This window comes from Podarcis erhardii (genome assembly GCF_964252035.2).
Source record: "Podarcis erhardii genome assembly, chromosome: 2".
Classification (NCBI taxonomy): Eukaryota; Metazoa; Chordata; class Lepidosauria; order Squamata; family Lacertidae; genus Podarcis; species Podarcis erhardii.
Window position 1 is genome coordinate 102579509 of NC_138498.1, and position 72089 is coordinate 102651597.

A 72089-nucleotide genomic window follows, 5' to 3' on the forward strand; every position below is an offset into this window, starting at 1 on the left:
CTTCCTGCCAGAGCGGCACCTATTTATCTACTTGCACTTTGACATGCTTTTGAACTGCTAGGTTGGCAGGAGCAGGGACCGAGCAACAGGAGTTCACCCATTTGCGGGGATTCGAACCGCCAACCTTCTGATCGGCAAGCCCTAGGCTCTGTGGTTTAACCCACAGCGCCACCCACGTCCCTATAGTAGTATAGCACGTCCCTATTTTCATGCAGAATGTTGGAGGGTATGTAATACAGTGCTTTCAATATTCAGCGAGTTCTTCACATACATTGTCCCTGCTCTCCTTAGAACAGCCTTGCAAGATAGGTCAGTATTATGATTAGAAACAGGCAACTTCCTCCCAGCTCACAGTGGATCGATTGGCTGAGAAAACAAGCTGAAGTATTTTACACTGAAATAGCTCTGCTTATTTGCCAAAGCCAAGCCAACTTTATGATGACGCACAGAACTGTGTCCTCTAACTTCCAGGGTATAGGGGATGGCAAGCAAATACAGGGGCATTGCATGGGGAAGAAAGGGGGAGATTAGATGTCTCTCTCCCATGGTCAAAACACCATTCCCGAAGACCTCCGGGTATAGGGCAGTATATAAATTCAACAAATAATAATAATAATAATAATAATAATAATAATAATAATAATAATTGCTGCTGCTGTTGCTGTTGTTGCTGCTGCTGCTGCCCCAGCTAGTAAACTTTGTTTAATTCATTTTTTTCTTGGATTTTAATGTAAACTGGAAAAGAATTCTGGAGCCTTGTAAATGCTTGGGTCTTCATAGGGCCCCTCCAGACTGGGTTGGGGTTGTTGGTTTTTTGTTGGTTTTTTTGCTTTTTTCTGTGGGTGTACTCTTCAACATGCCATTGACACTGTCTGTAATAGTGCAATAATGGTGAATTTATACTGGAGTATCCACAAGGCATTTTGCTCTGTTAGTCGTTCTGCGATGCCACTGCATTATTGCCATCTAGAGGGGCACTCTTGCACTATAGCACATCAATAACGGGGCAAAAGCAGTGTTAGAATTCCTGCTCCATGATTGCAGTCATGGGATTGTTGTCTATCACATGACGGTATATGTTTTGACTCCACAGAGTGGGAAGTGACGGAGACAGGATGTTTGTGTTACTGTGTTCCATGAGGTGGGATTATTGCCCTTTGTTCTTTTTCTCTTCGCTGTCTGATGCTAGAGAGAGATGGAGCCATGTTGCAGTGCTCCGTGTGTGTTTATATGTAAATAAAGTAGATTAGCCAAAATGCTGAGTTGCTGAGGTCTGTTACTCATGGTGTGCAAACTCTGCGGATCCCTAAGTGTGCCAGTGTCGGTTGGCATTGGTCGCTGTGATGTTCAGGCAGAAGAAAGCTTTTGAAGCTCTCAAACAATTGACCAGGAGGGAAAGAACTTGCCAGTTGGGCATGTGTTTCTACCAGGATCCTACTCGAGTGTAGGCTGAGCTCCTGACAAGCAGAACATTCATGAAAAGTTGCAGGATTCCAGCAGTGAACTACAGGGCATGCAGTGATTGGAAACAAAACAGTATTGGAACTTCCACAGGCACAAATGGTATTGAAAGCAGGATACCGGCCCTTACATCATCATGAGTACAAACCTTCATGAATGCACAATAAAATGGACACCTTGAACATTTCTTTGATGTGAACACCACGCACCCACTGAAGTTTGTAGCTGGAGCCAAGCCTGGATTTCTCAATAGCCTGAATTCTGATCCCCATGGGTTATAGATGGGGGATGAGACTGAGAGACAGGGGCTTGCCTAAGATCACCTAGTGAATTCATTGTGGAGATGATATCTGAACCAGGCAAATCTCAACTCACACTGCAAACGTATCTACTCAGAATTAAGTCCCATTGAAGAAGTCCTTGCAAAAGGCGAGAGCCTGTTTTGCCCTGAAGCACTCTATGGCCACTGATGGAGAGGACCAGTTAATATACAGCTGCCTGTAGGAGTGTGAACTGGGACTGACTGCAGGTTGGCTGCTTTAGAATAGAATCACAGAATCACAGAATCACAGAATCACAGAATCACAGAATCATAGAATCATAGAGTTGGAAGAGACCACAAGGGCCATTGAGTCCAACCCCCTGCCAAGCAGGAAACACCATCAGAGCACTCCTGACATATGGTTGTCAAGCCTCTGCTTAAAGACCTCCAAAGAAGGAGACTCCACCACACTCCTTGGCAGCAAATTCCACTTTCAAACAGCTCTTACTGTCAGTTGTTTTACTGCTTTAAAACAACTCGTGTACAAATGTATGCAGTTTTAATCAATTAAAAGATGGATTAATTGGTTAAAGCTCACAGGATCAATCAAGACTTCTTTAACTGGCTGATCCCCCTTTATCTATTTATGTACTTTTTAAAAGGAACATCTGGTTCAAATAGCTAAGATGTGATGCAGGGAACCAGCTGCATACACACCAAACATTTAAAGCACATTTAAAGCACATGACTTCTCCTAAAGAATCCATGAGGATAGCAGTTTGTTAAGGCTGCTGCAAATTGTAGCTCTGTGAGGGGCAAACTACAGTTCCCAGGATTCTTTGAGAGAAGTTACATGCCTTAAACTGTTTTAAATGTATGGTGTGTACACTTTAATCATAAACTCTCTTACCTGAGAGTAAGACCCACTGTAAACAGGATTTACTTCTGAGTGGACATGGTTATCATTGTGCTGCAACTGCCTTGTTTTGTTTGTTTCTAATAAAGTAATAAGTTTAATATTGGCAAACGGACTGCAATGCATTGAAAAACTGAAATAGGTTAAATGATGAAAAGTGTCAAAGTGGTATATAACTTCTCTTTCAGGTCTCTCGTTACTCAGCGTAATGTCTGAAAGACCTTGGCCTTTGGCAGAAAACGCACCTGAGCATACGGTAGTAACCAACATCACCGTGGTTGTTCCTGACCACAATTCTTTAGTTGGGGGACCAGCCATAGTTAATGCTCACCCAATAAAGCATCCCTTTGTCATTATTCCAAAGGGCACAGATCAATGGCAGGTGGGTATTTGTACTAAATGGATATAGTTAATTACATCTGATCAAAACCCCACATTGCCCACTGGAAATACTGTATACTCCTTTCATTTGTGGCAAGGGCCTGGAACTTCTTGGAAACTTCCATTCCCAGAGCTTATTTATTTACTTAAGATGTGAGGAGGAAGAAGATGAAAGTGTAACAAGATCTGACAGAAGCCAAGGCTTACTGTTTGTCCATGTTATTTGTGATGCTCTATTACGTTTTAGAGGGGCACATGGGACTCATCAACCCAGGAAGGTAGCCCATCTAGGAGAAGGAAAAGTCTGAAGGAAAAGGGCCTTCTCGGTAGTGGCACCCACCCTGTGGAACACCCTCCCATCAGATGTCAAGGAAATAAGCAACTATCTGGCTTTTAGAAGACATCTGAAGGCAGCCCTGTTAAGGGAAGTTTTTAATGTTTGATGTTTTATCGTGTTTTTAATATTCTGTTGGGAGTTGACCCAGAGTGGCTGGGAAACCCAGCCAGATGGGTGGGGTATAAATAATAATAATAATAATAATAATAATAATAATCCCAAATCTCCACTGCCTTGCGGCTATATTCATGGAAAGGCTTCGGGAGCAAACTCTGAGGAACAGTGCTTTCCCCCTGGGGGTACTCAAGGGTACACAGTACCAGCACCTTTGTTTTCTAGAAGAAAAGCACTTCTGAGGAACAATCAATACCTGCTACCTTGTGGAGTATCTTTGGGAGAAGAAAGGGTTAAGGAGTAAACCCCACACAAATCTGGAGTTCCTAAGGCAACCGCCTAAGGATGGCACCTTGTATGCTTCCTTCTGGCAACTCCTGTAGCCAGGCTAGTGCTAAATGTATTGTTCTGCTTTCCTTTGGGCCGAGAGGCCTTGTCATCTGGGCAGCCTAGGACCTCCATACACACTGCCCAGGTTTGCGCCCCAGGGAGGTCACTTCAGTGATGCTAACACAGCAAAAACGGCATGGGAGGCAGTAGGTATTATGTCTTATTATGATATTATTATTATTGATTGTTTGTAAGATGCTCTGAGATTCATTTGAATGAAAAACAGAATAGAAATACAATAAATCAATTTATGGTCAAATTATCTTTCAAGAGGAACGCTCAATGCAGGGCTGGCCCCACCATTGTTGTTGTTGTTTAGCCGTGTCCTCGTGTCTGACTCTTCGTGACCCCATGGACCAGAGCACACCAGGCACTCCTGTCTTCCACTGCCTCCCGCAGTTTGGTCAAACTCATGCTGGTAACTTCGAGAACACTGTCCAACCATCTCATCCTCTGGCCCTACCATTAGATGGAGTGAATTGGCTGCCTCAGGTAGCAGATACTGAGGGGCAGGGAGTGGACAGAGCAATGTGTGCCACATGGCCTGCCCTGCACCAGGGCCAACCCAAGTCATTTTCCTGCTTGAGGCAAAGGACAAGATGGCTCTCCCTTCCCCAGTTTCAAATTTGGAAGCATACCAGACTGGCAGTCAAATACAACCTATAAGCCAGAAATGGAGAACCTTTTTCATCCCAAGGGCAACCTTCCAGAACCTCTCACGGGCAACTTTCCAGTGGATGCACATCAGTGGTGGGTGTGGATTAAAGTGATCATTGTTACTATGCGATTTTCTTCATGAATTAACCCATTTATTTGAGGGGGGAAATTGTGATTAGTGGTTTATTTGCTAACTGATTCTTCTTCAACTAGTAATGTACGATGATCCGTTTGTATTTTTCATTGATTTTTTTTCCTCATTCAGAAACCGCAAGCTGATTCCTCTACATGTGTTGACGAGTTGACAAACTCGACAGGTGTTTATTTGTTAGTTCATTTTAAAAATGGACTTGTCGCTTAAGGATGAATTTGTAAAGTAGCAGTGGAGGAAAACAGTTGCAGTTTACCCTTGCTGCGGCTGTTGCTTTGTGTTATATATTTATTTTTCCCTGACATCTTTTATCATGCACCAGCGAGCAATTGTGCTTTCCTGTATTTTGCATTATCATATCATTACCCATTGTCGAACTCCTCTCTCCTTGCTCGTTTTACTTTACAATTATTCCTTCCACCTAGCAGGGGGATCTGGGCAGTCAGTCAAATAAAACAACAGCGATTTCGCCAGGAAACAATAGTAAGGCAACAAAATGCACTGATTGCATAGGCACATCAGTTTGAAAAGAGGCACGGAACGCTCTGCTCTATAATCTGCCAATTGCTACCTGTCAGAGCACAATTAGCTGCAGAAAATAAGCTGGGAATGTGGGGTGGTAAGCCAAACTTGGGATGGTGTTTGTGTCTGTCTCTTATTAATTTTTATGGTGGAACTAGCACTGAGCTCAAGTAGAAAAGAACCTTGATGTACTGGTATATGCTGTTATGGTGCAGCTCCTGACTGTGTATCATCCTTTCATTACCTGCGCAGTGTCTCCCTAGACCCCCGAAAGCTTTCATGTTGAAGCATGGGCTTGCTGACTTCAACACTGCTTGACATTAGGTGGGCAATATCACCGTGGTTCTTTAGATGCCTTCCAAAATTTTTCTATTTCGGTAGTCCCATCCAGACACGTGATTTGGTTATGCATCTGTTCTTAAATCTGTTTCAGATGTTTAGATGTTTTCAGCAAATTTTGTATTTATTTTATTTGGAATTGTATTTCTGATTACAGATGCGTTCACCATCCTGGGCCCCTTTGGGAGGAAAAGGGTGGGAGATAAATTTAATAGATACAGGAAGGGAGGGAGGGAGGGAGGGAGGGAGGAAGGAAGGAAGGAAGGAAGGAAGGAAGGAAAGAAATTCCTCCAGCAAGGGTCAGCTACTGCGCACTGGGTATAAGAATGCAAGAATGAAATAAAACCTAATTTGACTACATCTAGTTTGGAGTTTACCCCGCAATGGGGTGAGCTTCCGTTGCTCGGTCCCAGCTCCTGCCCACCTAGCAGTTTGAAAGCACATCAAAGTGCAAGTAGATAAATAGGTACCGTTCCGGCGGGAAGGTAAACGGCATTTTCGTGCGCTGCTCTGGTTCACCAGAAGCGGCTTAGTCATGCTGGCCACATGACCCAGAAAAACTGTCTGCAGACAAACGTTGGCTCCCTCGGCCTGTAAAGCGAGATGAGTGCCACAACCCCAGAGTCGTCCGCAACTGGACCTAACGGTCAGGGTTACCTGTACCTTAACCTTTAGTTTGGAGTTTGCAGGTGTTTGTGGATGGTAATCATAGAAAAAAGTGCAAGAAGCCTCAAAGCTTATATGCATTGCCTACCACTTGACCTTTTCCCCCATCACTAGTGCTGGATTTACGTATAAGCTAAACAAGCTATAGCTCAGGGCCCCACTCTTGTGGGGGGCCCCAAAAAATTTAAAAGGGAAAAAACCTGGATGTACATTTCCAAAATATAAGATTAAAAAAACAAATAGTGTTTTGTGTTGTGTAGGCTCCTATGATGTAAGTAATGGGCCTCGTCTGCCCATTACTTAGCCTACTCCCTAAAATATCACAGGTTTGCTCATTTCTGTATATAGGGTGCCTACATTCTTCATGGACTGGTTGCAGGGCAACATGTGCAAATGGCTTTAGATACCTATTAGGTCCATAAATCACCACAAGCTCCTCTTACAGGTGGTTACCAAGCAGCATACAAAAATCAGAAGCCCAACTCACTATGTTTCCCTGAGGACCGGAAGCACAGATGGCAACCCATCACTCCCTCCAGGACAGGCCCACCAATTCTTGCTTTGCTTGATGCAATATTCCTCAAATCAAAGGGGCTGTAAACGGCACCCTTACCTATCACCCCCCCCCTTTTTGTTGGTCATCCCCCTCCCCTTCTTCACGTTCTGCAACATAAAAAATAGTGACAATTTGTTGTTGACAAAGGACAGCTGGACATACAAAGGGCCCCATTACCTTCAGTAGCTTAGGGCCTCATCAAACCTAAATCCGGCCCTGCCCACCAGGCATCAGAAGTGCAGCCTCCATGTTGCTGCAGATGAAGGCACTGACAGACATATTACCTGACCATATACACACATTTAAAATAATGTAAAACATCTCTTGGGTTGCACCGGTTGCTGATGCTTCCAAAAAGGCAGTAAAGGACCTGTTTGTGCATGCATGGATAGTGGTGGTATAGAGTAGACGAGGACTTCCTCAACCTCGGCCCTCCAGATGTTTTCAGACTACAATTCCCATCATCCCTGACCACTGGTCCTGCTAGCTAGGGAGTATGGGAGTTGTAGGCCAAAAACATCTGGAGGGCCAAGGTTGAGGAAGCCTGGAGTAGACTGTACAAATCAAATCAAATCAAATCAAATCAAATTTTATTAAACGGTCACAGACCAGATTAACTCGTACAATTGGTAGAGCAGAGAAGAAAGTATGGGCTCCAGGCTTTAGGTCATATAATGACAGGGAACTTGTGGCCCTCCTGTTGTTGGATCCAGCATCCCACGGCCCTGACCACTGGCTATGCTATCTGCAGCTAAGAGTTGGCATCCCAAAAACATATTGAGGGGTTCTCTATCCCTGATACAATAGATCTCATTCCCAGAATCTCACCACACCTTTTTTTTTTAAAACAGAAGATGCATCTCAGTGGTGCTTTCTTACAGAGGCACTAATGGGCATAGCCCCCTTGGTCACAGTGGGCGAGTTCATATGAATGCCTCTCAACAGTCTACAAATTAGGGCTCAGTATAACTCAGCTCTTGAGGCAGAGAAGACATAAGTGACAGCTGCTGAACTGCTAGCTTCACATCCATCTCAGTTTTGCTGAACAGGGTAAAATAAGAAAAATGCTACAAGCTGGAAATAGTAGTCTGTGTATTATTATTTTTATACTCACACTTAGTTTTCTGAATTTCTAACCTGTCCAGTTAATGACGACTGCATTACCCAAGTTGGATTTTGAAGTCACAAGTCTTTACACAATTCCCATCCTTGTGAGAGATGATAAGGGGAGTTCGGCTTCTCAGACCATCTTTGTCCAGATTGTTGATGTCAATGAACCACCTGTCTTCACTGGGCTTCTCACTCAGCCTAGCCAAGGTATGAAGCAACTACATTTTGATGGCATGATCAATGGCTGGTTTCAAAAGGTTCACACTCTCTGTTACTTCCGGGTTGCCACGGAGCACAACTCGAACACGCTTAACATGAAGCATATTCAACCCGAGGTATGACTGTATTATGTTATTGGAGTTCTGAATTGGCTTTCTCTTCCTGAGTATAGTAGTAGAGGGGAGGCCCAAGTCATGGGGTTGCTACAGAGAAGTAATCATAGCTCCACCTCAGGCAATGGTGTGTTTTGCATTGGCCCTGCCTTTCCTTTGTTCCAGGAAGAACTCCCCTGGAACCCTTTGGCAAATCTGTCCATGGAAGGCAGACTCAGGGTCCAACCTTTGCTCCTAGGATGCCTTCTATCCATGTAGAATATCCCAAGCAGGGGTAAGAAACACTGTGTCCTCCAGATGTAACTGGACTCCAAATCCCATCAACCCTAGCTAGCATGGCCAATTCTGTTTTGATTGTTTCAGGATTTTAACATTGCCCAAGAGACAGTGTGAGGGGCAGAAATCGAAATAAATAAGCCCATAGGTGGGAATTAAAGCTGCCAGATGATTAGATAATAATAACAAATGAATGATTCATCAACAATATTTATTTGCAGCTCCTGAAATTTATATCACAGAGGGTACCCTGCAAAACACTGGAATTTTTAGAGTCACTGCCAGAGATCCTGAGGGAGCCCCTCTGAAGGTAATTCTCAATGACTCTTAGACTTCTATAGCTTAATCTACGGAAATAAGGTGGGGGTCTCAAATTACTCCCCCCCCATGTTCTTTAAATTGAATATAGGGGGAATGGACAAGGTTTGTTTGTCGTGTGTGACACAGACACAGAACTCTTGGCAATGTAGCACAGTGCTTAAGAATGTTGGTCTGGGACTGGGAAGACAACTCAACCATGGTCTTGGGCCAGTTGCTCTCCCTCTCTCCTTCTAACCTCCTTCACGGGATCAGTCGTACGCACTGACTTGAGCTTCTTTGAGGAGAGGTGGGTTATACACGTCTTAAATAAATAAATCCCACAGGCGCGTCAAAATTGCAGACATGAACAGCAGTGATGCATATGGTGGGTTGGAGACCATGCCCTCCTGACACGGGTGTCACAGCTCCTTAGCTGGTTGGGACTGGGGCACTGTGGGGCAGGGTAGCAGCGAGGCACACAGGGTGCTGTTGTGCCCAGGTCCTGCTCACAGGTGTCCAGGGCTGTCTGTAGCATATGTGGCGCTGGGGTGCAAAAAAACTGCCCAGCACCTCCATCGGGGGGGGGGGGGGCAGGCAAAACTTGTTGAGCTTTTGGGGGGAGGATTCAGAGTTGTTGAGCTTTTTTTGGTGGGGACACACAACTCTCTCCCATGCCGCTGCAGGTGGAGACCAATCCCCACAGAAGCTTGCTCATTTGAGCAGCGTGTGTGCGCTGGGCAGGCCTCTCGACGGCCTGCCAATCCCAGATGTGCAGGAGGGCACAGCCGGCCAGCTGCCTCAGCGCCCGCAGCAGAAACTCCTGCAGCGCTCAGATGGGCTCTGCTCCACTCGGCAGCGGCTGTCAAGTGGCTTGGCTCTTCAATCCCTGGACTCCAAATCTTGGCCCCAGACTCTGGGCCTGGCACCCATGAGAGCCCAGCGCCCGGGTGCCCCACACCCCTAGTGCCTATGGGTAAGCCAGCCCTGCACGTGTCCCAAGGGCATTGCAGGCCCACCAGGCATGAAGAAACGTAATTCCATTTTTTAAAAAAAGTTGCTTGTGTTTCTTGCTGCTCCTTAGGCTAACGCTCCCACAGAGAGAGAGGGAGAGACAGGGCTGAGCAACATACTGCAATAATTGGGTGGTTTAAAGTGCAGAATGGAACTGGCGGGCCGGGGGAAAGAGAAGACAGCCTGCCCTGGCTCCTGACCTGAGATTTCGCCCCTTCCGCCACATTCTCCAAAAGAAGAATTTTAGGTTCTCCCCTAAAATTTTGGGCCACATATTGTGCCTTGGCAGCCCTGCATTTTGGGTTCTACTTTACTAGGAGATTCATTTCAAAAATAAAATAAAATAATTAGTCATCTCCACAAGGAGTAATTATATAGCAAGGAACGATACTTTAGCGATACCTGTAATTAAGGAAGAGTTTGGATTTTAATTATAAACTGCCATCTTCCGTGGTTGATAATTCAGCTATGAAACAAACTTAAAACACAAGCAAGGCATTTTTCAAGGTATGGAACAGGCCATCAGCTTTATTTATGATTATAGCTTGTTCCCTTGGTTGTTTTCTTTTTAAAAAACAAAAAACCTTTGGGGAAATTCATGCTAAGTTTTTCAAATGCTAGGCTAGAATATATATATTATTAAAGAATGTATGTAATGTATTTTTAAGAATACATTATTCAAAACTGGATGTTCCGCTAATGAGCACGACTCCCTCAGGTCTACTTTTGCTCTTGTTTTATGACATTATAGCACCAGTGGGAATAGTACAACTCCAGCCCAGATTAAATGTTGTTACCTTCTTCAATGCAAAAAATAAAAATAAAGATATCCAGCCTCAGGTCATAGACCCATTCCCCTTGAACAAGTGGATCCCACATGATAGATCAGTCCTCGTGAAGTGGAATTTAGCATTGTCTTTGGGCAGCTGTGTTTTATTTCAGTGGTGTTGTTACTAGGAATGTCCATTTTGTTTTCTCCCAGTTTCTCATTTTTCAGTTCTTCACATTTCCACCTCAGTTTGAGAGCTATGTCAAGAAACAGAAATTTATTTTAAAACAAACAAACAATTTTAACAAGTGGGACCGGCAGCAAAAGGTTGCAGAGAAGGGTTCCTGTTCAATGTGCCAGCCAAACAGCCATGTGCTTTCAGAGGGTGCACCATTAGAGGGTTTCCCAATTCTGTTTTTCAGTTCTGGCTTCTGGGGTTTGTTTCATTTTGTTTACTTGCCCACCTCAAGAGTTGTTTGCATTTCTGCAAACATCCCCAAGTATGTTGATACCTCCTGCTCGTTTCTCAGTGGCTCCATTTTGTGCTTGCTACTGGTGTAATTATCCAGTATAGCTAGTTGCATACTGTATATCAGAAGCACAGGCACCCTGTGGATTTGGGAGAGTTAAAATGTGCTGTTAAAGTGTGGATTTGTGGAGAAGGTGGCTTTTCCGAAGGATGCTGAAAAACAGAGGGTACAAGAGCACGTTTTCCAAATGTAGGACAGTGTCAGGCTTCAAGGACTCAGCTTCCTCTGCCCCTTTGGCCGTAGAAAGCAGGACAAAGCAAAAAGAGTCGCTTACCATTTAAAGAGTCTTTAATGATCACAGCAAAAGAACAAAGCAGCCATTCTCGGAATGGCGGTGTTCCCAGTTAAGGTTTCCACCCACTTCCCCCCTAGTCACTTCAGCGCCTTGCAACCTGATCTCGCAACCACCTTGCTTTCTGGGCTGCCACCTTATCTGCTCGTCGTGACCTTGGACTGGGCAGATGTAGACTTTCAAGCAAGAAAGAGAGTCAGTTAACTCTCTCTCCCAGTTCTTCTTCTCCTAGCTGTTCACTCCTCAGTTCATCCCAACTTTTGTCTTCAGAACTATGCCCCTCTGCAAACCACTGTTCCAAATCTATATTGTCTCACTGCTCCTGGGAAGATTCAGGATCCTGGTCAGCGGGAGGGGGAGGGGGAGGCTCCCACAATTCTTCATCAGAGCAGTACTCCTCAGCCTGGTTTCTAACAAATGGTGATAAACCACACACACTGGCTTTGCCCAGCTCGAATAACAGGTATGGAGACATAGAAAGAATAGGAAAGTACTAGCCAGTGTTGTTTCCTGGTCTTGCTGCAACCATTTCTCCTGAACATTCATACCCTCCTTAAGACTCGATCCCGGAAATTACTACAGCAGAACAAAGGTGGTGGTGGTGAGTTGTAAACCATGTCTTTGGGTTTTAAAGGCAAACTGGCCACCAGGCGGCAGACTAGTTCACAATGCTGCTGACCACAGCAGAAATGCCTTAGCTAATTTTTCTGTGGAGTTTCCATTTTCAGAGATGGAGCTGTGCGCCTTTAGTGCCTCAAATGTCAATGGCCTACTAATCCACTTTAAGAAGTATGTGCACATTATTATTTTTGTTTATGTCCCTGGATGACCTTATCAAATCCCACAGTGCTGAGATAAAGCACTGGTTGTATTCAGCCAAGCCCCACACAGAGTAGACCCATTGAAACCAATGTATTTCAGTGGTTCTACTTTAGGGAAAAGACTTGTGTTGACATTTAAGCACTTTCTGCCCAGGCCCTGTTTCCAATGGCCAAATCCCAGCTATGACCGGGAAATTCCAGGCATATGGCAAGATTAGGTGGTAATACTGTATCTAAAACATAATCCAGATATTTTTTAAAAAAACATAAAACATAATCCAGATTTTTTTTTTTTATTAAATCAGGGCCGGATTTAGGTTTGATGAGGCCCTAAGCTGCTGAAAGAAATGGGGACCTTTGTATGTCCAGCTGTCCTTTGTCAACAACAAATTGTCGCTCTTTTTTGTGTTGAATATATGCTATATGGTAATTTATGGCCCTAATACGTATCTAAAGCCATTTGCACATAACAAAATATGTATTTTATCAAAGTAATTGTTGAACTGAAATACAATTAATAAGAAGTATATTAATAGTGACATTTGGGGGGGCCAAGAAAGTGGAGCCCTAAGCTATAGCTTGTTTAGCTTATACGTAAAACTGGCACTGGGCAGGCTGCTAGTTCAAAACTATCATCACTCCCCCTGCCTTATTCCTTTCTGAAACTTTAAGGGTTACTTAGAAAGCTTGACTAAAGGCACTGGAGAACAAAAGTTCCCAGATAATTCTTAGTTGGGCAGAGTCCTGGGGCAGGTTTCTTCATTGTACATACATTGCCTAGTTGCCAAATTCATCTTTTGTTTTCAGACTTTGTGGCCAGGGCCGCCTCTACCTGGGGGTTCAAGGGGTGTGGGACACCCGGGTGTCGAGCTCTGAAGAGCGCCAGGCTGAGTATCTGGGGAGGAGAGTTGTAGTCCAGGGAGAGCGGAGCCCATCCAAGTGCCATGGGCTCTTCTGCTGTGGGCTCTGTGTCTGGGGCCAGCGAGGTGATGACGAGGCAGCTGGCCAGCTCCGCTCTGCGTGTGTGCCTGGCAGCCTTGGATTAGTCTAGGGCTATTGAGGGGGCTGCCCACCCAGTACACGTTGTTCCCCCCCAGGCACCTGGCTTTGCTCAGTTGCTGCTTCCTCGTGCTCTGCACTGCTGCGAGGCTCTGAGGCAGGCGGCCCTGTGGGAAAAGGGAGGTGGGTGACGATGAGGGGGAAATGGAGCATGAGGAGGAGGAAGACACCACTGCCACGGAGGAGGAGGAGGAAGAAAAGAGGCACCCCTTTTCTTCCTCCTCTACCCGGGTTGCAGGTTTGCAGCCCCAGAGCGCCTGGAGAGCCCCCCCCTGCCCTTGCAGGGTCGCCTTGTTGGGATTTTCCATTCCACCTTTAGTGGCAGGCTGGGATTGTTACTTGTCACATGTCTGTTTACATTCCAGCACAGTTTGCTGGCACAAGCTGAACTTCCGCTGTGTTGTTTTTCTTTTGCTTTGACTCTCTCTCCAAGGAGACGGCAAGGAGAGACGACATGTTTCTTTGTCTTGATTTATGTTTAATAAATCTGTAGTTCATAGTACAGTGGTACCTCGGGTTAAGAACTTAATTTGTTCTGGAGGTCCGTTCTTAACCTGAAACTGTTCTTAACCTGAAGCACCACTTTAGCTAATGGGGCCTCCCGCTGCCGCCGCGCCGCCGGAGCACAATTTCTGTTCTCATCCTGAAGCCAAGTTCTTAACCCAAGGTACTATTTCTAGGTTAGCGCAGTCTGTAACCTGAAGCGTCTGTAACTCAAGGTACCACTGTATTAATATTATTGAGTACAATGCTAGCAATTCTGTCCTGCTTTCTAATGTTGCTTTCACACTGAAGTACCTGTTGTGTTATGGAACTGTGGCTTTTTGGTGACATCCTGGGGTGTCACACTGAAACTCATTTGTACCAGTGACCATGGTGTGACACAACAACAAATGTCATTGGGTGGTGCTGCTAACCCCCTGCCCTTCTGTTCCCTCATGATTCTCCCATGAAAATAGCTGGAAAGAAATGTATACTGCCACACCGTGCAAAAATCCACCACTTAAGTCCTGTGATTTTCTGGGTTAATAGAGTTGCAAAAAGATTTTTTTCCCCGGAACAAATTATTATTATTTATTTATTTTTAAATAATATTTATTACTTTTAAAACTTACAAAAAAGAAAGAAAAGAAAAAAGAAAAAAAGAAAAAAAAACAAGAAAGGGAAAAAACAATACAATACAATATATAAACAATACAAAACACACCATTGTCACATTGACCTAAACAAAACAAAACAAAAACAATTTAAAAACATACATGATACCGTTTCAGTACTCTATCTTTCATACCCTTGTTTCATCGACCTCCTCTCACCTCCCTTTTTGTATTCCACTTCTATTAATTGTTACAGCCATTCCTTTCCATTTTTCTCTATTTTCTGTCATATAAATATCTTAACTTATTTTTACCCTTATTTTCCATTAATACTATAATGCTTATTTATGCTTAACTCCTTATAACATTTCTACTAAAGCCATAGGATTTCATTCCAACATTTTTCTAACACTCAGTAATTTTACAATATTTCTAAAAATAAACTTTAAACTTTTTCCAATCTTCTTCCACCATCTCTTCTCCCTGGTCTCGGATACTGCCAGTCATTTGTCAATTCCATATAGTCCATCAACCTGGTGATCTTCTGTCCGAGGCTCTTAACTCTTTTCCAAGTCCCTTCTGCAGGTCTGCTTCATATTTGTACATGCACTTTACTTTATCTTCTACTGATCTTGTTCTTATTTTCCTTCCTTTGATACTGAAGAGCAGATCTTGGGGAAGCTCCAACCTAGCAATGCTTTTATTCCTTCTCGACAGGTCAACCAAATCTCCATGGTTAAATCTAAAATCCATAAGGTATTTCAGGGCATGTTTCAAAATTCCTCCAAATCTAAAGGCCCCCACAGCTCTAATCTCCTCACGACCCAAGTCCAAATCCCCAAAGTCAGTAAATCCCTGCATGAAGGGATCTATCCAACTTTCCTTCTCCAGTCCAGGCAGGGCTCCGATCCTCAAAATCTGACTTTTTCTAAATTCAATCATAAAAGGCCTCAACTTATAGTCCTCAATTTGCCTCTGTAAGGCTGGGGCTCCCACTTGTATTACTTTAGGTTCAACAACAGCAACTTTCTCCTTCGCCTTCTCGACAATTTGCCCTGTCAAAGTAGATTCCTGTATCAGATCCTGAAAAAATTCTGTATTGATGCTCACTTTTTGTCCCAAATTAGTCACTTTTTGTCCCAAGTTAGTTACTTTTTGTCCCAAGTTATCAATTTTAGTAGTCATAACATCTGTCTTCTTGTGGAGTTGTTCCAACGAGTAACTTATCTTGCATAATGCAATCACTAAAGCTTCTTCTGTCGACATTCTCAAATAGTCCAAGGTCAGTCCCTGATTCTCACAGTCTCTTATCTTGCAGCTGGTTCCCCCAGCTCAGCTCTTATAACCGTTTCAAAGACTCCCTCTAGAGGGAAACAGTTTTTATTTGTGTCAATCCTTTTAAGCACAGTTCAAACAGTAAATATAGTTTCAATTTTCAGTTACTTTTCCTCCTTTTTAAACGCAGAAGAGGACAATGGAAACAATATATTTCTCTTATTTAGCTAACTGTCAAGATACGTTCTATTCACAGCCAATGAACTTCAAAACATCAATCTTACTGGCAGCCCCTTTCCAGGTTCAGAGGGGTGATGATTTAATTTTCATCACTCTCTCCTGCAGGCTTGTGCGATCCAAAATTTCCCCCCTCTTCTCCTGCTTCCAAGGGGGGTTTAATAGTTTTAATCGATGGAAGTTTAATCCTTTGCGGAAGACTTTCCAAGACCTTAGCTTGCAGTGTCTTTGCTTCAATCTATTTACAAAAAGGGAAGGCGGACTTCCTGTTTAAAACCTTCCCGTTTCGGTGCCAAATTAAGACATTTATAGATCCAATTTTCCGTTCTACTCACGGGTAGTTGTTTAAAATCGAATTGTCCACAGGAAAAAGTCAGCGCTCTCCGGCAACAGCAATGCGACTTCACTCCGTGAAAGAAGCAATCAATTCAAAGCACCGCGCCGCTCACCCCATGTCGCTCCAGATCCCCGAAACCGGGTCTCCCTGCGAGTAGGGGAGGCACAAAAGGTGCCAGCCGAATCCCAGGTTCACAGGCTTCTCCCGCCTGTGATTTTTAGTGGGTCTCCGCCTTCGCCGTGGTGGCCAGACCCTGTTTCCACGGAGTAAATTCCTCCTGATCAGAGGAATTCCGCCATTGCCAGAGGTGCTAACCTGGAAGTCTCCCAGATAAATTTAAGCACTTTTAAATCTCACACATTTCAGTGAGAGGTAATTAACATGTTTGCTCTCTCATTGAAACCATTTGGATTGAAATCACTTGGATTGAAAAGTTGCTTTCAATCCTTAATGTGTCCTTAATGACTTAAAAAAATCTCCAGAGAGCATCAGCCTGTCCATCTGCTGATAAGAAAGTCAAGCCAATTGCTCTAATACAGAGGCTATTTGTGTTCTCGCTTGCTGGCTGTGATGGTTCCAAAAACTCAAGCAGGAAACTTCCTTGTTCCTTCAGCTGACTTCCAGTCTTTCTGTTGCCTAGTAACCATGTGAGTCCTTTTGTAAACAGAAGTATATCAAACTGTAACAAGCCATTAGCCACACTTTGCTTGTGCGGGTGGTGGGGAGAAAGCTTTTGTGACATAACTCTTCTCTTTTACATTAAAAGAAAGCCAATCCGTATGAATTTGCACAATGGTCTTAGGGGACAGCAGTTGGTCTTCGGCGATGGCATTGAAATAGTGGGCACAGGAGTGGCCCAAGCCATTTTGCTGCCTGGGCATTCCCCACTCTGTGCACAAAATCTGACTAGGTTGGTAACTGAATCATTCTTAAGCACTGGTGATGGAACAAAGCCCCACCTCCACACCCTAGGGAAGGAATCTAGACTGCATGGCCAACATTTCTAGCCACTTTCTGCTCCTCAGAATTTTCCGCCTGAGGCAGCTACCTCACTTTGCCTCATGGAAGGGCTGGCCCTGAGTGGAAACCTGGTGGAAGGGAGAGAACCTGTGGGACATGGTTATTGTTATGTACTGAAGTTCTCACCCTGGGCCAGCAGGGGGATACTGTAGATAGTTTTCACTCAGGTCCACATATGCAAATAAGGGATTGGATAGTTACAGAAAGTTGCTACTGTTGCGTTGTACTGGAGCTCTATATAAGCAGGCTGGCTGAACCCTTCAGTTCAGTTCTGGCCTGTGAATAAACAAGAGCTGTCTGAAGAATCGCTGTGTTGTCTCATATGTTCACCCACAATTTAACAGTTATCTCCAGCTATAAACTCTATAAGAAGGACAAGGAAGGATATAACGGAAGTACTCTGTATGTCAAGAAGGAAGGCATTGAGTCCAGCAAGCCAGAGACTCCTCTCAAGGGGCAGACTCCTCCTCAGCATCATTGCGGGTGATGATGCTAATTGTCCCCCTGATATAAATCAGAACTGGATCTTTAGGGAGTTTACAGAAGGTTTTTTTCTTCTCTCCCCAGCAAGTCCCCCTGTGCCACATCCCACAGGCCCCCTCCCGCTACTCTCCAGAGAGGCTTTGGGAGCAGGGGAATAGAGGGGATGAGGAAATTTCCTTCAATGAACTTCCTTCATTTGACTTACTATAGGATTTAAATCAAAATCAGAAAGTAATACAAAGAGCCGGTGATAACCAAAAGCAAATTCAGCCACCCTCCAGAAAAGACAGTCAGAAAATAAATGTTGCTTTATGAGTAACGTTTGAAGGGAGAGGGGATAACAGTTTGATAGATTTATATAGGTTGTATAGAGATCTCTGCTACTATTGCTACTGTCCTGTGGGTTCACTTGCATAGGGATGGACTGGGCATTCAAACACAGCAATACTTCTAATATATCAGAATATTCTTTGCTATCATTGCTTTCCAACCTCTGACATTTTGCATGAACCGTAACATTTTAAAAATTGATGCCACCCTTTCCTACTAGTTCTCTATCGAGATCTCACCGAACCTCACAGTATTCAAGATTGATGGTGCAGGGACAATTTCTACGACAGAGACCTTGAGATCTGAACACAGGGAAAAGAGGTAAGCAGATATCTGTTTTGTGGTTTTATTTTGTTCAGAAGTGGAGAAAATCCCAATTGTTTTTCATTTAAAATTATTTCCCACACATGGTTGCTTGTGTGGGGAACAAACACTGCAAGAGCATCTGGAGAAAGGTAGGAAGAAAGAAAGGAAGGAAGGAAGGAAGGAAGACAGGTTTTCCTGTGACATGAGGAAGGGCAGCACAAGTTGTGATTTTACTTTATCCACATGCTGTTCCATTTTATTATTTGTGCATTATGCATTTTTCTGGACCATATAATGAATCACAGGGCAGTGCATTTGTTGTTGTTGTTTAGTCGTTCAGTCGTGTCCGACTCTTCGTGACCCCATGGACCAGAGCACTCCAGGCACTCCTGTCTTCCACTGCCTCCCGCAGTTTGGTCAGACTCATGCTGGTAGCTTCGAGAACACTGTCCAACCATCTCGTCCTCTGTCGTCCCCTTCTCCTTGTGCCCTCAATCTTTCCCAACATCAAGGTCTTTTCCAGGAGTCTTCTCTTCTCCTTCCAGTGAGCACTCAGGGCTGATTTCCTTCAGAATGGAGAGGTTTGATCTTCTTGCAGTCCATGGGACTCTCAAGTGTCTCCTCCAGCATCATAATTCAAAAGCATCAATTGTTTGGCGATCAGCCTTCTTTATGGTCCAGCTCTCACTTCCATACATCACTACTGGGAAAACCATAGCTTTAACTCTACGGACCTTTGTTGGCAAGGTGATGTCTCTGCTTTTGAAGATGCTGTCTAGGTTTGCCATCGCCTTTCTCCCAAGGAGCAGGCGTCTTTTACCGTATTTTTCGCCCTATAGGACACACTTTCCCCCCTCCAAAAATGAAGGGGAAATCTGTATGCGTCCTATGGGGCGAATACAGGCTTTCGCTGAAGCTTGGAGAGCGAGAGGGGTCGGTGCGCACCGACCCCTCTTGCTCTCCAAGCTTCAGGAAGCTATCAGCAAGCCTGGAGAGCCCACGGGAGTTCCCGCAGGGTTGCGGATAGCAGCCTGCCGCCCTGCGCGTGGGGCGCCCTAAAGCAGAGCGCCCCACGCGCCGGGCAGATATCCGCAGCCTGGGGAACCCTGCGGCCACCATCCCGCTGTTCCTTGACCTGGTTTGGAGTGCGCTTCTCCCCAGCGCCAGCTCCACAAGCTCGGGGGACAGCGGGGAGGCACAGCGCTGCCATACCGCTGTTCCCCGACCTGGTTTGGTTTCCCTGACCTGGTTTTGGGGGGGGAAATAAAGGGAAAAAAATTCCCTTTATTTCCCCCCCCCCCCAAAAAAAACTAGGTGCATCCTATGGGACGAAAAATACGGCAATTTCGTGACTGCTGTCACCATCTGCAGTGATCATGGAGCCCAAGAAAGTAAAATCTCTCACTGCCTCCATTTCTTCCCCGTCTATTTGCCAGGAGGTGATCGGTCCAATGGCCATGATCTTCGTTCTTTTGATGTTGAGCTTCAGACCATAAAATATCATAAAAACAATAAAGTAACCCTGGCATCAATTAAAACAATTCAAAACATAAAACAATGTCAACTGGGCACAATAACTGTGCTTTGCTTCCACTGGTGGAGGCAGGTGTGCCTCTGAATACCAGCTGCTGGGAATTGGTGAGAGTGGTGAGAGTCCTGTTGAACTCAGGTCCTGCTTACAGGCTTCTCTTGGGGGCATCTGGTTGGCCGCTGTGAGAACAAGATGCTGAACTAGATGGTTGTCCAGAGGAGGGCAACCAAAATGGTCAAAGGCCTGGAAACGATGTCTTATGAGGAACGGCTAAGGGAGCTGGGCATGTTTAGCCTGGAGAAGAGGAGGTTAAGGGGTGATATGATAGCCATGTTCAAATATATAAAAGGATGTCACATAGAGGAGGGAGAAAGGTTGTTTTCTGCTGCTCCAGAGAAGCGGACATGGAGCAATGGATCCAAACTACAAGAAAGAAGATTCCACCTAAACATTAGGAAGAACTTCCTGACAGTGAGAGCTGTTCGACAGTGGAATTTGCAGCCAAGGAGTGTGGTGGAGTCTCCTTCTTTGGAGGTCTTTAAGCAGAGGCTTGACAACCATATGTCAGGAGTGCTCTGATGGTGTTTCCTGCTTGGCAGGGGGTTGGACTCGATGGCCCTTGTGGTCTCTTCCAACTCTATGATTCTATGATTCTATGGACCCATGGCCTGATCAAGTAGAGGATTCCCAGTGAAAAGAGGTGGTCAGTGGGTAGAAGTCTCTTTTTTTAAAAAATAAAAATTTAGCAAGTAACTTTTTCCTCAACTCACCACTGATCCTATCATTACAACCAACTCCCACAGCATTCCTTTTTTTAAAAAAAGCTTTTATTTATACTTTTCAAGTTTATACATTTCATTAGTTTTACAATAACATTTCAAAGAATTGACTTCCTTCCCCATCTTTCTACAGTTCCTTAAATTAAATTTTTTTAGATCTTCTGCATATCCAAATTCATTTGCTCATTTAATTATCTACTTTAAATATATACTCTTATATATTGCAGAAACTGCAGGTTATTACAGTAATCCTGCCAATGTTTTTATCTGTTTGCAAGTTATCTTTAAATATTCAATAAACCATTTCCATTCTTTTATATAAAAAAGTTTGTTATCTTGATTTCTTATTCTTCCGGCAAGTTTCGCCATTTCTGCATATTCCGTAAGTTTTTGTATCCATTCTTTCTTTGCTGGGACTTCTGCTTCTTTCCACTTTGGGGTGAGTAGCATTCTTGCTGCTGCAGTAGCATACATAAATAAATTTCTATACAATTTAGGTAGTTCTGCCCCTATAATTCCCAAAAGAAAGGCTTCTGGTTGTTGTTTTTTTTTTTTTAAAAAAAAAAAGTTATTTTGAATCTCCTTTTCAATTCATTGTATATCATAGCATTCCTGTGACTCATAAGGAGTAACATAACAACAGGTGTGTCAAATCATTACATCACCCACTTCCTGACCCTTTCAGTGTGGAAGTTCCACATCATGTGGTCATATCATGTGCATCGCCCCGCAGTTTAGTCAAGGAGATAAATCAGGGGGAGTTGGGAAGGAAAACCAAGGGAACAAAAACATTTTGATTTTGATTTTTGCCCAAAGCTTAGAAGAACAGTTGATTCATGTGTATATGCAAAAAGAAATTTAAATTAGGCATTTGAAAACGACAGGATGGAAAAAAACTAGTATTGCTATTAATAGAGTTCTTGCTTATTGCAGGGTTTGTTTGTTTTTGTTCATAAGCTTAAAAGACCTTCAGCTTTTAGCTCTGTATCTATCCTTCTGTATCTATCCTTCAGCTTTTATTCTGTATCTATCCTTCAGCTTTTAGCTCTGTATCTATCCTTCTGGTGGGATTCAGGATGTGCCTGAATTCAGAGGGGGGCGGAGGGAGTGTGGGATGTCTAATTAATTCTAACTGCCTCAATGCTGACCTCACCAGCCCTTGCAGGATGCAACAGGGTTATAGCTGTATGTTAATAAGGCTGAACTACATTAATTAGTCATTTCCCTCTACCTGCATATTAATACCGCCTGGTGTTGTTTAAAAATAGAAGGTGTGTCTTTTTTAATCAGAGCATTTCTTACTTGGATGACTTGGAAATGCATGAACATGTCTAGGGAAAGTATGCATAACTCCCCTCTTGCTCCCTCCTTTTTGTCAAGTGGAAGAGAGACTGTTACCCAAATGAGATCTGGAAAGCTCTTCATCATATTCCCAGAGAGACTGCAGAGCTTTCTGCTCAACCAGAAGGAACTTTCTGATCTAATTATTCACTTTCCAATTACAGGCACTCATTGTTTATCATTCTAGTTTTACTCCAGCAGGCTAAAGTGACAATTGAAGCCAACACTTGCTGTACCTTTCAAAGCTGAAACAAAATATTGCGAGAGACAAAATTTCTACTCTGGAGAGTTTTTCGATTAGATATGATTTAACTAGCTAAGACAGACAAAGAGAAGATATAGAAATGGTACTATACAGAAGGAGTGGAAAGTTGCCCATGGACATATTCGGCTTTCTGTGTAGGTCACTTATTTAGAGGCTGTTTCTGCTGCATTTCTACAACACAATGCCCATGTTCAAACAGTCGTATCTTCGCTTATTTGGCTTATTATTAGTAAAGAGGATGAGATAATTTCATGGGACCTGATTCAATTATCTGGCCCTATTAGCAGAAGCCTGAGCGAGGACTTATGCTACTGCAACTGGGCTCCCCCTGCTGCTCCCAGATGTGTAGAAAGCTGATTTGAGTTTTAACTTGTTTTAGTATTTTAGACTTTTGTATGTCTAAAATGCATACATACAAAATGTGTATGTATTTTTGTGATTTTTTTCTTTGTGATAATTTTATTGTTTACTCTCTTTTGTAAACTATTTTGAGGTTTATTCTACAAACTGTTGGAGGAAAGCAAATATACTTCCTTCTCAAGATAATGATCTAGCCACTCTGCTTATGCTTGTAGTCTTAATTAACTCCAACCCTAAAAGCGGAGCCATTTTGTCTACTGTTCTCTCCAGATAAGATGTCCTCTATTTCCTCTTTCCACTCATCCTGTAAATCGTTCCTGCATGAATAAAGCCTTTGAATTCCAGAAACTGTAAATGATTATTCCAATCTAATTCACCCAAACTGCAAAGTCTGCTGACACAATCAAGTGGTGTATAAATTTTATGAGTATGAATATAACATATGTAAAACCAAACCTCAGCAGATGAAATAGCGTCAGGGAAAACTAAGCGGTACTTGCGAACCACAGATGATAGAAAGCAGTAACCAGTAACTAAAAACAACTATGCAAACCATCAAATAAAAGCTCTTGGGTAAACCAGAAAACCTTCCCTTGGCCCCTGAAGTATATTGAATTCGAGAGAGTAGGTAGAGTTGCAATCAGGACAACATTCCTAGGGTAGAGTTACTCAGAAAGCTCCTTTCCAAGTGGCCGCTTGCACCACCTCTGAGTACAGGAACACAGAAAGTTGCCTTATACTGAGTTACACCATTGGTTCATCTCATTCAGTATTGTCTACACTGACTGGCTATGTCAGGTTTTCAGACTCTCCAGGTTTTCAGACAGGGACATTACCAGGCATATCTGGAGATACTAGGGATTGAGCCTGGGACCTTCTGAATGCAACACAGCTATTTTGCCACTAAGTCATGGTCCTTTCCAAAGCAAAGGCAGGGACATAGAATGGTGGATCTTAAGCTGTTTGGCAGGTTTATATGGGAAGAAGCCTTCTGAGCACCTGACACCAATTTTTATTGTTTTTATTTCTTACCTGCCCTTCCCCATAAGGTTCCAGGGTGAGTTACAACAATGCAACAAGCAATTATGAAAAGTGGTAAAGCCTTTAAAATTATAACAGCCAATGAAATCTTTCTACCCTGAATGGAACAGTATAAATTCATCAAAAGAGGTGGATCCCAAAAAACCTTAAGAGTCTTCTGGCACCTTAAAGACCAACAAGCTTATTACGGCATGAACTTTCACGCAACACAGTCCATTTCATCAACTGCACGACTTACGATCCTAAATTGGCAAGACAGAAACATGGACGGGGAGGGGCAGAGCAGAGAATGCAGAGAATTGAGGCCAGAGGAAATGAAATGTAAAAAGAGCAGAAAGTGACAGCTACCTGAAAGCAAAATAGTTACAGTAACCAATTAACAACACAGCAGAGTGGCCAATTAACATGATAGTGTTGGTGCTAATGCAAACAGCCTGGCATTAGTAAACTAATTAGCACATGTAGTGTGGTTAAAAAAAAACCAAAACAGCACAGCAGCAATCTTGATGTAACCCACAGGTGACATAATTGAATTGCTTGATAAAGGTCAGTTACAGAGTGTCCTGGAAGATTGATAGGTGTTCCTATTACTTTGTGGATATCCCCATTTCTGATGTCAGAGAATGGTGTTGGAGTTATTTGGATTGGGGGGAGAGAAGGATATCACTGTGGTAAATAAATATATAATTTGTTTACAGCTATTCAGTGAAGGTGACTGTTGCTGATCCAGAAGGTCTCTCTGCGACTGGATATATCAAAGTGTTTCTTGTGGAAGTGAAGCACAGTGGGGACGTCTTTCTTAATTGCACGTAAGCATCCAAGGTAGTGCTTGGTTCTATAGGGTGTGTATCTTGTGCTTGTGCATAATTGATAGACTTTTTAAGAGACCCTTGATGGTGGAATAAAGTCTCTAGAGCTTCCTGTAGGAACATAGTAGGACTGTGGGGCTCGGCTTGGAATGTAGGAACAGCTATCCATTTTCTGCTGTCTCACCTGTAGGAACAGGTGCTCATTTTCCCCACCCCACCCTAGTCCCAGTATGGCCTCTGCTAGTCCAAATGGTTTTGCAGATTTCAGCAATGTTCTTAAAACTACTATAGCCAGACTAGGCATAATAGTGGGGAATATTTTATTATTATTATTACAGTTTCATTATCCTGCTTTCAAGATTATTTAAAAAGGAAAATGCACACAGACACACACAGCTATCTTCCCTTCACAGCCATGGAAATATAAGTTCCCTATTGTCATGTGTGGAAAACCATATCACCTTTCTGCTTGGGAGCAGAGATTGTCTGAAACTCTGAAATAATAAGAATAATTTTCTTTTGCTGTACCGCACCCCCCCTTCTCTCTCTCTCTCTCTCTCTCTCTCTCTCTCTCTCTCTCTCTCTCTCTCTCACACACACACACACACACACACACACACACACACACAACCAAAATCCTTCAGTTATTGATCTGTCCCCACCTAAGCTCCTTAAATAAGTGAAGTGGTACCTGAGAGTAGGAACTATAGGCCTGAGAGTCCTCTATTTCATCCTCATCTTCCCACCGTCAGTATGGGAATTATAAAGCTGCCACATCTTGGATAATTACTGTCATATCCACACTTGCTAAAGTGAAGACTGAGACTGTGCTGGCTCAGTTAAAAAGATAAGATCCACTGCTGAGCTGCACATTGCAACTACTGTTTATAAGCCGTGTTGCCTTTCTAGTTTTTTCAGTATTGGGAAAGGCAGATTGACTCCTAGGACAGAAGACTCGGTTTCAGTGGCTCTAGTGGACATTACTTTGGATGAAGAAATTCCCATTGGGATGACAGTTGGCAAGTGCCATGCTGCGGGAGAAGATCCAATGGATCCTATCACCTTCGTTCTCGATCCAAGCAATCCTTACTTCATGATTGACAAAGGTAAACCATGACGGATGTGAATCCTGGCAAAACCCCACCCCTACCCTAAATCCTTTGTTTTTGATTACAACCACAGGAGAAGAGGATAGCCTACTGTCAGTTTACATAATTCTCCTGGAACAGATGTTTTGGACTACAATTCCCATCAGCCCAAGCCGACTGTGCTGGCTAAGACTGATGGGAACTGTAGTCCAAAATATCTGGAGGGCATGAGACTGGCAAAATCTAGCTTATGTGAAAAACAAAGGTAGCCAAGGTGTGTGGTGCATAAGGGGGAGGGGGATGCTATTATTTCAGTGGGCGATGGCTTTAAGAGGACCAACCAAAATGTTGCAAAATATGAAGTTTGTATCTTCTACAAGGGGCAGCATATCCCATGGAATATGCAAAGAGCCGCTTGGGATGTTACAGGGCAGGCACCAGGCATCAGCATTGTACCTTAGGCAGCTGCTGATACCCCAGTTGGAGGCCCACTGCCTATCCCTGGAGACTCCTAGTCCTGTTTCTGCTGTACTTCCTCTAATACCAAGTCAGACCATCATTCTACTGTAGCTAAATTATTGTCAACACTGAACGGCAGCTGAATTACAGGGCTTCAGGTACGATGTTTTTTGAGCCTTAACCTGAGGATGTGTTGTACCATGGAGCTATGGTCCTTCACCATTGCTGGTGCCCATTTGCTTTCAGGCTTCCCTAGACATCTGGTTAGCCATGTTAAGAACAGGACACTAGATTAGGTGGGCTTTGGGCTTGACACAGCAGGGCTCCCCTAATGTGCTTATAAGTTAAAACAGGAGTTTCTGAAAACCTAATGAATGTCAGAATAGAATATGCCAAGGAAATGTTAACTGGAAGAGAATTCTGCAACTGTGGAGCCACCACCAAGAAGGCCCCGCTCATGTGTTCATTAACATAACCAATTTCAGTAGTGGGCACACAAGCAGAACATCAGGCGGAGGTCTTAGATTATGGGCAGGTTCATAGTTTAGTAAGCATTACTAAATGTTCGAGGCCAGGCCACAGATCATCAACATCATCATTATCCCAACAACTATTTTGCAGCTCGTGGTACTCTACTAATTGCATCTAGACTGGACATGGAAGAGGCTGGATTTATCAGTGCTCAGTCATTCACCGTTGTGGCTTGCAGCAGTACCCGGAGGTGTGCAGGCATTCCTGTGATAGTGAATGTGGATGGAATTAATGACAACGTGCCATTCTGTCATCAGTATGTATACAGGTAAGCTAGTGAGTCAAGAAGCGGCAGCAAATGGTTAGCTATGTTTTTCTCATAATATCTTTTCCTTCACATAGATGTTCAAAAATATATAAAGAAGCTCATTGACAAAAATCGAACAAATGGGACAAAGAAATATCCCATGCCATTGGAGCAAATGGAGCCCTGCCCCACCATGTTCAGTCTGACCCCAGGCAGCCCCCGCCTGCCTGCCTTCTTTCTGACAAGCAGTCCAGTTGGTGGCACTGCCTGTCAGTTTCCATTTCCTTAGTCTCAGGCTGCAAATGCACATTTTTCTTCTAGAACCAGTGGGGACTAAATTCTTGCTTTGTCCTACCTAGTTCACACACAGTCTAGACCAGGCATAGGCAAACTCCAGTCCTCCAGATGTTTGGGACTACAATTCCCATCATCCCTAGCTAATAGGACCAGTGGTCAGGGATGATGGGAATTTTAGTCCCAAACATCTGGAGGGCCGGAGTTTGCCTTTGCCTGGTCTAGACTGATTGCACACACACACACACACACACACACACACTGAAAATCACTTGTTAAACTAGTTCTGAAAATAAAAGCTCATTTCAGATTGATGCTGTATTACCTCACAGTGAGCCTATTTAAAAACAGATGCATGCTGTCTCAGCAATGGGTGTGTGTCTATACCTGACCAATGACGACGTGGGTGGGCGTATACCACGATAGCAAGGGCAAGGTTTTGAAATGCATAATCTAATCAAGGTGAGGGTTTGCAAGTAAGTATCAAGTAACCACACCCGCCTGTCTCGACTGCAGGATCTGCAGTCTTGTTGAGGATGTGTGTTGAGAGAAAATGATTTTTCGCTCTGCAGAATGGGAAGTGTGTAGGCAGCCTCAGTGTTGCCCTTGTAGAACTCAGCAGGCAGGAGGATAGGGGCAAAACTAGAATTACTCGCCTCTGTCTGTCTCTGGCTCTGGCTCCACCTACTGTTGGTCTTCTTACCCACCCTACAAGTCCCAATGGGCACCAGCCGCAACTGGCCAGCCGATACAGTGGTACCTCGGGTTAAGAACGTAATTCGTTCTGGAGGTCCGTTCTTAACCTGAAACTGTTCTTAACCTGAGGTACCACTTTAGCTAATGGGGCCTCCCACTGCTACCGTGCCGCCGCCGCGCAGTATCTGTTCTCATCCTGAAGAAATGTTCTTAAACCAAAGTACTATTTCTGAGTTAGTGGAGTTTGTAACCTGAAGCGTCTGTAACCCGAGGTACCACTGTATTCTTTTAAGGAGACTTCAACCCACTTCCTTTTATACTGAAAATTTGTGAGTAGCTCTGTAGCGCTTAAGAGAGAGGGAAATCTTGTTGGAATCCCCCTAAAAATGTGAGGGAAAAGTAGTCAAGTCTTTTCTTTCTATTGAATTGACTCTTACAAATATGTTTAAAAGAAGCATTCATGACAGTGCAGTTATAGGACTATAAAATAGGGTTCCATTATACTCCTGCCATGGTTGCACTTGAACTACTGGGTATAAAAAAATTCAGGCGGATTACAGTCAGTATAAATCACAGTGTGCCTTGTGAAGTTACACATCTAGATTCTCCCAGTCTGAGCACCTTGTGGAACGTTATCTTAAAATGATAGGCACCATCATTAACGGCTTTTGATTTGATGGACCTTTAGAGAAGAAAACTGAGGTCTCTGGTACAAGCATGTCACATTTTGATGACTTCCTTTTAATCAGATATACCAGCAGAGAAGTTATTGCAATTAATACAGTGGTTGCTAATGTCAGATGTCACGATATGGACAATCCCCCCGATGAACTCCATTATGAACCCAACAGTGGCCCGGTTGGCGCTGGAAAGCTGTTTGAACAAGTTCCAGGTGCTAAAAATGCCATTTGGGTGAGTAAATGAAGATGTGGGAGAAGACAAGCCAAGGGCACAGGAGCTGAACAAGGGAGGATCCATCATAGCTCAGTGGCAGATTGCCTGCTTCGCATGCAGAACATCCCAGGTTTGATCCCTGGTGTGTCCAGCTGAAAGAAGCCCAGGGCAGGTCTGAAACTCTAGTCAGCCAGTCAGAACAGAATAAACCATATTGGGCTAGAGGGACAATTAGTTTGACCTGATCTAAGGGAGCTCATGTATGCTACTGGACCTCCTAGGATAGCCAGGGAAAAGATTCCTTTAGTAAAATGCACGATCTTTAGTCTGGCAATGGTGGGGATCTTTCCCCCCTTTTTGCCACAGAATCAAGTCAATTTCTGGTCTTAGCTTACTATTTTTGAATATTTTGTTTTTAGCAGTTTTTATTGATATTCTTATTCTTTTTGTAAACCAGTTTGAGGTTTTATTACAATTAAGCATTATATAAATGTAATATTATAATAATGTAAGTATATTATAGAAATATAATATAAGTATATTATAGAAATATAATATAAGTATCTTTTTTTAAGAAAACATCTGAAGGCAGACCAGTATTGGAAAGTTTTTAACATTTTATGTTTTATTATGTTTTTATATTCTGCTGGAAGCCACCCAGAGTGGCTGGGGAAACCCACCCAAGTGGGCAGGGTATAAATAATAAAATTATTATTATTTGTTATGCAGCAACAAGCCTGGGTTTGTCACTGAGTGGCAAGTGGGAGCTAACGCCATTCCTAGCTGTCCATCACTGTCCAATAATATGCATAGTTTGAGCCACTCTGTCCTCCTTTTGGAGAAAGGGTGTTGTGTAAGAATAAGGTGATGGTGACAATGATGATGATATTTGCATTCACCTTTATATTTTTAAGCAAACTGGCCTGTAATTTCCAAGATCCCCCATGTTCCCCCCCACCACCACGCTTTTTAAATAGCATTTCATTGCCATTTTCTCGTTGTCAGGTATGGAAGCTGATCTTAGGGACAAATACATACTTCTGTTACTGGATCAGCAACTTCACATGAGTTCTCTGGGAACTCTCAGGTGGATGCCATCATGCCATCTGGACCTGGGGGTTTATACCCTGCATTCCAATCAAATGATTCTCAAGGCAGTTTATAAGTAACAGCTTGTAATGATAACACAAACTCCGTTCCGCATTCAAGCTCCCAAGATTCATACACGCACACACAGACAACCCAGCAGTGTTTCATCCTTCAGGTGATGAGTAGGACCAGCACATACTTCCTTTCAGTTCTGCATTCCTACAGAAACTGGAGCCAAGTGTTCTTTCTAGCAGGGTGCACCAAATCACAGTCCTCCAAGTGTGAAATTGCCCCTGGTTGAGTCTTATCCATAGTTGCATCTGCATTTCTAACAGGAAAAGTGAGTTACATTTAACTGTTAATCTGAAATATGCACGAGCTTCAATCTGCCTTTGATATTATGCTGCATGGTTTAATTGCTCACTCTTGCTGTATTGGAAGGTAACACAATATTTGGACTATGAAGACTCACGGAATCTTGCAGTTGGCAGCACCCATGAAATGACTCTCTCTGTTTTTGATGATGCAAATCCGTCACACACAGGTGAGAATTTTTATAAGAACTCAAGTGTTTCTTAGCATGCTCTTCTGACCATGTCCTCCTTTGAGATTCTTGTGTGGGGAATCCATCTTTTCTCTATGTCTTCTTAGGGCCTCCCCACCTTGCCCCAGCTTTAGGTTTGGAACCTTTGTTGTTGTTGTTTAGTTGTTTAGTCGTGTCCGACTCTTCGTGACCCCATGGACCAGAGCACACCAGGCACTCCTTTTTCCACTGCATCCCACAGTTTGGTCAAAATCATGTTAGTAGCTTTGAGAACACTGTCCAGCCATCTCGTCCTCTGTCGTCCCCTTCTCCTTGTGCCCTCCATCTTTCCCAGCATCAGGGTCTTTTCCAGGGAGTCTTCTCTTCTCATGAGGTGGCCAAAGTATTGGAGCCTCAGTTCAGGATCTGTCTTTCCAGTGAGCACTCAGGGCTGATTTCCTTCAGAATGGATAGGTTTGATATTCTTGCAGTCCATGGGACTCTCAAGAGTCTCCTCTAGCACCATAATTCAAAAGCATCAATTCTTCGGCAATCAGCCTTCTTTATGGTCCAGCTCTCACTTCCATACATCACTACTTGGAAAACCATAGCTTTAACTGTACAGACCTTTGTCAGCAAGGTGATGTCTCTGCTTTTTAAGATGCTGTCTAGGTTTGTCATTGCTTTTCTCCCAAGAAGCAGGCATCTATTAATTTCGTGACTGCTGTCTCCATCTGCAGTGATCATGGAGCCCAAGAAAGTAAAATCTCTCACTAGGACCATGAAATAGTAAGTGGCACTTTTGAGGACCACTTTGCCTTGATTCTGGGAATGAAATACTGGCCATAGCTTAGTATTTATTTATCATTACACCTGGATCCCATATTTTGTCCAAGGAGCTCAAAGTGATATATATGGTTCTCCCTTCTCCATGTTATTCTTGCAACAACCCTTTGCAGCACAGTGATTGGTTCATGGTCTCCCAGCGAGTTTCGTGCTCCAGTTTGGATTGAACTATAGTATCCCAAGTCCTAGTCCAGCATTCTAACCAACACACTGGCTCCCTCTGACATAATGAAGACCTGGGCCTCTTGTTTCAATTTACTCTCCTGTTGGTTGTTTTCCTATTTGCTGTCAGCTGGGTGAATTCTCAGGTTAATACTTGGAAAATGCTGGTCTGCTTGTTCTTTTATTAGTAACTGCTACAATAATTGTGGAAGTCTTACCTGTCAATGAATTTGGGCCGGCATTTAGCAAAGCAGATTATGCGTTTGTTGTTCCTGAAACAGCTGGAGGTACGTCACAATATTTGATTGTTCCTTTTTAAAATTAAGTAAAATATATTAACCGCTTTGCCTTATAAAAAAAGCTCAGAGAAGCATACGAATAAAGACACAACAAATAAAGCAAAACTTGAGCATAGCACGAGAGCTGCTGTACTAAACTTGAACCAGAAGCTCAAAATAAAGAGAAATTAATTCATAACATGGTAATGATCATTATACTGTGATAATTGTAACACTGTAATTATAAAATTATAAAAATTGCAGTTCTCTGTGTTAGTGTGTATGGTTTATTTTATTATTTTCTATTTCTTAAAAATTATACTCTTATTGTTTCTTGCTTATTATTAGTCACCTTTGGAACATAAAATCGCATTGAAGGCATGGAATAGAAATTATGGGAAGGAAGGAAGGAAAGAAAGAAGGAAGGAAGGTTGTCACCTGCTCATAATTATCCATAATTATTCACACTTTTACTGGCCTTGACTTGAAATTTGAACTGGATACCGTTGTCATTAGTCAAAGGAAGGCGTCATATTTCTCCACCTAGGCCACCAATATTGTCAACTTTGACTGGCAGCAGCTCTTCAAGGTCTCAGGCAAAGGTCTTTTCTTTCACCAGCTACTAAATTGTTGCTAGCTGGAGATGTGGGGGATCAAACATAGAGCCTTCTGTTTGCAGAGTTTGTGACCTGTGTACCACTGAGCTATAGCAATGGGCATTGACTTGAATCAGTTGAGGGAGGGTGGAAATCAGGTAGGTGAAAATAAAAAAAATACAGGAACACCACGATGCTATAACTTCCTTTATAGCAGTGCCCATAAAAAGGCCAAAAGAACGAGCTGCATTTATTTATTTATTTTGCATTAGTACAAAATTGCCTTGTATGGGGTCTTGGTAACTATATAATTTGAACACAATACAGCAATCTGAAATATTTAAAGTAATTTTCTCTGATGAAGTTTGACACATACACGGATCCGCTGCTGACAGCAAAAGAAAAAGGCACACACACACACATGAAATTAGTTTCCTTTTAACCACCACCTCCCCATCTTGTTTAAAAAGATCCGAAACAGCTTCATGATAAACGGAAAAGCTCAATCACATTGTGCCGGAAGCCACGAGGGAAATGCAATTCGCTTACAGTAGTTTTTCAAGGAGAAAAGTTGGCAGCCTTTCAGGAGCCTTCATAATGGCTCTATTTTAAACTTGAGCTTGAGAAGTGCTCAGGTTAGCTTTTTATGCTTTATTGAAAGGTTAATTTCATACCCACGTAAAAGTATCAGCTTTCTATTATGTTTAACAGAGTTACGATGTGGAAATGAGAGAAACTCTTAGTACAGTGGTACCTCAGGTTAAGAACTTAATTCGTTCTGTAGGTCTGTTCTTAACCTGAAACTGTTCTTAACCTGAGGTACCACTTTAGCTAATGGGGCCTCCTGCTGCCGCTGTCGCGCGATTTCTGTTCTCATCCTAAGGTAAAGTTCTTAACCCGAGGTACTATTTCTGGGTTAGCGGAGTCTGTAACCTGAAGCGTCTGTAACCCAAGGTACCACCATATGTACTTGTGTAATATAAGCTGCATTTTTAACCCGCTGTTGTGTTTTTTTTTAAGGGAAGGGCTCAGTGGGAAAGCACCTGCTTGGCATGCGGAAGAGTAATTCACCACCATCTCCAGGTAGAATGGGAAGAGGTCTCTGACAGAAGCCATGGACAGCTGCTGACAGTCAGTGTGTAGACAGTACTCAATTAGGTGGACCCAGTGGCCTGATTCGGTATACAGTGGTACCTCGGGTTACATACACTTCAGGTTACAGACTCCGTTAACCCAGAAATAGTGCTTCAGGTTAAGAACTTTGTTTCAGGATGAGAACAGAAATCGTGCTCCGGTGGCACAGCAGCAGCAGGAGGCCCCATTAGCTAAAGTGGTGCTTCAGGTTAAGAACAGTTTCAGGTTAAGAATGGACCTCCGGAACGAATTAAGTACTTAACCCGAGGTACCACTGTAAGGCATATTCCTATGCTACACACTTTGTTAGCAGAACCGAGGCCCAGTAGTGGACACCTTTTGTCTGACTGCAAAGGTTTCAGCTCAGGCTTCGTAGACATAAAAGGTAGTGGAAACATTTCTTTTTTCCTCCTCTTCTCCTTTGCCCACCCGTCACCCTTAAGTCCTGAGTCAGTTTACAATTAAAACACAATATTATAGTCAGTTTCAAACCACTTACTATTATAGAAATTAGGTGGGTACTGAGGTACTCCTCTTTGATCTGGCTTTTGATGCTTGAGGTGTGTATTCAGCATTTGCAGAAAGCTATACAGTATAATTATAATAATAATAATAATAATAATAATAATAATAATAATAATTTATTTATACCCCACCCATCTGGCTGGGCTTCCCCAGCCACTTTGGGTGGCTTCTAGTAAAATATTAAAATACAATAATTGACCACTTCCTGGTTCCCTGTAACTTCGCTTCTTGCAGTGAGGGAACTTCCAGAAGGCCCTTGGCGCTGGACCTCAGTGGGTGGTCTGAGCGATGGTATACTGGGCTGAGGCTGTTTAGGGCTTTAAAGGTCAGCACCAACACTTTGAATTGTGCCCGGAAACATACTGGGAATTGTGCCCTTCAAACGTATGTAATGAAGGTACCAGATGCATCTCTGTAGGGAATGAGTTCCACAACTTGGGGATTACCACAGAGAATACCCTCTCCCTGAGCTTCTGAGGCTGGTGGAACAACCAAAATGGCCCCCTCTGCTGATCTTAACACCTTAAGAGTGAAGGAGGTGATTTTTTAGGTGTGGGGGCCTAAGACATTTAGGGGTTGGAGCACTAATGTGAACACCTTGAATTGGGGCTGGAAATGAACTGGCAACTGGGGCAGCTGTTTTAAAACAGTTCTCTAATAAACAGAACCACGTTAGCTAGTCACTACTTGGCATCTGCTTGCTGCGTTTACAGGAACACTAGGCAAGCTATTTCAGAAATCCCAGGCTGGACTCATGTGGGTCTCGCCTATGGACCTCAGATTTTAATCGGTCAGCATCTCCTCCTGCCGTTGGTCTGGGCTCCTTTCAGCCTTATTATGTTCCATTGCTCTGAACATTTAAAAGGACACTGCGGGACAAGGACAATGGCGGCAGCAACTTGCTGAGATCTGATGAAGATGTGGCAAAGAGGCGGAGAGCTATGTATGGGAGGTAGGATAGAAACCAGGGGCCAGAGCGGAGCTGATACAAAACATTTTGCAGCTTGAAAGACAAGCTGGAATTCCTCCCCATTCCACGTACGAAAGCAGTTTTGGCTGACAACTGAATCGTACTTCAGCATTGCAGATGGGATAGCATCCTCCATGGAGCCTGAGGAAGCAGAGCAGTTTAGGGAGGCCAGGACAGGTGACAAAGCATACGCAAATGGGTCCTCCAACAGAGGGTTTAGGAGGAAGAGCCAGAGAGCTGCTGGTCTGATGGTATGGCCAGAGCCAAATGCAACAGCCAAGGGTGGGGGGACAACTTAAGTCCATCTTTTACCCAAGCCATTGAATCTGAACCCACAGTTGCTTAATCCGACCTCAGTTCCTGTTAGTGAATACAAATATTATCCTGGGAGTCCTTGTTTTGTGACATTTTAGGGCTATTTATTAAGCAGTACACTATATGCGGCCTAGGACCCACGTACCTACAGGACCGCCTCTCCTGGTATGCCCTGCAGAGGACCTTAAGGTCCACAAATGACAACCTTTTGGAGGTCCCAGGTCGCAAGGTCGTTAGATTGGTCTTAACTAGGGCCAGGGCCTTTTCAGTACTGACCCCGACTTGGTTGAACCCTCTGTCACAAGAGACTAGGGCCCTGTGGGACTTGACATCTTTCCGCCTGGCCTTTGGTTTGGACTCAGTCTGACCTTTATGTTTCCCTCCCCTTACGGTCTTGATTTATTGGCTACTTTAAAATGAGGCTGCATTCTAAATTCCATTTTAACCTGTATTTTAAATTGGTTCTCTCTCTCTCTCTCTCTCTCTCTCCTCTTATGTTTTTACCGTGATTTTATTGGTGTTAGCCGCCCTGAGCCCGGCTCTGGCCGTGGAGGGCGGGGTATAAATTTTATTATTATTATTATTATTATTATTATTATTATTATTATTATTTTATTATATAAATTAACAGCACTGATGTGTGCAAGAGGCACAGCTGATCTCCACATTTAGCGACACGTGGATCCTTCCTCTTCGCCCACCACTCACCTTTGATTTCTCTCCTTTGCCTGTAAACAAAGTGCCACACAACTAGTTCGGGGAAAGATGCACCCCTAGAGTCTTTTGTAGAGAAAAGAAATCCAATTGGAGAAGAATTTAATGGTCAATTATGCCGCAGTCTCATCCCAACAGCGATAAATGCAGCTTATGCCTTGTACTCATTGTGAGGTAATTAAGTAGCTCCTGTTTGTGTCATTTTTGCCCTGTTATATGGCTAAATAAGAAGGGATTGCTAATAAGCCTTACAAAGGCAGCACAGTAATAGGCTCATTTTCTGAGCACTCAGCTTTCACTGTTGAAAAAGGAGAGGCTCCACTTAATCGCTACTACATTAATTCCAGGTAAATGAAATCGAGTCTGAAAATTAGCACTTGTAAAACACCACTGTCTTCTTACAGCTCACTATAAAGTTGGACAAGTAACTGCCACAGATGAAGACTACCCATCAGACTGTGTGACCTATAGAATAGGCCATGGAGGCATTTTTTACCCCGTTGAGATATTCTGGTTGGATCCAGTGTCTGGAGTGATAGAACTGATAACAGAACCAGACTACGAATCTGTCCAGCAGTACAAACTGATCATTGAAGCTGTTGACTGTGATCTGTTTCATCCCAGAACTGCTAGTACTGTAGTAAGTCTGAGTTAACCATTTTTCTTATGAACATTATCCAGCCAGTTCTTTTAACTTTCCTTTCTATAGTAGCTGAATTATGGGCAATCGGTCCACTAGAATGGGAAAATCAAAGGCAGGCGGGTGTCATGCAAACCATTTTATTTCATAGGATACCAATGTAAAGAAACTCTTGTGCCTTTGCCGCCCCATTTTATGAACTCCAAAGGTCCAAGGTGGGCCTCGCCTTTGTTTTCACTGCTTCTTCCAAGTCAAACCATCAACATGACCGGAGAGCAAAACACTCATATCACATACCCCAAAGGAACTTATTTAATGGCTAGGCATGTAGTGCTGAGCAGTAAAAATAGCATTTCTTTTAGAGAAGAAGGAAAGGTAAATTAAACTCTGGAATTCTCTGCCACAAAATATGGTAATGGCCACCAATTTAGATATCTTTTCAAGGCGGATTGGATTGAGACAACAGTTTCAGGGCTCCCACAGGCATCTGGTAGGCCACTGTGAGAACAGTATGCTGGACTTCTGTTCTTATCACAAATTATGGGCTGTTGGAAAGAATTCAACATAAGGGGTGTTTTTTTATGTGGTAGCCCCATGCATCACGTGAAGCTCTGTCTTGAAAAGGAGGCAAGGAAGTCATGGACGAAGAATGATAATGTCAAAAAATGGAAGGCTGTCTTAAAGGGTTGCAGAGGGTAGAGGCAGATGCAGGGGAGCAAGGGAACAGATGAAACAACTAAGAGTAGGGAAGGAAGGAAGGATTACCTGGTGAGTGATATGGAGGCAATTACACAAAGATCACTAGATCTTACCACCAAAAAGCTCTTTGCAATAATCTGGTCTGGCATCCTGTGAAGCAGAAGTAACCGGAAAACAACTTTCAGAAGAGCTCTAGCCCCATCTTGCCGGTAAAGGTGTCTATCCCATGTGGATTAGTGGAGACGAGAAGGTGCCACCTTTCTTTTTTTAAAAAAAATCATTTTTATTGCTTTTCCAATAAAAAACATCCAATTAATATATCCAATCATAATACTCTAATTAAAATAAAAAACTAAAATAAAACAGACCAAATTATAGTCCAAATTATAATTATTAATTTTTCGGAGCTCCCCACGGTCTGGATCTCTGAAGCATGTCTCCACATCTCAGTTCTGCCTCTCCTTGTTGTTTCCATATTTTCCACATCTCGATTTTGATGCTTTATAATTCTCTGACCCTGGGTCCACGATTCTCAATCATGTCAAACATCATGTACTTTCATCCGTCGAGTACAGCTTTATTAGTATATATTTTTCCATCTGTCTTTTTATCAGTTTCCTCTGACTCCATTCCAATCTGGGATGTTATCCAAGTCTGTTATCTGAAGTTTAATGGCACAGGAATTCCCAATCATTAATTGTCCAAACCTTCCTTTCGAGCTTTATTGAATCAGTACCTTCCAAATTAAATTGTTAGGCAAAACTGTTTGCAATATTACAATGTAGATAAACTGTATTTCATAAATATCAGTCATTTGGTGATCGATCAGCCTTTGGAGACCGCACTCTCCCCCCTCTGGGCCCTAGAGGGGGGGCTGCTAGACACCACTTAGCTGAGAAGGGGCCACCTTTCAAAAACACCCTGTGGCTGTGTGCCAAGCATCAAGTCAGACCAGGAAAGCTCTGAACTCTGGAAATACTAAAAGCTCCATTTTGGCCTAGGGTTCTCAGTGGATCTTGAGGAAAGAGACATATTGGAATTGACATCCCAAATTACAGCTTACTTTATATACTGGGCCATGAGGGGCTTCAGTATAAAAACAGGAGTATATCAGAAATGAGCAAAGACCTCCCCTTCCTCATCTAGAGAGGAAGGCGTGACTCTATATATGCCAGCCTCCCTTTTTGTCATGCAAAGGCATTGGATGTCCTGGTCACAGCTGGGGTCACCTGGAGCTGCTGGCTGTTGCAACGGAGGCACTGCAAGCAAGCGGCTCATCTGTTGAGCATGTCTCTGTACGACTATTCTGTCCCTAGCTGCTGGGAACATTTTAATTAACACCTACAAGCATAGGATTACTGTAACACAGAAAGCTCATTCATTGATTATAAATTACAAGCTTGCAGCACTTTCTTCTGTAACACTAGGGTGTAATAATGATAGGTACAACAGAATATATATATTGGGAGGGGGCATGTGGAACACATAACAGCAGATCGTGCCTAAGCCAAAGAGACTGTTCTTGTTGGTTTTCCATTTCTCCCTGTAATCATCATCATCATCATCATCCAGATGCACCGCTCCTGCGATCATCACAAAGTATTTAGATTTGTTACTTAAATTTGATGATCTGATTTTGGTGATTTGGATTAATCCCACAGAAGTCGAGGAGGCTAAAATCAGCATAGCGAAAGAGCAGAACAGGTTGCATAAATCCAAGAAAACAATTGCTTGAAGTGGGACGCATTAAGCCAGCTACTAGTATAGTGGCCCAACAAAGCTCAAATGAATGATGTCTCAGACTGCCAAAAAGAGGTGTGTCAAGTACCTTGCAAGCCAGAATACATGGCTTGCTGGGCCCCTTTTGGCTTGGCAGGGTACAAAAACTAAACATTATTTTATTGGGTGGGGAAAGGAAGTGTCTTAGAAGCTTTTACAGTGGTACCTCGGGTTACATACGCTTCAGGTTACATACGCTTCAGGTTACAGACTCCACTAGCCCAGAAATAGTACCCCAGGTTAAGAACTTTGCTTCAGGATGAGAACAGAAATCGTGCTCCGGCGGTGCGGCAGCAGCAGGAGGCCCCATTAGCTAAAGTGGTGCTTCAGGTTAAGAACAGTTTCAAGTTAAGAACGGACCTCCGGAACGAATTAAGTACTTAACCCAAGGTACCACTGTACTCTCCTTACCTACACAAATGTATCTTTTTCTTCTGGTGGAGAGGCAACAGTGATTAAAGTACACGGACTTAGGCTGCAATTAGTCTGCTCCAACAGGAAATGAAGCTGTAACCTGACGTGTAAAATGCCACTTGCTGCTTCTCTGTCCTTCTTTGATCAGCTTCTTCTCTGACTTCTGGAGAGCAGGTTTCTGCTTAAGCAATGCCCTGTTGCTTGTAGACTTTTGTTGCAGTGATTTAAAAAACGATTTGAAAAATTCAGCTGCACTGATTTTCTCAGCAGCAGTAGCACTTTGCTAATGCTCTCCGTCTCCTACATGCTGCTACTAAGCAGATAAGCTAATTATAGGTGTCATGGGCCCTCAGGGCAGATGGAGTTCAGTCAGCCAAGCAGAGACCTGGCCCTAGGGTGATCTAGAAGTGTAGAGGCAAAGCGACCAGAATAGGTGTCAAATACAGGTGCTCAGTTAACACCAAAATTTCACCTTGGGACAAATGTATACATCTATGCTGTGTTTTTTAAAATTAACAGCCCCTGCCCAAGTGTAATGTATCAGAGGAATGCAGGAAACTGATATATACCAGCTTGGACCTTTCATCCATATGGCACACCTTCCAACAGTTCTCTGATGAAAATAGGAATGTCCTATACAACAACAACAACTTTTATACTGGCCCATTGACATATAGAAAAACATAATAAAACATTAAACATTTTAAAACTTCTCTATACTGGGCTGCCTTCAGATGGCTTGGGGGCTTGGATAACGCCATACTCTCCAACATTTCTCCGATTAAAATAGGGATGTCCTAAGGAGAAGCGGGACATTCTGGGGTCAAATCAGAAACTGGGACAGTTCTGTCCATTGGGAAAATAGGGACACTTGGAGGGTCTGATATGGATCCCTGTGCTGTCTACTCGGGCTGGCAGCAGCTCTCTGGAAACTCAGGGAGAAACTCTTTCCCATCACTTGGACTTCAGATACAGGACACCTTCAGGAGGATTGTTCTTTGTAAAACAGGACACTTGGAAGAGCAGCTGCCCCACATTAACATGTGGGAAGGGTCCCTGAGATACCTCTTTGGCTGTGTCTCCTTGTCCACAGTGGCTCTGGAATATTAAATGTGTTGGATGAATGCATCCAATCTGTGAGAGAAGTAGCATGCTCCTGTCCCCTGAATCTCCCATATTATGCATTGATAAGGACTGCTGTTTTCTGCACCTGTAGACTTGCTAGTGAGTGCCTATTAGGTTGTACAGAGAGCTTTCCTGATCCTTTAGCCCACAGGGGCTCATTATGCAACCGGATCTCAGTTCCTCAGGGTTTCCAAGTCAGAAGATTCTGTTTCAGACTGGCTTGAGCTCCAGCATCTTTCATTTGAAGCCTGGAATAAATATAATTACTTTTAAAAAAAAGATAATCGTAAAAACTGCTAAGAGCCATGCCTTTACTATTTCAAATGCTATTGTCTCCTTGCACAAGTAGATCAAGGAAGAGTGCTGGTACTTTCGGTTTTCCTTTGCTTGCAAACAACTGGAAAATGCCATTACTGCTGTTCAGTCCCCACACCCATAGGGGAAAAGCTTCCTGAAGCAATTCTCTTTGAGAATTATTAAAGCAGTTTTCCCGAGGTGAAGGCAAGCCAGTCTGGCTGCTTAACAAAGGCATTATGCCTCTGAACCCCAGTTGATGGGGGCAAAAAGGCAGCTGAGCTCATGTCCAGCTTTCAGGCTTCCTGCAGGCACCTGGTGGCCACGGGGAGAACAGGATGTTGGCTAAATTGGTCCAGAAGACTCTTCTCATGCATCTTAATTTTCTAGTGTGCTTCTGTGTCTTGCCCGGGGCGGGGCGGGGGGGGGCATTGTTACAGTGTTTCTCATCCAAATGCTGTTCTGAGAGATGAGCTTACTGAGATTACTCATGAATGTTTCAGGTGGGAAACCATTCATCATCTCCAAGGCAAGTAACCCTTAGGCTGAGTCTCGCATTTCCAGCTTGCTTGGTGTTTTGATCTTTTCTGTGTAAATTAACATTGCCGATTCCCCTGCCTCCCACCCTTTGGTTTATAATATGTGAGTAGAACCTGCAACAGAATGGAGGTGCAGGACACCAAACCTCACCACTGCCTCCCTCTTCCCATCCCCAGTAAACAGCAGCAGCACAGGTAATGGGAGGTATTATTATTATTATTATTACAATATCTATATATTTAATTAATAATTATAATCTATAGGGACGTGGGTAGTGCTGTGGTCTAAACCACAGAGCCTAGGGCTTGCCGATCGGAAGGTTGGCAGTTCAAATCCCCATGACGGGATGAACTCCCATTGTTTGGTCCCTGCTCCTGCCTACCTAGCAGTTCGAAAGCATGTCAAAGTGCAAGTTGATAAATAGGTACCGCTAAGCCAGAAGCGGCTTAGTCATGCTGGCCACATGACCCGGAAGCTGTCTGCGGACAAACACCGACTCCCTTAGAGCGAGATGAGCACGCAACCCCAGAGTCGTCCGTGACTGGACCTAACAGTCAGGGGCACCTTTACCTTTTTAAATATCTATACTGTCATTCATCTGAGGACCACAGTGTGGTCTACAATATAAAAAACACAAAAACTCAAACCATACTCACAAACAAAAGCAATACCCCCAGTTTAAAAGGCCATAGATTGTTTAATTAGCCAAAGTTCTGGGAGAAGAGGAATGTTTTTGCCTGGTGCCAAGAGATATGTAATGAAGGCACCAGGCGAGCCTCCCTGGGGAGAGCATTCCACAAGTGGGGAGCCACCACAGAAAAGGCCCCATCCTCATGTTGCCACCCTCTGGACCTCTCGTGGAGGGCCTCGGGCATTGATTGCAGGGTCTGGGTTGGTTCATATGGGGAGAGGCATTACAGTGAGTCCCACTTCTGCTACTGCCTTGACAGACTCATCCTTCATGAATCGTTTCATTCCCTTTTATCTCCTCTGAGCCTCCTCTGCTATGTCTTGTGACAGTCTTTCTTCCAGGGCGTTAGATCCTGTTAGCAACAGTAGATGAGCCATGCCCCCTTCAGCACTCTTCTGTGGGCCCCTTTTGTCTATGATTCTCTTGTTTTGCTGTTGTTTCTTTTAATAGGTGACGATAGATATCAGAGAAGAGAATGATGAAGCCCCCGTATGCACACCCCTCACCTATAGAGCAACAGTGATTGACAACACCTCCCCAGGAACAAATATAAACAGCTTTCGGCTTACCTGCCATGATAGAGACTCTGCTGATACTTCAATGCGGTTTGAGATTGTTTCCGGTAAAAGTTCTCGCATCATGAAATGTCTCCTTATGGTTTTTGATGTGCAATAACACTTTCCAAACCTCATTGGGCTTAGCTAGGGTTGCAGTCTCCACCCTAACCACCAAACGGAGAGGCTCTGTGCTTTGAAGAGTTGTGCAAGAGTCATGCAGGAATGCAATAAGTGGAACCTTTTCTGGCATGGATATGTGCTGGTGGGAGAAGAAACATCATTTGTTGATTTCTGGGTTATGGATGGTTAAGGGCATAGGTTCTCGGGCTTCATAAACTCATGGCTTTCCTCAAAGAATCCTGGAAACTGTAGTTCGGCCTTCACAGAGCTACAGTTCCCAGCACCATTTAAGAAACCACGGTTCCCAGGATTCTTGCCGGCTGGGGGAGGCATGCTTTAAATGCTTGGTGTGTACACAGGATTAGTTCCATGAAATTGTAGTACGCTGTAATGCCTCTCAGGCCATCCTAACCACTGATACTCTCAAGCGGGAAGAACAATTCCCTGCCTAGTTTGTACCTTTGTTTGACTTCTGCTTTTCAAATGTGCATCTTTTATGAATATTCATTTTAAAAGGAACCGTTATTATCATCATTCTTAAAATCAATTCTTTACTGAATTTTGCGTATTTCAAAAGAGAAAGCACGTATATACAGACAAAAGAAAATAATTAAAAGGTACCGTTATTGCCATTGGTGATACCACTGAAAGTGCATTTGTTGTAAGCCTTTTTGTATAAAAATACACCCGAGATAAGATAAAATTTAGAGGCATTTAGAGGCATTCTAATCTCTCTTTCTGTTCTTCACACAAAGGAAATGGTGGTAACCATTTTGGTTTTGACCCAATTCAAGGGTCCAGTTCACCGCGACTGATTGTGAAAAGCCCTTTCGACTTTGAAGATAGAATGGATATGCAGACCCAGTATCATCTTGTGGTTCACATTATAGATGACAACTTGTACAATAACTCTGTCCCCAAAGCTATGACAGGAACAGTTCTGATAGATGTTTCTGTGGTTAGAACCAGGACTCCTCCTCCAACAACGCCATATTTTGAGGTAAGTAGTACTTTGCGTTTAGCAAAGACCAATTGAAACAAACAGGTGTCCAGTGGGAAAAATGCTACCCATTGGTGAGAAACCTATGGCTGTCTCGTCTTCTTTGGCAACCACTCACAGCCGAGTAAGATTGTCTTCCATAAGCACAGTTTTAACAGTGAGTCCGTAAGTGACTGTGGAGGCCAGTTCTGGATCCACCTGTCCTTCCACAGTGGGGAGATAAGTTTCCGGTGGGATGTTGATCACGGTGAGGGTTTGCCAAATGTGCCTTCCTCTTAGCACGTTTCTCCCTTGCATCCTGAGTTCGTGTGTCTTCAAAGCCCATGACATCTTTGGTAAAGGCTGTTCTTCAACTGGAGCACTTGCAGGCCAGTGTTTATACTACATTATTTATTTATTTTTGCCTTGAGAGAGTTTTTAAACCTCTTTTGTTGACCCACCAGCATTATGCTTTTCATTTCTAAGTTCAGAATAGAGTAGTTTGCTTTGGAAGATGATAATCAGGCACCTGAACAACATGATCAGTCCAACAGAGTTGATGTTGAAGAATTGTTGCTTTGTCACTGGTGATCTTTGCTTCTTCCAGTACACTGGCATTAGTTCACCTGTCTTCCCAAGTGATATGTATTTTTTTCCGGAGACACCTTTGATGGAATCTTTTGAGTAGTTGGAGATGGTGTTTATAAGTGGTACATGTTTCACAAACATACAGTATCATCCAACTCAATGGTGTAACGTTGGAAAGTGTCTATTCTTCTCCTACCTGGGCAGTTATCTTTCCTAGGGGCCAATATTGATGCCAAAATCCAACATTGCCTGTGAGTGCAGCTTTCTCCCGATTGAAGTGCAGAGTGTTTGAGGACCGGGACATTTGCAAGGAAACCAAAATGCTTGCTTACAAAGCTATTGTACTACCAGCCTGTGACTGTACAAATACTGTTAGACTACAAAATCCCATCATTCCTGACCACTGGCCCTGCTGGCTGGGGCTTATAGGAGCTGTAGTTCAAGAACATCTATGGAGTCATAGGTTCCTCATCCTTATTTTAGAGCAAGGGTTAATTGCAAGTGGCCCCTGAACATTGCAACTCAACTAACTTACCCAGGACTCAGCTACACTCAGTCAGTTATATTGTTGTAACTCCATTGTAAAGATGTGGCACCAGATGGCGCTGTAGAGCACAAAATTTGTCTATGCGATTCCACATAGGGTTTTTTCTTTTGCTATAACAATCTAATTTATGACTTAATTATAGCATTCCCACCCCCATGTGTAGATCCAGCCCCAAAGTCAGTGCATTAAAATGAATGGCCATGACTAACTCAGGTCCATTAATTTCAATGGGTCTACTCTGAGTACAAACTACTCAAATCCAACCCCCTGCCTTCCCATAGTACTTTGCTTTGAATTACTGATATTCTAAGAAATCCAAAAAAGAAAGGGCCTGGGTCTCATTGTTCAGAAGACTGAATTAGTTACAGAAGATGCAGTTAACAAACTTTCTTTCCCTGGGGTGGGGGGCTGCATGGGGGAGTGAAGGATATGTTTGTTTTAAAGATAACAAGTCAAACTCTTTCTGCTTTTGCAATCCCCGCCCAGCAAGTGCAGGTGTGGGGAACAACTCAAATTGACTCTTCCTTCTTATTAAAAGTCAGGAGGCTGTTCAGAGCCACTCAATATCCTGGCTGTCAGCCACACTTGCGGCTTTGTTCAGCGAATGCAACAGAGAGCCCACAGCAAGATGACTATAGCGGAGATGGAGGGGGACACTTTTGCCACAGCATCGGCCTCAGACAGGCTGCCAAATCTCATGAAAGGACAGCCTTGAATACTTCTGTTTATTTGGTTGCTAACTTGAGCATAAAATTAAAAAGGAATGTATTCCTTAATTGGTTAAAAGCAGAATGTAGAAACCCCAGAGGGGGATTAGCTGCAGAATGGCCAAATTGGAAGTAACCTCCTTGAGTTTTCAGCCCTTTGGGAGTTGTCAATTTTAGCAGTGTTTGACACAATGGCTTTGAACAAACTTTGTTAAAGCTTTTTATCAAACAACATTCAGGACTAGTGATGTTGGTACTATGCTTGAATTCCAAGAGGACTCCCCCAACCCACCTGCCCACCTGAAATCATTTAGCAGCTGCCCAGACTTTCAATCTGGTCCCCTGACTCAACCTTTTCCCCAATATTCCTTTTTGTAGCCTTGCTAGCTATGTCACAATAGGAAGGCACAACTCTCATAGCTGCACAGAAATGTTAGGTACACCCCCTCTGCCTATCTATAAAGGCTAGGGATGGAGGAGAAAGCTCACCCAGTTTCTATGCAAACCTGGCTAATTCACATTTCCTGAACCGATACATGAACCAAAAGGCAGCTATCTTTCAGCATTTGTGCTTCTCCAAATATTGCAGCGCAGCTCTCCACTCAGAAAATGCAAAGATAAATGCTTACATTTTGAAAAGCGCAGACAAAAAAATGTGTATATTAGTCAAAATAACACAAAAATATCATTGTACTAGGGGAAATCGGGCACAAAAATGTGTTTTTCTGTAAACTTAAAAATAATAATTTTGAAGTGATGAAGGAATGGGGGCAAACTCAGTTTAAGATTTGAAGGAGGGGAAAATGAGATACAGTGGTGCCCCGCAAGACGAATGCCTCGCAAGATGAAAAACCCGCTAGACGAAAGGGTTTTCCTATTTGGAGGTGCTTCGCAAAATGAATTTCCTATGGGCTTGCTTCGCAAGACGAAAATGTCTTGCGAGTTTTTCCGACTTTTTCCCCCTTTCCCCCCTTTTTCTAAGGCACTAAGCCGCTTATCTGCTTATCTGTTTATCCGCTAAGCCGCTAAGCTGCTAAAAGCTGCTAAAAGCCACTAAAAGCCGCTAAGCCACTAATAGCGCTAATCCGCTAAGCTGTCAATGGGCTTGCTTCGCAAGACAAAAAAACTGCTAGATGAAGAGAATCGCGGAACGGATTCTTTTCGTCTTGCGAGGCACCACTGTATTGGAAGAAGCCAAAAATGACAGATCCATCCATCCCTTGTGAAGGCTGTGCTAGGCCAGTGGACTGGGAGGAGTTTGATCATGCAATCAGTAAGTGCTCTTCATTCTGTATCCCTTCTCTGTAGGCTTGGGATATGAGCAGGGGGAGCAAGGCAGAAAAAAATAAATCTGTACAGAATAATAATAATAATAATAATAATAATAATAATAATAATAATAATAATAATTTATGCCCCGCACATCTGGCTGGGTTTTCCCAGCCACTCTGGGCGGCTACCAACCAAATATTAAAAACACAATACAGCATTAAACATTAAAAACTTCCCTAAACAGGGCTGCCTTCAGATGTCTTTTAAAAGTAAGATAGTTGTTTGTTTCCTTGACATCTGATGGGAGGGCATTCCACAGGGCAGGCACCAGTACTGAGAAGGCCCTCTGTCTGGTTCCCTGTAACCTCACTTCTCACAGGCTGAATGATGGGGGTGGAGATGCTTCTTCAAGTATACAGGACCAAGGCCATTTAGGGCTTTAAAAGTCAGCACCAACACTTTGAATTGTGCATCAACAACAATGCCTTCGTTTCTGCAGTGTCTTTATATACACATTTTACTGCATGTTCCTCATGACTTGAAATCCCATTCTTGGTGTAGATTTATACACTCCTGACATGTCATTTTTGTGTTCTGAATAGTTTCCCACCCCCAGGCACATTCTTTTAGTTAGTCTTAATCACACGCCCCCAGAGCTATCCTACAGTGTCTTGTGTTGTTGTTGAGATTTAGCTTGGATTTCCCATGAACTGCATCAAAACTAAAATGGTTCCTCTCTCTCTCTCTCTCTCTCTCTCTCTCTCTCTCTCTCTCTCTCTCTTTTTTAAAATAATTTTTACTAATTTTCATAAAACAAAAAACACACAAATAAACAATACATGACTTCCCCATGCTTCCCCTTCACTGCACCCCTGTTTCAGAAGTTTTTAGCAATCCTTCATTCCTTTTCAATAATTAATTTCCCTCAAAATTTTCTTAACTTAAATATTTACAGCTATAGTTCTCTATTTCTTAACCCTTAACATTTTATCAGTCTGAAATTTTGCAACAGTTCTTAAGATATAGTTTAATTTTTTTCCAGTCCTCTTCCACTGTCTCTCTCCTCTGATCACGGATTCTGCCGGTCATCTCTGCCAGTCCCATAAATTCAATCACCTTCGTCTGCCATTCTTCCAGAGTAGGTAATTCTTGCATCTTCCAATACTTTGCCAGGAGAATTCTTGCTGCTGTGGTTGCGTACATAAAAAAGGTCTTATCTTTCTTTGGTACCAATTGGCCGACCATGCCCAAGAGAAAAGCCTCCGGTTTCTTTACAAATGTCCACTTAAGGACTTTCTTAATTTCATTATAGATCATTTCCCAGTAGGCTTTAACCTTTGGGCAGGTCCACCAAAGATGATAGAAAGTTCCTTCGCATTCGTTACATTTCCAGCATTTATTATTGGGCAAATGGTATATCTTTGCAAGCTTGACTGGAGTCATGTACCACCTATAGATCATTTTCATTATGTTTTCTTTCAAGGCACTACATGCCGTAAATTTAAGGCCTGTGGTCCATAACTGTTCCCAGTCAGCAAACATAATATCATGACCTAAGTCTTGTGCCCATTTAATCATAGCTGATTTAACTGTTTCATCCTGTGTATTCCATTTCAGCAACAAGTTATACATTTTAGACAAATTCTTAGTATTGGTCTCTAACAGTTCTGTTTCCAATTTTGACCTCTCTTTCTGAAATCCTAGTTTCTTATCCTGCTTAAAAGTCTCATTTATCTGATAATAATGTAACCAATCTCGAACTTTGGATTTTAATTTCTCAAAGCTCTGTAATTTAACTTTTTCACCATCATATTCTATAATTTCACTATATTTTGGCCAGTTTGAATCCATATTAAGTTTTTTTACCGCTCTAGCTTCCATTGGTGACAACCATCTGGGTGTTTTATTTTCCAACAAATCCTTATATCGATTCCAAACATTATATAAAGCTTTCCTGACAATATGATTTTTAAAGCCTTTATAGATCTTTACCTTGTCATACCATAAATATGCATGCCAGCCAAAATTGTTATCATACCCTTCCAAATCTAAAATATCTGTGTCTTCAAGAAGTAGCCATTGCTTCAGCCAGCAGAAAGCTGCTGCTTCATAATAGAGTCTTAAGTCCGGCAGCGCAAAACCCCCCCTATCTTTTGCGTCAGTTAAAATCTTAAATTTTATTCTGGGTTTTTTTGCCCTGCCAGACAAATTTTGATATATCTTTCTGCCACTTCTTGAAACAATCCATCTTATCTATAACTTGCAGTGTCTGGAACAAAAACAACAATCTCGGCAATACATTCATCTTAATAACAGCAATTCGGCCTAACAAGGATAATCTCAATCTAGACCATATGTCAAAATCTTTCTTAACTTCCAACCAACATTTCTCATAATTGTCTTTAAACAAATTCATATTTTTAGATGTTAGATTCACCCCCAGATATTTCACCTTTTTTGTTATCTCCAAACCGGTTTCCCTTTGAAAACTATCTTTTTCCCCCATCGTTAGATTTTTTTCCAATACCTTTGTCTTTTGTTTATTTAATTTAAAGCCAGCCACTTGACCAAATATTTCAATTAATTCTAAAACTCTTTTTGTACTGGCTTCTGGCTGCTGTAAAGTCAAAACTAGGTCGTCTGCAAATGCTCTTAGCTTATATTGTTTAGCTCCGAGGTGTATTCCTTCAACCAGCTGGTCCCTTCTAATCATGTTTAGCAACACCTCCAGGACCGATATAAACAATAGAGGGGATATTGGGCAACCCTGTCGTGTCCCTTTTTCTATTGGGATTTCATCCATAACTACACCATTCACAATTAATTTTGCTTTTTGCTCTGAATATATTGCACCTATACCGTTTTCAAAGTTTTGGCCTACCCCCATCCCATGGAGATTCCTCTTCATAAAACTCCAAGAGATATTGTCAAAGGCCTCTCTCTCTCTCTCTCTCTCTCTCTCTCCCTCCCTCCCTCCCTCCCTCCCTCCCTCCCCATACAGCCAAAGAAAGGTCTGACCATTGTATACACATCAGTCAACACATTCCGTTCTGATAATTGGTATGTTCCGTTCATCTTCACACTGGTGGCAATTATGGCTTTTGGATTGCTTGCTTGGTCGTGTTTTCTGATATGGAGATATGGCGGGTGTAAGGAAGCATGTCTGAAACAGCGGACCAAAGCTCCCAGGGAAATAAAAAGGTATGTCTTTTGACATAATGGCCAAAATCCAAAGAATGAAAATCTGTGGAAATCTGTGAAGGACAGGAATTAGAATGTGCATACAATTAGAGTTGGGATTCCTTTGTGGCTGTTCTGTTTTCTATGGAAGGCTTGGGCGGTGTCGGGGGGGGGGCACGGATGTCTTTAATACCAGTCTCAGAGCCTCTCTTGTTGTGCTACCATTTCCCACCTCAGACAGACTTCCATAAGCCAATCTGGTAAGATGATTCAAGGACCTGAACTTTCAGCCGCCAGTGAAAATAAATGCTGGGCCACATTTTGATCCACCTGCTGCAAGCATCTGTGAGAATTGATGCCTTATGTTCTATATGCATGGAAGTAAAACTATTTGTAATATATCTGACTCCTATTAAATGTCTTTCTGTTACAGAATAAAGAAATATAGTTTAGGTAGGTCCTTCTGTGGAACTATAAATACTGTTGCTATAATTTTTTGTTTGTTTGTTATATCCATATAATGGATAATATGTGTCTGTGTTTATTGATTTTATTCCCATAAGTAAAATGCCTTTTATTGTTGATGCAGGAACCCAGAAAGAAAACATGGAAGTGATAACAGTAAGTAATATTGTGACACTGGCTGAAAAATGACACAACCGGTAAAGAATCTTTTTATGAAAGTTCACAATAATTAAATAAGTATACCCATTTTTGCTATGAGGTCAAAGTAAGTCCAATCAAATTTGACTATGGGGTGTGGCACTCATCTCAGCTTTCAGGCCAAGTGAGCCAGCATTTGTCTGCAGACAGCTTTTCTGGGTCATGTGGCCAGCATCACTAAACTGCTTCTGGCGTACAAGATGCCAGGATGAGTGCCAGAGCATACAGAAATGCCATTTACGTTCCCGACGCAGTGCTACCTATTTATCTACTTGCACTGGTGTGCTTTTCAACTGCTACATTGGCAGGATCTGGGACAAAGCAACGTGAGTTCACCCCATTGCACAGATTCGAAATGCTGACCTTAAGATCAGCAAGCCCAAGAGGCTCGGTGGTTTAGACCACAGAGCCACCCATGTCCCAGTAAAGAAAATATATATAGAGAGAGCCATCACTTCCATTAAAGCAAACATGGAAAGAATGCATCAGCCCTGGGCAGCTTGGCCAATGGTTGGCTATTATGAGAGCTGTAGTAAAACAACATCTGAGGAGCTAAATAAGCAACTATTTCCCCTCCCTTTGACTTCCCCACTCAAACGTCTGATATCAGGCTGTTGCAAATCAGCGGTGGGTGTGTCCAGCATCTTCCTCCAGGAACGGTCCAGCATCTCTCCTCTTCTTCAGTGGAAATCAGCATCAAGGCAAAGAAGGGTGCTGGTTCAAAACTTTTACCTGCTTTGCAGTTGGTCTGGCTGCTGCTTCTCTCCTGCTGCTGCTGGTGGTGAGGTGCTGATGTTAATGGAAACCAAGTCATTTCTTAATTATGATGTTTATGAAACTTGACTGTTATTGTTTTCACTTCAGGAAACCTCCACTTATGAAACTGTGTTCAATGGAGAAGCCAAAGATCCAGGTAATATATCCTCCCTGGGAGGAATGTGGGGTGCATTCATGTGACACGCCAAAACACTAGCGTGTTGCAACACACAGTTTGGAAAGCTCTGATATAAGGAAACCCACTAACACAGAGAGATCCAGCCTGTATAGCAAATCTGTTTCCTTTTCAGGAGCTCAGCTGTACCAATCTGGTCAGTATTTGAGGAGTAAGATGATTTGCAGCAATCATTTAAACATGCGTTCTATGGGTTGTATGGAAATACCTTTCACAAAATCCTTTGGCAGTAGATGGTGCCACCAGGCCTCCTGGAGCTCACCTATTCATTTGTTTCCTTCAGTACTTCTTATTCAACAGCTACTACCTATGATGACTGTGTTCTTTTTCCACTCTGAATACCAGTTACTGGGAATTACAAAGAAAGGACCCAGCTTGTGGGCTTCCCATAAAAATAGCTCAGACAGTAGAGCATGGGACTCTTAATCTGAGAGTCATGAGTTTGAGCCCCACGTTATTCAAAAGATTCCTGCATTGCAAGGGGTTGGACTGGGTAACCCTCATGATCCCTTCCAATTCTAGGTTTCTATGATTTGGTTGGCCAATGTGAGAACTGGATGCTGGACTACATGGGCCTTTGGTTTCATAAAGCAAGGCACTTCTGATATTCTTCATCAATATGAAGCAAAATTTTCAGAAATGAAACTAACTTTGCATTCATTCTAGTCACAGGTAATAATGCAATGTTGCACCATTTTTCTTTTCTTCCTTAGTCACAGGAAATCTCTACCAGTATAACAGCAAGTCAGGAGCAAGAAAGTGGAAAGTCCCTCAAGAACCCATCAGAAACAATCTGGATCTCACAAGCATATCTTCGGTGTCTCAGAGTCTCTCTCCTGAAAAGAACATGCCAATGAAATTCCCTAAAGATCCATAACTTCTTCAGCCTTTAAAGCCAATCATTTATTCATAACTGATATATTTCTCTACTAGTCTTTAGCGGGAAGATGGATTTAGTATCAGGGAGTGGGGTTGAGATGGACTTTTGAATATGGATGAAAAGAAACGTTTTCAGAATGAAGCCATGTTTGTTTTTGAAGGCTTTTGAGACATGGGCTCTCTCCTTGGTAAGACACGATACCATATTGTTGTATGCATTCCTAAGCAACTGCCAAAAGTAGAGTGAAGCCAGGGAAGCCCACAATACAAGGACACAATGTCATGAGTTTTGTATTATGAAATTATGGTAGGGAACGTTATTAAGCCTGAGGGCCACATTCATTCATGGGCAACTTTCCAGAGGGCACATCCAGAGGCAAAAGTGGACAGAGCAACATATTACACATTTGTCTCCTCTACCTAGGCAAACAAGAGGCATTATCAGAGTGCAAGGACTCATTCTGGGCAGGCAAAAAACATCAAATAGGATGTAGGGCTATGTAGGATCTGGTACCACCCCATTTCTAGCTCATTCATATAGTGCTAAACCCTGATTCAGTATTATGTGCAGTCACAGCCAACATCTAGATCTGGCATGAATTTGACTAAGGATGCACATAGTCCAATAGCTCTCCAATATCTCTGCTACCTGATATCCTTTTTCTGGGGATGATAGAAGTTTATACAACTCCAACATGTGATTTACCATTGAGCTAAAGCCATTTTCCAGATGAAAGGCAGTTTCTTGATTGTACTACTACTCCTGGTTTTTGTATATCTAATTAGGATCCATGAAACTTTGAAAAGGGCCTACATTTTGCTATGATTTCCCTGAGCATCTGAGTGCTTTATAAATCAACAATGTCTAATCCAATAACTCTGATATGAAAATGGCATTTAATCATTTTTTATTTTTTTAAAAAGAAAATTTGATCAATTGCTTTCTTTGTATTGAGATTTATTAAAAAGAGGAAAAAGAGGAATGGGGAAAACCAATTCCCTTAGAAGTTTAATTTACTTATTACCTATTGATCTGGAGGCCTCTATAGGTTGGATATTGGAGCTGTAAGCAAATGTTTTGACTACATCTCCATAGTGACAACAGTGACAGCAATCAATTCTAGGGGGCCCTATCTTGGGTCATCAATAATGTTGGTTTAAACCATTAACACTTTGCAATTTTTTTTTGTTTAAAATCTGGACACACTGAAAAGATTGTCAGGATGAAATATCAGGATGCTTGTTGCTGCTCTGAAATATCAACTATGTTTCCTTAGCTAGATAATTTTTTCACATTGGCTCAAACTTTTTCATGGGCTCTAAATTCATCTTGAAATTTGACTGAGGAAGCAATGCTGATCAAAACTAGAGCTGGCGGAAAAGAGTGATTTAACAAAAATAATAATCATGGAATTGAGTCATTACAGAAGGAATAGTTTCATGGAATCACCCACCCCCACCATTTTGTTTCACCGATTCATTCCCCTGATTCATCAGTATATTTTCTGGGGAGCAACTGCCATTGAACTCAATGGGGTGACATGCTGCTGTTGTTTTTTGTTTTTAAAAAGATGGCTAATAGCAGTAGATGGCCCTGAGTCCTATTTGGACCATGGTGAAATGAAGATTTTTTAAACTTAGCTGGAAACTACACAAAGAGTTTTGATGCGTTTCTTATCTTTGCTATAATTCCTAGTCCATCACCTTCCCCTCTGATCATGTGCTTTTATTATGACACTTGGATCCCTGACAAAAGGAATGAAATTAAAAAGAAGAAATTGGATGCCAAAATTTGCAAGGGGGTATATTTCTCTTATTATTTTCCAGCACAGATTGCTGATGATTTCTCTAGGTGGCTCCATTTAATTTGTTTATCTATATCACATTGTGCTGGTTAAATGAAAACTAAAACCTGTTTGGATCGAGCAGGAGAATCCTGATTGGTATCCCATACCAAGGCACTTCAAAATCTGGTTTCTATGCATACCTAGGAAGTTTGGAATTATTAAATTTGCACCTACTGTCTCTTCCCATCACTGAAAAAGACAATATGTGAAGAAGGTAGAGAAACAAGTTAGCAGAATGCACGTGCATTTTTTTTCAGAATTTTGCAGCAAATTCACAGGAGCCCATCAATACTACCCTCTGATTTCCTGGGTTTCCTTGAAATGCAATTGTTTTTGGACGAGTGACTCTCAATGCATCTCATTAGTTAAGGCTGTCCAATAAACGAAGCCTTAATATTCATGGAGTTTGTGACAGGCACTCATCATTGCCATCCTCGTGCCTGGGAAGCGATGGGCAGCCACACTGGGGAAATCTATATGCAGCTACAGAAAGAGACTAATTTCACTTATTGATTGGTTATGCCAGGTGACTTGTTAGAGGTTAATTTGACAAAGGAAAATAATTTGCACAGCCCTCAACTTGGGCACATTTCTTTGTTTGCAAGAGATGAAACAATGAATTGCCAGCAAATGAACAGGATCCTTTTCCCTACTCCCATTGTCCTGGTGCTGGGAAGCCTCCACCATGGTGCTTAGTGGTCCAGGTTGAGGCCAGTTACAGTTGTTGTAGCACTTCCTTGCTTTGCCTCCATTGGAAGGAGCCCTTGGCCATACTCATACCATGAGGGCCAAGGCCATTTCTGAAAGGAGGCCCAAAGTCTCCCCTGCCCCAGTGGAAAATCTCATCTGGCAGTACTATATGTTGGGTTTGGGTAGTGACAAATTTGTCAGGGCTGCAATGGTCAAATGGAAGGCAGGGGTGCATCTGTAATATCCGGTCTGTGAAACCTTCCCGTTTTGAACCCAGTAAGTTCCTGATCTTCAAGACAACGCTGTATGCACCATAGATATTTGATCTCCAGTTGACACACAGCCATAGAGATCTGTAGTTCCTTCTCTCCAGTGTAAACAACATGGGGTGTGTGGGGGTCTTCTCTTATGTCTCTTATGTTTGTGTTGGTGTGCATGAAAGCAAAGATGGGCAGGGAGGAACTGGTCAAGGAGGAATACATCTGAATATTCCCGATGCCTCACACATCTTGCCTAGATAGTGACAACTACTTCTTTGATCTAAGGAATGACAAAAAAATGTGCCTGCTCCTTTCCCATGATAGGTATCTATCTTAGTCCCACCACGAATCACTGGGGTTTTTAAGTCTAGTGGTGGATCTACACACAGGAAAAAACACTATAAACAAGTCAGAAATGAAATCATTATAATAAGGTTTCCTGGGGACAGTCCCCAGATTTACAAATCAGTCCCCTGACAAAATCCTATCATTCCGACTCATTTCAATGAAGTGTCCCCGGATTCATTGAAAAAAAAATCTGGTAACCTTACATTATAACAAAAGAAAAAAACACTATGGAAAATTGCTCAGAAAATTCTTTTGCTCTCTGGTACCATCTGGTGTTGCATGTATATAACGCATTCAAAACATTGTTTCTTGACTAATGTAGTCAAGTGTTAGGGAGATACCAGGAATGGTAGGAGGCTATGCTTCTCAGTATCAAAATGCCCTGCCCTGCCATGACTGGCTTAGAGCTGGTTCACAGGGGGTCGTAGGAATCAGTCCAAACTGGCATTTCAGCTTGGTGGGGGTTCCCACCCCCCTTTAGATTGTTGCAGAACTCCTTTATTCCATTTCTGTGCAATTTCCTTCTTTCTTTTTTTGACAGAACCCAGTAACATTAATTAAGCACAGAGTCTCCTGGATTTTGAACATGAATATACATGATTGTCTCTAACAGCTTTCCTAGTGCAATTGTTCAAATGATGAATGGAGCGGGTTGGAGAATAATTAGTGTTCTCATGAAAATGCTCTTTGATGCAGAGAGGCTTAAATAACCTTAAATTGCAGCTGCTAACCAGTAAGTGCCAGAAGAACATTAGAAGACCTCTCTGGATTAGACAAATGACCCACCTAGTACAACATTCCGAAAGCCATGAGTGCAATGGTACTCTGCCACTCATTATCTCCAGTTATGAGAATTCAGAAGCAAACAACTTCTGGACCTTAGCAGCCATTATAACAAGAAGCCATCAATAGTCTGATCCTCCAGGAATTTGTCTAAGCTCTTTTTAAAAGATGCCCATGTCGGTGGCCATCATCGCATCTGGTAATGGCAATTCGCGTTATCAGAGTGAATGGAAGTACAGTGGTACCTTGGGTTAAGTACTTAATTCGCTCCGGAGGTCCGTACTTAACTTGAAACTGTTCTTAACCTGAAGCACCACTTTAGCTAATGGGACCTCCTGCTGCCACCGCGCCACCAGAGCACGATTTCTGTTCTCATCCTGAAGCAAAGTTCTTAACCTGAAGCACTATTTCTGGGTTAGCGGAGTCTGTAACCTGAAGTGTATGTAACCCGAGGTACCACTGTACAGTCGTACCTTGGCTTTCGAACACAATGTGTTCCGGAAGTCTGTTCATCTTCTAAAGCATTCAGAAACCAAGGTGTGGCTTCTGATTGGCTGGAGGAGTGTCTTGCAGCCAATTGGAAGCTGCAGAAGCCGTGCCGGACGTTCGCAAACCAGAACACCTACTTCTGGGTTTACGATGTTCGAGTTCCGAATTGTTCATGAACTAAGCTGTTCAAAAACCAAGGTACGACTGTACAGCCTCCCCAATTTCCATATTGTTATGTACTGAGTTGAATAGGATCCAAAACGCAGCAGTCTGATTGGTCCTAGAACAATAGGATCCAAAATGCAGCAGTCTGGTCCGAGAACAACAGGATTCAGAATGCAGCAGTCTGATTGGTCCTAGAACAATGCAGCAGTATGATTTGTCCGCAGGAGCCACCCAATCCAGCTCCAGGTGGAAGTGAATCCGCAACCTGATTGGCCTACAGGAGAATCCCGGAATTAGCCAATCACGTGTATATAAAGCAGATATTTGGGGAAAACTTCAATTCCTCACTACCATGAGCTGAATAAAGAGCATGAAATCCACTCTCGACTCCAAGTATATTTCACATATTCACAAAGGATGCTGGGAGACGCATCCACCAGACTTGAAACCGCCGAACTTCTCATACTCCGGGCAGGATCAAAGCCTTTGTCTTTACACTTTCATTTGTCAACCACCCCGAGGAACCATAGGAGGCAAATGGAGACAGATAAAATATGGTATCGATGAGCTGGATAATGCATGTGCAAGAGAAAGGGAGCCCTCTATTGGATGCCAGAGAGTGACAGGCACAATGCGGCAGATGGTACCCTGTGGCGTGATAAAGCTGGGCCCTCCACGGTGCTCACACAGGCATGACAAATGATGTACAAAGTAAGGATTTTTTTAAAAGGTCTGTGCAGCCTCATGGAGAGATGTGCTGGATTTGATCATGCTAAAGCAAGGTTGGCTTGTTGTCGTTGGTTAAATGCATTTGTCTGTAGCTCCTTCTCAGACCCTCATATTTAATTTGAACTACAGAGCTCTGACAAACTTCTTGGTGGCCTCTCCCCATTTCAGTGTAGACTGCCCAATGCATCATTTCTCAATACGCCCGTCTCTTCCTGGCACGGCCGCTGGAAGCCATCAGGCTTAAAAATATATATATAATTTAAAGTCCCCCCGCTGTATTTCACATTAACCTAATTAACCACCATGATGAGCTTAGGCATTTCACATAATTAGACAGCAGAAGCAATTTTTCACATTTTAAAAAGCAATTCATTCAGTCTGTAGGTTGGAATTCAGTATCACACAGTTCCCATTGTTCTATCTGCACAAGCATGGCAGCTTGCTGGATGGGATGATCCCTCTTCTTCTCCCCCTGAACACTGCTCTGGGGTCTCTCCTGGCCCTCCCCCTCCCAGCCAATTGGGTGGGGGGAAAGTGGGGGAAAGGATGGGGCAAAGCCGTTTTGTGCAAGCAGAATCTTGTACAGCCTGCCATTCTGTTTCTGTCTACTTCACTCTTTTCCCCTCTTTTTCTCTATGATTCCTTCTTACAGTGAATGCATCCTTAGGATGTGAATTCATTCTAACAAGGCATCCCAATCTCTTTTTAACTGCTTTTGGGTTTGGGGACGTAAGACGTAATTTACTACATATATTTCTGGCTACCATGTCCAGTGTCAGATGGAACTGTGATTTTTAACTTTTCTTTTGTTTTTAAAATGATTTTATTGATACACCAGGACAACAAAACAGAAGAAATAAATATATGCAGCAATAAAAAGATATTTGAAATTAGATAATAACAATAAAAGTCACAACCAACGAAACCTATACATTTACACCACATAAATATAAATAACATAAATTTTTGACTTCCTTCATCCTGATATCGGCTTTTAAATTTATTTCTTTTCAACTGTTTCCTTTGTGAATTATTATTATGATTGTCTCACATACATAACCTAAGAATCATAAATCATCTTGCAGAAATTAACCAAAAGAAGTCCAGGTTTTCACTTGGGGACACTGTTTTATAAAGTAATATTTACACTTTCCCCACTCTGTTCTGAACTTTTGTTTAGGTTGGTCTCTGATTACCTCTGTTAGTTTAGCCAATTCAATGTAATGTAATTTTTAACTTTTTCGATTTCCACAAGGGCTTTTCTTATCAGAACTCCAAGTGGCTCCTATATTTTGTCCTACAGTTTTCATTAAAATATCAATAAAAATGTAAATATGAAAGATAGAGAGAATGAGAAACAATCAAAGGTAGTTTAAGTCTGGGGAATTATGGACCTGGGGATGTAGGAGAGCAAATAATAAAATGTTTAGGCTGCAATCTAGTCCATATTTATACACACATAAATCCCATTAACTTCAGTGTACATATCACTGTGTTCAAGATTTCCACCTCATGTCTCCATCTCATAAATCCCTTTTGCTGATATGGGAGCTCTGATGTATTTGTTGAGCTCACCTGGCTGCCAGGGCTTCCTCTAGTCACTTCAGTGGAGCTCTGTGTGCCTCAGGCCTTGCATATTTTTGCTCTCTCCACTGAAGTGAAAGAGAAAACCCAATCAGCTAGGAATTCTGATCTGTCTGTTGGAAACCATGCCAAAATCTGTCTCAGGTGCTTGTACTGCAATCATTTTGCTCGTATTCTTCCCGAATAAAGGTCCATGGGAGATAATTCGAAGGTGGAGGAGAATTTCACTTACTTTCTCACCAACTGAAAGCGTTTCAGAAAACCAGACGTTACTCTGCAAGAGGCAGGCACACAAAAATACAGCTTTCACCATTGCTGCTAGAGTAGAGCAGTTGGAGATGCGTTGAAAGGATCTCAACAAACTTTGTGTTGCATTACTTCCTTTATACTACTGTATCTGAACTTTCTCTGCCCCCTAATCAATTTCTATCCCTTCCAATACTGAGTCTCCACTCCCCTGATCTATTTTCAGTTCTTTTTTGTGTGTTTAACTGCCCTCGTTAATGCTCCCATAACTGCCTGCATCACAGGACACAGCATCTGATTTCAACCCATTTTTCAAGGCATCACGTTTTGATCTAGATATGTTGTCAGTGAACATTCACGAATGCCAGGATAAGTTACCACTCTAGCTCCTCCTCTTCTCTATAGTTCTGCTGTGAGTGCCAAAAACCAAGTCCATTTAAGAACTCTTCCTACTGTGTGGGCGAATACCATTTTCTTGTCACAGGAAATTTGTCAATTGAATAATAGTTTTGTGATGGGAAGAGATGTGATCTCCTGCAGGGCAAAGGTCAATTGAGTTTCTGTCCAGTTTGTACCATATCAAGCCCACTAATCTTACACTTGGCCAAAATGCCGCTGCTTGGAGACAGAAGCAGAAAGGATGGAGAAATCCTCCTTTGCCAAAGTGGCAAAACTATATCTCACACTTTAAAAATAAACCTTCTTCACCACTATACTAAAGACTTCTGCCTAGATGCTAGCTCTTTTTGAAGCATTTGATAGATCAAAAAAATTTATTTGTTTTTGTTCTTTTAAATCTATCCCATCAGTAGAGAGTTCATAATAAGAATGAAATCAATTAATTTAAAACATAGACTGCAATTTTAAAAGAGCAATAAAACGATGCCAATAATCAATCAGCAGAAAATTCAGAAATAGAGCTCAATAGAGTACAGTTGAACTGAGCTAGGCTGCATTCTCGTGGCAGTTTATTCTGTTTCCCTGACGTTTCCCTGCTAATTTTTCATTATATCTGGGCTTTTGCATGACATAAAAGTGACTTCTGGAAATCTGATGCAATATCGCAGAAGTTTTGTGCTCATTTATGTGTTAATTCGTTCCAGGGAAAAAATCTTTTTGCAACCCTATTAACCCAGAAAATCACAGGACTTAAGTGGTGGATTTTTGGGCAGTGTGGCAGCATACATTTCTTTCCAGCTATTTTCATGGGAGAATCATGAGGGAACAGAAGGGCAGGGGGTTAGCAGCACCACCCAATGACATTTGTTGTTGTGTCACATCATAGCCACTGGTATGAATGAAATTCAGTGTGACACCCCAGGATGTCACCAAAAAGCCACAGTTCCATAACACAACAGGTACTGCAGTGTGAAAGCAACATTAGAAAGGACAGAATTGCTAGCATTGTATTCAATAATATTAATACAATGGTACCTCGGGTTACAGACACTTCAGGTTACAGACTCCACTAACCCAGAAATAGTACCTTGGGTTAAGAACTTTGCTTCAGGATGAGAACAGAAATTGTGTGGTGGTGGCACAGCTGCAGCAGGAGGCCCCATTAGCTAAAGTGGTGCTTCAGGTTAAGAACAGTTTCAGGTTAAGAACAGACCTCCAGAACGAATTAAGTTCTTAACCCGAGGTACCACTGTACTATGAACTACAGATTTATTAAACGTAAATCAAGACAAAGAAACATGTCGTCTCTCCTTGCCGTCTCCTAGGAGAGAGAGTCAAAGCAAAAGAAAAACAATACAGCGGAAGTTCAGCTTGTGCCAGCAAACTGTGCTGGAATGTAAACAGCTGTGTGACAATTAACAACCTCATGCCTGCCACTAAAGGTGGAATGGAAAATACCAACAAGGGGACCTCTCCAGGTGCTCTGGGGCTGCAAACCCGCGGCTTGGATAGAGGAGGAAGAACAGGGGCGAGTCGGGGGTTCCTCTCTTCTTCCTCCATGGCGGTGGTGCCTTCCTCCTCTTCATGCTCCACCTCCCCTTCCCCTTCACTATCACCCGCCTCCCTCTTCCCACAGGGCCGGCCGCCTCAGCGCCTTACAGCAGTGCAGAGCACGAGGCGGTGGCAGCGACTGAGCGAAGCCAAGCACCTGGGGGGGTGAGCAATGTGTGCTGGGTGGGCAGGCTGCTCAATAGCCCTAGACCAATCCAAGGTTGCCAGGCACGCACGCAGGGCGGAGCCGGCCAGCCGCCTCGTCATCACCTCGCTGGCCCTGGATGTAGAGCCTGCAGCAGAATAGCCTGTGGCGCTCTGACGAGCGCTGCTCTCCCCAGACACTCAGCCAGAGCTCGATGCCCGAGTGCCCCGCACCCCTTGAACCCCCTGGCCACAAAGTCTGAAAACAAAAGACGAATTTGGCAACTAGGCAATGTATGTACAATGAAGAAACCTGTCCCAGGGCTCCGCCCAACTAAGAATTATCTGGTAACTTTTGTTCTCCAGTGGCTTTAGTCAAGCTTTCTAAGTAATCCTTAAAGTTTCAGAAAGGAGTAGGGCAGGGGGAGTGATGATAGTTTTGAACTAGCAGCCTGCCCCGTGCCGGATTTACATATAAGCTAAACAAGTTATGGCTTAGGGCTTCACTTTCCTGCCCCCCCCCCAAATGTCACTTTTAATATACTTCTTCTTAATTGTATTTCAGTTCAACAATTACTTTGATAAAATACATATTTTGTTATGTGCAAATGGGTTTAGATACCTATTAGGGCCATAAATTACCATATAGCATATATTCAACACAAAAAAGAGCGACAATTTGTTGTTGACAAAGGACAGCTGGACATGCAAAGGTCCCCATTACCTTCAGTAGCTTAGGGCCTCATCAAACCTAAATCCAGCCCTGAGCCTGCCAACCGCAAGGGGCATAGCTCAACGGCAGAGCAGCTGCTTTTGCATGCAGAAAGTGTCTGGTTCAATCCACAGCATCTCCAGGTAGTTAAAGAGACCCTGCCTGAAACCCTGGAGAGCCACTGCCAGTCAATATTGAGTTTGCCGGAGCTGCAAGCCAATACTGAGCTTGATGGATCTATGGTCTGACTCAGCAGAAGGCAGCATCACATGTGCCAAATTGATGCTAATCCACAAGGTTCTTCTAGAAGGTCACTGGTGGCCATTGATTTCATCACTTATGCTGCTGGGTGGCAAATCCCTGAAGGTCCTGATTCATCCCTTTGGCTTCTCTTATTGAGGTTTGCCCACATACAGTGGTACCTCGCAAGACGAAATTAATTCGTTCTGCGAGTTTTTTCGTCTTGTGATTTTTTCGTCTTGCGAAGCACGGACTTTGGAAAAGCTTCAAAAATCACCAAAGTCTTCAAAAACCTCAAAAAAGGCTACCACACCGCGTGCTATGAGTTGCTCCTCAAAGTCAAGTCGCAACTGCACCCCCTGAATGCACGGTTTTAAGAAAAAGGAAACAAACTTGCAAGACAAAGGAAACAAACTTGCAAGACGTTTTCGTCTTGCGAAGCAAGCCCATAGGGAAATTCATCTTGCAAAGCAACTCAAAAAACGAAAAACTCTTTCGTCTTGTGAGTTTTGCGTCTTATGAGGCATTCGTCTTGCGAGGTACCACTGTATATCTTTACTCTCCTAACAGCTGGATATTTAGGAAGCTGTCTTAGTCCAGCTACTTCAGTCCCAGCAACACTCTCCAGCAGAGGTCTCTCTCTTTCCTCTGCACCAGCATCTGTATCCTTTTAATTGGAGATGGCAGAGACTGAACCCTGGACAAAACAGAGAATCGTAAAATTGGAGAGCTGGAAGGGACCACGGGGCCATTTAGTCCAACTCCCTGAAATGCAGGAATCTTTTTTGCCCAATGTGGCACTCAAACCCATGATCCTGAAATTAAGGGTCTTATGCTCTACTGACTGAGGTATGTGCTCTGCCACTGAACCATCTCTGCTTCCATTATTAATATATTTCAAGGAACAGTTATTCTATTTTTTAAAACAATTATACCAATAGCAAGCCCAGCCACTAGATGAAATTCCAGAGTCTACATAGCCTGGGCACGGGTACCACACACACTTTGCCTCACAAAAATATTGCTGTCTAATAAAGTAGTTCCATCTAGTGCTGAAATTATAAAAAAAGCAAATGTTCTAAATGGGAAAAGGATTTGTTTACCAGCCTCGGTTAGAGCACTACCATTTTTCACTACATTAGTTCCTTGGTACGTTTCCAGGTATTAATATATACCCATTCCAGCCATGCCACTTCCTTAAAAATAGGGGGAGGGATAGCTAATTATATGGCATGGATCAATTCATCCAGACAGCTGCTGCCTGATCTTGGATTGACTGCCATTTCTTTTACCGGCAGTTTGTTTTGTGCAAGCTCGGTGACATTCCTTGGTAATTGCTAGAAGAAGTTGTTCTGCAAATATGTACAGTAAGACAAAGTTTTGCCATGGGGATCACTGACCCTGATACTTGTTTGCTATTGATTTAGCCGGTGTGAGAGTGGCAAGTGGCCAGCTTCCTCAACTTCTTTTGAAGACATTCTTTAGGTTTGTTGGTTTGGGGTTGTTGTTGTTTTTAAATAGAGCCACGCACATTTTGAATTGAAGAGGCACATGCCTGAACTTGCAGTTGCTTAAGGCAAAAACCTCCACTGCCCACACACCGAGCTATAGACACAAGCAGACTCAAAGCAAACACAGAACACAGGTGACTAGACTGTAATAGTAGCCTTGCTGGTCTCGCCAAATTAATGCAGGTGATGACTTTTACAAGGGAGAGCTGCAACGGAAGTGTGCAGCATGGTATGCTTCTGTTCAGGACTCTAGACAGTTTGTTACATTCCCTTATCCCTCCCCACTCTCTGTGGCCCCTGAGTATTCCTAAGGTGCATTCAAACACGGTGAATATTGTGTTAGCTTTCTTGAATATAATGCTTCTTGAATATAATGCTTCTGCCCTCTTTTCCAGCATTCCTTTCATTACAGCAGTACCTGTTGTGTTATAAAACGGTGGCTTTTTGACCAGTATTCCAGCATGTTTTGCTAAATTTCATTCACCCGAGTGGGCAAGGTGTGACACAACAGCAAGCTTCACTGGACAACCTCGCTGCTGCTTTCCCCCCATGATTCCTCCATAAAAACAGGAAAGAACCGTATTCACATGAGGAAACATGAGGAATTTCCTATTTGTCTTGAGAAGACTCTAGGGTGAGCAGATCCACAAGGAAGTTGGGTTCCTGCACCTTCAGTAGTTGTGTAGAAGAGGGAATTTCAGCAGGTATAGCTTTTGTGACCTGCTGAAAACTACTAAAAGAGCAGGAGGCCTGTTCTCCTTCGCATCTAAGAAGGCTCACATGGGAACTCCTGCTACATTCCAATATAGTCCAGCCTTGAGAGACACTATAAGAGTGTCACACTCGGATGGAAGTTGCCTTCTACCAAGTTAGACCTTTGGTCCATCCCGCTTAGTATCGTGTATCTATGTCAGGGATTCAGGCAGGCATCTCTCTCAGCCCTACCTAGAGATGCTGGGGATTATACAGTGGTACCTTGGTTCTCAAACGTAATCCATTCCAGAAGTCCATTCCAAAACCAAAGCGTTCCAAAATCAAGGCACGCTTTACCAAAGAAAGTAATGCAAAATGGATTAATCGGTTCCGGACTTTTAAAAACAACCCCTAAAACAGCAATTTAACATGAATTTTACAATAAAATGAGACTACTGATCCATAAAATGAAATCAATAAACCATGTACTACGGTCACACAATCAATCAATCAGTAGCTAAACTGGGTTCCACACAGTCACAAAAACAAAACGAAAAGAGCCGCAAAAACAAAAACGCAAAATAAATAGCAAAACCATAACACTCAAAACGGAAGCATAACACTCAAAACGGAAGCATGGCACTCAAATTGGAAGCGTAACGCTCAAAACAGAGCACGTTCAGCTTCCGAAAAAAGTTCGCAAACCGGAACACTTACTTCCGGGTTTGCAGTGTTTGGGTTCCAAGTTGTTGGAATACCAAGGTGTTTGAGAACCAAGGTACCACTATACCCACATCCAAATGTGTGCTCTGCCACGGAGCTACAGTCCCTCTGGGTGCCCGTCTGTCAATCTCCTTCTTCCATCCTAACTTGCATCACAGGGTTGCTCTGTTCATAAAAAGCGGGATGGAGAGCTCCTTGGGGGGGAAAGTGTGGGTTGAAAATGCAAAGTCAATCCACCCTAGCCTTCCTCTTTCAGGTGGACTGCATGGACATGAGAAATGCAGGTTGCCATAGCACAACGCTTCTGGTGTCAGTGAGCTAAATCTGCCCTTAAGCCCATACATTGTACTCCTTCATTAGCACCGAAGGTCACCAGCGAACGGGTTAATTTACCCCCATTTCTCTTTCTTCCTGCTTAAAGAAAATAAGAGCATGCCAAGGCAAAAGGACCGCCCGCCCACCTCCTCAGCTCAGGCGAGAGAGAAAATGAAAGGGTTGGAACATTTGTAGACACATTGATATCTCCAGGGCCTTTTAGGGGCATTTTCCTTCCAACTAATTACTTAGACATATTTTTTGCCTTTTTAAAATAGGGGAATTCAAAACATACTTAGCATGGAAGGCAAGGCTTGCTAGAGTTAATTCGTCTCACTTTAACATGCATGTTGCTCTCTGAAAGCTTGCTGCCTATACTTAGTTTTCCTAAAACCCACTACCTTGTGTCTCCCACTTTCCCCCCTTAACTGTCTTAAGCTGTTGCCGGGGATTGCATCTCTCCCATTAAAATCTCTGACGCACCAAAAGGAGATGCAGCTGGTGAAAGTCTGGCCCCAGTGCTCTTTCCGTCTCTTTGATGGCCACCTGGTTTTCTCCATCATCAAGACCTCATTTCACCCCATAAGCAAGAAAGGGGGCTTAGCAATAGGACAGGCAGAGCAGGGGGACAGGAAGTACTCCAGCTAGTTCATCTCATAAGGAAAGCACCCACCATTTCTCAGTGGGACCCTGACAAGCCTAACGATCATCCAAATGTAGCCAGGAAATCTTCTTCATTGTTGGGTTGCACTTCCCTCTAAGAGATTAATGTTTCCTTGCTAAATCTATTGTTGGGGGGGGGTGTACGTTAATATGCAGGCGTCAACAACAATGGGGAACAGGTTCAATTCAGTCTGCATCTAAAGGTGAAATTGCACTTTCTGAAACAATGCACGAACTGGAACACAGCTGTCCTTTGGAATTCACGCTTCTCTGAGTTTTGCCATGCAGTTCTCCTGCCAAGGGATGAATACAAAGATGCACGTGTTAAAGGTAAAAAATTAAAATGGCATACTAGTAGAGTGGCCAGATTCCAAAGCAGACAGGGCTCTTGAACCTTTTAACAGGTGTGTAAAAGAGGGAATTTTAGAATTTTCATGCAAGTTACATCTGCCTTAAAATTTTTGTAGGGTCGCTCCCAACGCTAAAATTCTATTGTTCTATGGTTCTATGCAACTATGAATGGTGCCAGAGCCCTCTCCTCTTCTGGATCTTTGCATTTTGCGTCCACTAGTTTTCCACCATTTTTTTTTACTGCATGTGCATCCTACTCTTCTTCCAAGCTGCTCGGGGCATGCATGGCTCTCTTTTTCACCCAGTTGATTCTTACGACAACCATGCTAAGGTTGGTTAGACTGGGAGCTAATGATTACTTCACACAGTCAACCCTCATGGCTGAGTGAGGACGTGATTAATAATAATAATAATAATAATAATAATAATAATAATAATAGTTTATTTATACCCCACCGATCTGGCTGGGTTTCCCCAGCCACTGTGCACAGCTTCCAACAAAATATTAAAATACAATAGTCTATTAAACATTAAAAGCTTCCCTAAACAGGGCTGCCTTCAGATGTCTTCTAAAAGTCTGGTAGTTGTTTTTCTCTTTGACACCTGGTGGGAAAGCATTTCACGAGGCAGGCGCCACTAGCGAGAAGGCCCTCTGCCTGGTTCCCTGTAACTTGGCTTCTCACAGTGAGGGAACCACCAGATAGCCCTTGACGCTGGACCTCAGTGTCCGGGCAGAATGATGTGGGTGGAGACGCTCCTTCAGGTATACTGGACCGAGGCCATTTAGGGCTTTAAAGGTCAGCACCAACACCTTGAATTGTGCCCATAAATGTACTGGGAGCCAATGTAGGTCTTTCAAGACTGGTGTTATATGGTCTCGGCGGCCAGTCCCAGTCACCAGTCTAGCTGCCACATTCTGGATTAATTGTAGTTTCTGGGTCACCTTCAAAGGTAGCCCCACATAGAGCGCATTGCAGTAGTCAAAGTGGGAGATAACCAGAGCATGCACCACTCTGGCGAGGCAGTCCGCAGGCAGATAGGGTCTCAGCCTGCGTACCAGATGGAGCTGGTAGACAGCTGCCCTTGACACAGAATTGATCTGCACCTCCATGGACAGCTGTGAGTCCAAAATGACTCCCAGGCTGCGCACCTGGTCCTTCAGGGGCACAGTTACCCCATTCAGGACCAGGGAGTCCTCCACACCTGCCCACCCCCAAAACAGTACTTCTGTCTTGTCAGGATCCAACCTCAATCTGTTAGCCTCCATCCATCCTCCAACCGCCTCCAATCCAAGCTACATTAGTCAAAAAAGCAGCACTTTGAATGCGTTATAAACATGCAACACCAGATGGTGCTGGAGAGGGGGGAAATTGCTTTGCGATTTTCCATAGCAGTTCTTTCTTTTGTTATAACAATTTAATTTCTGACTTATTTATAGCCTTTCCGCCCCTGTGTGTAGATCCACCCCGGTCTATAATAGTGCAATATTCAAACAGCTATATAAGGCAGCCATGACCATGCTGGCAAACCAGGGCAAAGCCAAAAACTCTGAATTGCATTGAATAGGTTCCTTATAGAGTTGTACCTTGGCTCCTGAACAAATCGGCTCCTGAATGACTGAAACCCAGAAGTGAGTGTTTCGGTTTCCAGACGATTTTCGGAAGCCGAATGTCTGGCACGGCTTCCGATTGGCTGCAGGAACTTCTGGAATGGGTTCCATTTGACTTCCAAGGTACGATGTATTTTGTTAAAGGTTTACAGAGATCCTATTCTCTTTTTGCACCTGTTCATCATCCTACATGGAGGACCAGATTCCACAGAACAGGAAAGAATATCTGGAGTCTTCCCTTCAGATCTCTGGAGTCTTCACAAAGTACAGACACTGTGTTTACGCTAATAGAAATTTGCTCTAAAGCACTCTGCTTGAAGTTCCAGAACTTTTCATAAACAGGAGCTGGTAAAGCTAAAGGGTAGCATTCAGAATGCCCCGCTCCCAGACACATCCTCCAACTGTTTCAGTCTCTCAGGACAAACCTAGCGATATCATTCATAAATGTGTTTTCTGAGAATGATGCCCAATGCGTTCAATGGCATTTAGGCCGCACTCCTAAACACTTAGTAGGGAATAAACATCCCTGGACACAATGAAGTTTATTTCCAAGGAATGGAATCCATAGGATTGTGTTGTCAGTAACCTTACAGAATGATCTCATTCATTTTCCTTCAGAAGTCCCACTGTGATCAGTTGGGCTTACATCCAAGTAAATGTGCAGCCTTCCAAAGTTATCATCGCTCAGGGCTGCTTTGTGAGCTGAAAACCTGACATTTGAATAATCAATGTACAGGTTATCAAAGAAATGTCCCCCTACTACCTTTTGCGCAACATGGACCATCTGAAAAGAGAGATTCCAGCTGTCACAAAATTGTCCCGAGGCAAAGCTAAGATAGTCGAATTTCAGGATGACTGAGAATGTACTTCATGTGAAACAACGTTAAGGAAATTCTGTGCTTTTGACAGCTCTGTATCTTTTGCAAGAATAAATAGATAAACCATTATTTGTCTTGGTTTAGCATTAATTTTATTCGTTATAATGCATCAGGCTAAGATTCAATATAATCTTTCAACTCAGCTCAATAAGCCAACATTTAATTGCAGCACCTGAAGTCATCAATACTAACTCTAGGTATTTTCCGATACATTTCCCACACAATAGCCTAGTCAGTGAACATGCCTAGCGGATGAAACTATTTGTATTGTAGACCTGGTCCACCCTGCTCACCCAGCTGGGTTTCTTGTGGAGGAGACAGTACAAGGGAGTGTGTGATGCAGGGCATAATGTGTATGTAATCTAACAGACATGGGGTTGCAGGTGGAGTTCAATAAGGGCAGGACAGTTATGTGAGTCAACTCATACCTTCTCCATCGCTCCAGAAAGTACACATTCCCATTCCATCTGTCTTGGTGTGGATGGGAATGCTTGTAAGGTATTCAGGGCCAACACACAAAGCCTTCACACCCCCATTGCTTGCCTCATGCAACACCTTCTTGCACACCAGTATCTCTGGGTTGGGGCCAGTATCTCTTTTTCGCCATATTGCTTTGCCCTTTGACGTGCAATTGAAATGCAAATTGCTCTTACGGCCCAAACCTATGCATATGTACTCAAAAGCTTATTGATTCAAAGGTCTCACGAGACGCTCTCTGATAAGAGTGCACAGGATTGCAACCTCTGGCAGCCAAGTGCATCCTTACTTGCAAATAAGCCCCACAGTTCAGTGGGCAAACCTGCACAGATTTGGGTTGTTGGTTGTTGGTTACTCATCTGATCATTGATGGTCACACTAGAGCCTAATGGAAGGCAGGTAACCTTTTTTTGAAAAGACTTTTCTCCCCTTTTAGAATACTGGCATCCCCCAATTTGCGTGTGATTAACTTGTGTGTGACCGCGTATATGCGTGGTGCCAGGAAATAATTAAATCATTCCATTTACACCAGGAAATGGCGTGCGTACGAGAGCTGGAGAGTCCTGGTAGCTTGTGAGGAGACTCTCCCTGGAGTCTGAAGAGGACTTCAATGGGGGCAGAAAAGAGACTGGAGACACAGTGTGGATTTGTTTAGGCTGCTCAGCTTCCCCGCCTAACAGCTGATGTGTGGGATAGCTGCCCCCAGAGCTTCAATTCCATTGCGGATATTTTTGGTACAGCAGTTTTATCTGAATTGGAGAGACAGTGGCAAAGAGGGCATGAAAAGTGTATTTAGAGTATGCTCCCCACTTACAGAAATTTCACTTATGCATGCAGGGCACCAGAACGAAACCCCCACATAAGTGGGGGGTCACTCATATGTCTGTGCTCCACAATTCTGCCAAGGATACCAATGATCTATCTTTCATTCTGGAAACATGCCATAAAAATAATATGCTCCCTTTAGTTTCTCTCTTTCTCTCCCCCCCAACATCCCACCACCAAAAGATCTGTTCTATCCAGCATCCTTTATCACTTTGTTTTTTTCACGTTTCGGATCTCCTCCCGGAGATCAGACATCAGGGTGAGGCTAAGCAACTGAACCATGAAGTCTTCAAAGTCAATTTCGCTGTCCCTGTTCTCCTCGAGAGCAGAAATGATCTCTTGGTATTTCGGCTTGGTTTCCTGACCCTGTGAAAAAACGTGAATCATGTTGTGGCAAAATATGGAAGCTGCTTTCATCATGGCTGCTAATGAGGGAGAGCAGAACAGCTACAAAACATGCTTTCCTAGACAGGTTGCAGAATCAGGGTCAATTTAAGGGGAAGTGCCGCACGTCAAGAGACTATTAACAGACACAGTCAAATGCATTCGGTGCAAGCATGCCAAAGGCACAAATAGGTATGCTAAAAAGGAAAAGGAAAGAAAGGGTGTGTGTGACCACCTGACATGGATTGATGTCAGAAGTAGCCAGAAGAAAGGCTCTGAAAACACACTGCTTTTTTTAAGGTCTGGAGAGGAGCTTATACTAAAATCTCATATGCTGCTCTTTGGTCCTCTGAGCCGACAAAATAGAAAACTGTATTAAGAGGAAAGCAATAGAAAACGTAATGAAAACAGCAGCAATAATACTAAAAAACCAACAACAGGTTCCCACATAAGATTAACTGTTCACCAAATGTTGTTTACTCTTCAAAGGGAGGAGAAGAAGAAGACGAAGAAGACGAAGAAGAAGAAGAAGAAGAAGAAGAAGAAGAAGAAGAAGAAGAAGAAGAAGGCCATCAGAAATGGGAATTCCAGATTCTGGGCCCCTAAACCCTCACCAGCCCCCATTCAGCTAGCAGTGGGATGCCGGGTGCCATGCAACTCCTCACCCCCAGTAGATCTCAGCAGGTGTTCCTTCACATATTCCAAATCCCAGAAAGTTAAGGCTTTATGAAGGCTTTATTAAAGGTGATATTGGTACTTTCAACTGGGCCTGGCAATGTTCTTGGCCTAGGGCAGAGGAGTTTGGTCCCTTCCCCAGATGTTCCCTTTAAACCAGCTTGATCACTCCTTCAACCCACTTACCTGCATGAAATGCACAAACTGAGTCTCGAGCAACTTTTTTGTTTCGGCTTTGCTGAGCTTGCCCTCTGTGTCTGCAACGTTGTCATAAACCAAGGCTGCTGTCGCAACAGCTTTCTCCAGATCCGAGCCTTTCCCTAGAGCTGAGGGGCGAAATTCAATAAG

The 72089-nt window shown here is 43.0% G+C and overlaps 2 protein-coding genes across 2 annotated transcripts in view; one reads left to right on the top strand and one right to left on the bottom strand.

The window, feature by feature from the left end:
• Nucleotides 1-7923: 7923 nt before the first annotated feature.
• LOC309336805 (cadherin-related family member 3-like) lies at nucleotides 7924-54697 on the top strand. The gene is made up of 17 exons (XM_081853158.1): nucleotides 7924-8069; nucleotides 8692-8780; nucleotides 18252-18352; nucleotides 24353-24463; nucleotides 25373-25569; nucleotides 26632-26809; nucleotides 28528-28690; nucleotides 30203-30305; nucleotides 31481-31579; nucleotides 36229-36464; nucleotides 42457-42628; nucleotides 43439-43683; nucleotides 49778-49977; nucleotides 50390-50409; nucleotides 50546-50577; nucleotides 51484-51532; nucleotides 52285-54697. The coding sequence occupies exons 5-17, from the start codon at nucleotides 25473-25475 to the stop codon at nucleotides 52446-52448; spliced, it is 1758 nt and encodes a 585-aa protein (XP_081709284.1). The 5' UTR covers nucleotides 7924-8069; nucleotides 8692-8780; nucleotides 18252-18352; nucleotides 24353-24463; nucleotides 25373-25472; the 3' UTR covers nucleotides 52449-54697.
• Nucleotides 54698-69858: 15161 nt separating this feature from the next.
• Nucleotides 69859-72089, bottom strand: part of SNTN (sentan, cilia apical structure protein) — a 4090-nt gene continuing 1859 nt past the window's right edge. The window contains exons 3-4 of the mRNA XM_081850536.1: nucleotides 71928-72067; nucleotides 69859-71048 (exon numbers count right to left, since the gene is read on the bottom strand). Of these exons, the coding sequence (XP_081706662.1) occupies nucleotides 70890-71048; nucleotides 71928-72067 (299 nt within the window). The 3' untranslated portion in view covers nucleotides 69859-70889. The remainder of the gene's footprint in view (nucleotides 71049-71927; nucleotides 72068-72089) is intronic.

Bases quoted from the DNA above. Each gene is read 5' to 3' on its own strand.
- LOC309336805 (XM_081853158.1), top strand. From the start codon at position 25,473: ATGACAGTTGGCAAGTGCCATGCTGCGGGAGAAGATCCAATGGATCCT. The intron at 42,629-43,438 runs GTAAAAGTTCTC...CTTCACACAAAG, and splicing joins GCGGTTTGAGATTGTTTCCG to GAAATGGTGGTAACCATTTT. The intron at 43,684-49,777 runs GTAAGTAGTACT...CTCCCCATACAG, and splicing joins CAACAACGCCATATTTTGAG to CCAAAGAAAGGTCTGACCAT.